Source organism: Chrysemys picta, chromosome 1 (assembly GCF_011386835.1).
Source record: "Chrysemys picta bellii isolate R12L10 chromosome 1, ASM1138683v2, whole genome shotgun sequence".
In the NCBI taxonomy this organism is placed as follows: domain Eukaryota; kingdom Metazoa; phylum Chordata; order Testudines; family Emydidae; genus Chrysemys; species Chrysemys picta.
Window position 1 is genome coordinate 115,601,565 of NC_088791.1, and position 72,089 is coordinate 115,673,653.

The 72,089-nt window shown below is 43.8% G+C and overlaps 1 protein-coding gene across 6 annotated transcripts; it reads left to right on the forward strand.

Annotated features, from left to right (window-relative positions):
• The first annotated feature begins 4,596 nt into the window (after nt 1-4,596).
• On the forward strand, nt 4,597-25,820 carry MGST1 (microsomal glutathione S-transferase 1). Of its 6 annotated transcripts, XR_010592674.1 has the most exons (6): nt 4,597-5,012; nt 13,859-14,006; nt 15,179-15,273; nt 18,719-20,097; nt 20,244-21,410; nt 25,223-25,820. XR_010592674.1 is itself a non-coding variant. In XM_005287507.5 (4 exons), the coding sequence occupies exons 2-4, from the start codon at nt 13,881-13,883 to the stop codon at nt 18,963-18,965; spliced, it is 468 nt and encodes a 155-aa protein (XP_005287564.1). In that variant the 5' UTR covers nt 4,597-5,012; nt 13,859-13,880; the 3' UTR covers nt 18,966-21,633. The 6 variants fall into 6 exon arrangements, 4 of the variants coding, with proteins under 4 accessions (XP_005287564.1, XP_065423732.1, XP_065423726.1 ...); XR_010592673.1 differs by lacking the exon at nt 25,223-25,820 and having other exon boundaries at nt 20,244-21,633; XM_005287507.5 differs by lacking the exon at nt 25,223-25,820 and having other exon boundaries at nt 18,719-21,633.
• Nucleotides 25,821-72,089: the final 46,269 nt, after the last annotated feature.

Below are 72,089 nucleotides of genomic sequence, written 5' to 3' on the forward strand. Positions count from 1 at the left end.
TGTTTTTGAGCTATAAACTGATCCAAAAAAGCCTCTCACTCCTCAAAAACAGGCCTGGACCAGGCTATGACTAATAAGAAGCATCACTAATTGAAGACAGATACATCAGTAATGTTTCAGAAGCAACTCCACAGAGTACCTGGATGGCAGATTGAGATCCTCTGAAATAGGGGTGTGTGAACCACAGTGAAATTACATAGTTTTCAACATCTTATGTGATTAAAGTATTTTTAACTAGAGGGAGTAGGACTGTGCACTCAAGTAAATGGAGTTGTGCCAGGGATGAATTTGGTCCATTATCAAATATTTTTGCAACAGTTTTATACTCATTTGGAATTACAGTTAGTAAATATTTTGACTTAAGATCTGAAATACTGAACCATACAGTTTTCATGATTCATATTATTTTGTAAACTATTTGTTTATTTGTTTTAAAATGTGGGAAACATTGGCTGTGTCTCCACTCCCAGACTTCTGCCAGCATAGAAAATGTTCAGTTCAAATTTAATTCTAAGAGTGCGAAAATAATTCTATGTATTTTTGTTTCTCCATTCTGGGGCGGGGGGAGGGGCGGGAACTCTTAGATCTGTTGGCCCAGTTCTGCAACCCTTACTTATTCCTGAGTTTCAGAGTAGCAGCCGTGTTAGTCTGTATCCGCAAAAAGAACAGGACACAAGTACTCCTGTTCTTATTCCTGAGTGACACTTACTGGCTTGAGTATTTCCATTGACTTCAAAAGGGAGTACTTGACAGAGTAGGTGCTACTCAATGTGAATGAAGATTGCAAAACTCACCCTTGGGTCTCAACTTTAACAACAGGACTGCTGACTCTGCAGTCTTTTCTCAACTGAATAGTCCCATGATTGAGTAGTCACATTAGGGCTGCAACGGCAGTATTTTATTAGTGTAATGAGATATACATGTGTTGCAAGGTCAGTGAATCACTGAGAACATAGATCAGCTTTTAAAGGTCTTTAGGCACCTAAACAGGTAGATAGGTGCCTAAATCCACAAGATAGGCACCACTGGCATTTTCAAAGGTGTAGCTCAGGTGCCGCCTACCCTCCCAAGATTTTCCTCCGTCCACATTTTCAAAGCAGCCTAAGCACTGCTGCTACCCTGCAACTAATGAACTGCTCAGACTGTCCTAGCTCAAGCCAAAGCCCGGAGGCCCAGAAGCAGAATTCTTAAATTAGACAGGGTGGCTTATCTTGACTGCAGGACTCTATCCTGTAGGCATGCTCTGTTATCTGTCAGACCTTGCAGCACCAGGGCCAGATGCAGGCCACTGATAGGTGTTGGGGCAACACAGCATCCCCACAAAAGACAACCAGGGCTCAGGGAAATATAGGATGAGTGTGAGAGGGGAGTCAAGTTTGAGCAGGAGGTGGAGATCAATATGGGAGTGGAGGGGTTGGCTGCTAGGGCATGAGCTACCTAAGTGACTTACCTAGTTTAGGCTGGTTTGTGGCTGAGGATCACGAGAAGAGGGAGGTTCCTATCTCTGGTCCATTAGACAGGCTCACTAGGCCTAAGCCCCTTTCCTCTTCTCACCCCTTTCCATGGCATTTCACTCCTGGCTAGCTTGCACAGCTCCCAGCTCATCTGGCTGACTTCTGAGGAGGATCCCTTTGCTAGGTGCTTAACTACCCCCATTAACTTTATAAGGAGCCTTGGTGGCATGGAGATGCCTAACTCGGGGCCAAAAATTCCATTAGGTGGCAAGATTCCTAGGAGGTAAGCAGTGCTCTGCCTGGCCCAGCAACACCTAAGTCCATTTAAAATCAGCTCCTATGTGCCTAAGACAAGTTTGACAGCAGTGCTGGCATTTTATGCAATGTGTCCATTTTGTATCTTTCTGATCTGCCACATAGTGGTGAGGCTGCTTCTGAAATCTTTTTCTCCCAGAGTTAGTTCTTCTTTCTTTTTCAGTTCTTGATAGTTGGATAGACTTCAATTTTGTTTACTTGTTCTGACCTGGTTAGTCTGAACGCTTTGGCATAACGATGATTAGAATGACACAGTCACAGGATTATTGTCACTGACGCTGAGGGAGAAACGGAAATGAAGTTTCAAGGTCCAGTTTCTCTCTTTCTTCTTCAAGTCCTAGTGCGCTGGATGATAAAATCCATGGCACATCTCTCTTCACTCTTTTAGTACAAGCCTTTCACTTCCTGTAAAACCTAATTGTGAGCAACCTGCTCACTGTTTTGTAAAGGAAACTTTTGCTACTGGGCTAAATTTTCAAAAGCACCTATGTCACTTAGGAGCCCAAGTTGTTGGGGTTACTAGGCCTGCCTGAGCCAGAGTTCTTCCATGTTTAAACTCTGTCCTTCCATGTTTAACTCTGATCGACCTCAACAACCAAGGACAGGAATTGGAATGTGTAAATAGCCAGTTAGCAATTACGACCTTGTTCATACCAGGTACCAAACGATAATGATGAGATTGGCATGTTTCTAGCTGGGGAAGGGGTAATAAACTAAGGGTAAACAGAACCAAATAACAGTTTAGGGAGAAGTTACTAACAAGCTAGATTTATAGCCCTAGAATGATCTAATTGCTTAAATGTATAAACATGCCTTCGGTAGAGAGGGGAGGGGAAGTAAAGAGGGGGAGAGAGGGGGGGCTTAGTTGTAAAATGTATAAAGAAGAGAGAAACTGTTTTTGCTGGTGTGCTTGATTTGAGACTTGCCTGTCTCCTTGCACCACTTTGAGATCTCAAATAAACTTTAATTGTTTCTCCACCCCGGTATGTTTATTGACGCGAAGCTAGGGTTACCATACGTCCGGATTTTCCAGGACATGTCCGGCTTTTGGGGGCTCAAATCCCTGTCCGGGGGGAAATCCCCAAAAGCCGGGCATGTCCGGGAAAATTGGGAGGTCAGCCGGGCCCGCGGGGAGCCGGGCCGGCGGGGAGCCGCGTCAGCCGGGCCCTCGGGGAGCCGGTCAGCCGGGGAGCCGGGCCCGCGGGAAGCCGGTCAGCCGGGCCCGCGGGGAGCCGGGCCGGCGGGGAGCCGCGTCAGCCGGGCCGGCGGGGAGCCGGGCCGGCGGGGAGCCGCGTCAGCCGGGCCGGCGGGGAGCCGGGCCGGCGGGGAGCCGCGTCAGCCGGGCCCGCGGGGAGCCGGGCCGGCGGGGAGCCGCGTCAGCCGGGCCGGCGGGGAGCCGGGCCGGCGGGGAGCCGCGTCAGCCGGGCCGGCGGGGAGCCGGGCCGGCGGGGAGCCGCGTCAGCCGGGCCGGCGGGGAGCCGGGCCGGCGGGGAGCCGCGTCGGCCGGGCCCGCGGGGAGCCGGGCCCGCGGGGAGCCGCGTCGGCCGGGCCCGCGGGGAGCCGGGCCCGCGAGGAGCCGGGTCGGCCGGGCCGGCGGGGAGCCGGGTCGGCCGGGCCGGCGGGGAGCCGGGCCGGCGGGGAGCCGGGTCCGCCGGGCCCGCGGGGAGCCGGGCCGGCGGGGAGCCGGGTCCGCCGGGCCCGCGGGGAGCCGGGCCGGCGGGGAGCCGAGGGGTGCGCTGGGCCGCCGGGGGCCGGCAGTGCTGGGCGGGCCGGGGGTGGTCGGTCGGGGCCGGCACCCCAGGGCCCGAGCCGACCCAGGCTGGAAACGCCGGGGGGCCAGCCTGGGCCGCGCCTCCTCCCCCCACACCCCCCTTACCTGCTTCAGGCTTCCCGCGAATCAAATATTCGCGGGAAGCAGGGGAGGGGCGGAGACTTTGGGGAGGGGGCGGGGTTGGGCGGGGCCGGGGGCCGTGGAGTGTCCTCCATTTGGAGGCACAAAATATGGTAACCCTAGCGAAGCACTCCGGGCAACGAACACCACTGTTGCTGTCCTTGGGCCCTTGTGCCGGTAACAAAGTCCTAAGCCCAAGTCACTTTTGAAAATGGAAATTAGGCTCCTCACTCACTCAGGGTCTTTTGAAAACATTATCCATTGTGTATTTGTAATGGAGATGGGCCCAAATTGCACCTTTTGGATTTCATACTGGATTTCAACACTCTCCCAAAATCCAGGGGTGTTCAGAGGGTATGATTCAGGCATAGCTCTCAGGAAACAAACTGTGAACCTCTTTATTCACACTGTAAAGACGTCACTAGCAGGTATAGTCACGCTGAAGTCAGTGAGACTGCTTGTGTAAGCACCTGCCCACCAGTGGGAGTAAGGGGTTCACCATATGGCATGGACTTGTAACCCCATCATAATGGAAACATTCCCAAGGCCTGTTAAAATGCAAGGAGAACTTAAAACTCCACTAATAAACTCTCAGAGGAATGTCAAGTATCAGGGGGTAGCCGTGTTAGTCTGTATCTACAAAAACAACAAGGAGTCTGATGGCACCTTAAAGACTAACAGATTTATTTGGGCATAAGCTTTCGTGAGTAAAAACCTCACTTCTTCGGATGCATCCGCAGAAGTGAGGTTTTTACTCACGAAAGCTTATGCCCAAATAAATCTGTTAGTCTTTAAGGTGCCACCAGACTCCTTGTTGTCTCAGAGGAATGGTGCATGCTATTGGCCAAGTGCCCTCAAGGTTCCTTCCTAACCTTGAAACACTGGAGCTGTTACAAAAGATCCAAACCCTGCCTCTTCCCTACTTGCAACACACCCAGGGGAGTGTGATCCTCTGAGCTAAAGGGTGATCATGCTCCAAAGTGAGGGCATGGGGTGGAGGGCAGCAGGAGAATGAAGGTGGGTGGAAGGGAAGGAGAGAAGGTGATAGCAGGAGAGTAGGGAAAGATCATATCAGATTGGCGGGGAAAGAGGTAGGTAGGAGGGAGGAATCAAGGCAGAAAAGAAGGGGGCAGGCCGAGGAAAGTATCCAGGGGGTGAGGAAAAGTGGGCTGGAGTGAAGGGAACAATCCAGGCAGCGAGGGCCAGGCAGAAGGGGCGGGGAATTTAGCTAGGGGCGTGCCAGGAAGGAGGGCGAGCTGCTCCAGGGGGCGGGCCGGCAGCTGCGAGCGCAGAGCCAGTGGGGGGGGTGGGTGCGTGTGAACCTTTCGCCTGTCCAGCCGATCGGGAGCCAGGTGCGTTCAGTGCAACCTCTGGGTCGGGGCGCGTCGGGGGGCCGGGCAGACGCTGTGGGGTGCGGGGTGTCTTCCCATTACCACTTGTGTGCAGCGGGGGCTACATGGCTCACGGAAGCCCAGCAACACGCCTTCCCCGCATGGCTCCGAACGGCAGCCTGAGAATCAGAGCTGGGCCCCAGGCGCAAAGTTCAGCTCCAGGGCGCAACTTCCTTCCTTCGGGCGCGGGGAGTCGGTTCGGGGTCCCTCCGGCCCGGCGCGAGTGGATCCTGAGCGAGTGAGAGCCAGGCTCGGGCTCGGGCTCTGCCTTTTTGGCTGAGGTTTGTCAGAGAAGGGGCCAGGGAGCAGCGATCAGTGAATTGTGCTGTTGCGAGACTCTGTCTGATTGGCTCTGTGTTCTGCAAACCAGGCTGCTGTTTTTTTAGGGGATGATCGGGTTATTCTGGTGACTGCCAGTAAACGCTTAATTTCCCTGCGCACGCACTCCCATCCAAATGAAGGGGATTCCTCCTGTGACCGAAGGAACTCTCGCCATCCATTTGTCCGTTCATTTAAATGAGGCTGTTTTGCATGGGCAAAATTGCTCCCTTCCCTAGGTATTTGCAGGATTGGGACTCATGTTTGTATCTTCAAAACATAACAAATACCTAGGGTTGTGTGGACAAACCTGAAATGTTTTAAGGAGACTGCAGGCTACTTACAAATATTCAGCTCTGGAATAAACAGGGCCCCAAATGATTTAAATTACTTACAAAACAAAGCCTTCCTCTGAGGATTCTTTATCCCACTGCCCTGCCCCCAAATTAATTAAACTAACTTTGAAAGTTAGTGTAATTATATGTAAAAGTTTGACCTGAGGAAGAACACAGTACTTGGGATGTTGTCAAGATGCAGGGTAAGGCAGTAATTCTTCTCAATGCTTTTTGCCATGAATGAATTAATTGTGTATTTAAAAAAAAATCAACCAAGTCAGCATGATTGTGAGTAAACTGACCTATCCTTATGCCCATTGTGTACAGGGGTGATGCAAGGAAAAGCTGATAAGGTTCATTAGCATGAAATTGCAGAGTCACTGCTCTGGGCAAGTGAACTGGCGCCTTTGGAGATAAGAGGAACAGGTCAGAGCAGGAATATTGTGCTAGAGTTGTGGAATTCTTTAGACAGATGGTAATTGTAGTGAGATATGTGCAGTCCTTTTTCTGGGTCCACAGAATGAAAAAAGATTGAGAATCAAAATAGGTGGTATGAGGAACTGCGGGGTTGAGGGAGACCACAAGATCTTTATCCACGTTTGCAAGAGGGGAAAATGTTGGTGAACCACTGCTCTTGAGATGCTGAGGCCATGTTGATATTATGTGTTAAAATGTTTTCTTTAATTGATTTAGGTATAAAACCCACATGCGGATACTCTTAAATCAATAAATGTGTTTATCTCCATCTAGTTTTAACTGATTCTTTATTAAATCAAGATCAATTGATATAAGCCTTTTTTAAACCAATTTAAATGTGTCCACACTGTGGTATTGCCCTAGTTTAAGTAAATCAGGGGTTCTCAAACTGGGGGTCAGGACCCCTCAGGGGGTCTCAAGGTTATTATGGGGGGATCGTGAGCTGTCAGCCTGCACCCCAAACCCCGCTTTGCATCCAGCATTTATAATGGTGTTAAATATACAAAAAAATGTTTTTAATTTATAAGGGGGGGGTTGCACTCAGAGGCTTGCTATGTGAAAGGGGTCACCAATACAAAAGTTTGAGAACAACTGAACTAAATGATCTTTAAAAGAACACACATAGTTAAACTAGTGCAATTTGGGCTTGATCTAATGACACAGCTTACATGGACCTAACTATGTTAGTATACACACTACAGCATTGCTCCTGCCGATGTAAGAGCCCTATGACACCGACATAGTAACTCCACCTCCACGAGAGGCGTAGGGCTCTCATGTCAGTTTAGTTACTGTGATGCTGTGTCTGTGTAGTCACAGTGTTGACTCTGCGTTAGTTACATTGGCTTTTGGTTATCTTGTCAATTTCAGGAGCCCTGAAATCTTGTCCATGCTGGAGCCCTGAAATTGACAAGAAAGCCAGGCAGCTAGAGCTGGCTGCCCCCGGCTCCCCGCTCATGAAAGCGAGAAGCCCAGGTGGCTGCCCCCACAGGGAACAGGGAGGCGAGAGCCTGGGGGGGCAGCTGGGTTCCTGGCAGGGAGCTGCCTGGAGCTGAGAGCCCTGGCTCTCAGCACACTGCCCCTCTTCAGTTGGTGAAGCGCTCCTGGTGAGAACATGCATCACCAACAGAAGGAGGGTAGCGTGGACATCAGCTACTGCAGTAATTACTGCAGTGGCAGTAAGTTGACCTAACAAAGGTCAACTCAAGTCTGCAGTATTAACATGCCCGTAGAGTATAGACAAGGCCGTTCCACAAAGCACTTGAAACCATTTTCTACAGAGAGTGGCCTCCTCTTGTAGCTTCTCCCTGTAGTGAACCCCACTGGACTTTAACAGGAGTGCTATGCACTGCAGGCTTGAAGCATCAGGCCCACAGTTTGCATCTAGGCACAGCAGAGAAAAGCAGAATTTCAGAGAGCAAGATTTAAACCAAACAAAAACTGGACATACTGATGCTAAAGCTTCTGGCTGCAACAATATGGGCAATGGGTTGTTAATGACAATTGTGGAACCTTGACAGACTGGCATGGAGTTAACATGGTTCTGCTATCAGCGTGGACAAGGTCTCTGAGATCTTCTCACTTAAGCTTTGTGGAATCCAACCAATTCTTAGGGTATGTCTACACTGTGATAAAACACCTGCCGCTGGCCCATGTCGGCTGACTTGGGTTCAGGCTGCGGTGCTATAAAACTGCAGGGTAGATGCTCAGGCTGGAGCCTGGGCTCTGAGGTCCTGTGGAGGGGGAACGTCCAAGAACTCAGGCTCCAGTCCAAGCCTGAACATCTGCCCTGCAGTTTTATAGTCCTGCAGCCAAGCCCTGCAAGCCCGAGTCAGCTGACATGAGCTGGCGATGGCTGTCCTGTGAGTCTGCGATCACGGTGCAGATGTACCCAAAGATTATGTCCACAGTAAGGAAAAAAGGTGTTAAAATCCTAGTAAAGACAAGGCAATTGGAGTTTTACCACAAGTTAGCAGTCAAAGTAACTAAGCTCCTCCATAGTGTTTTCCTTGATCTGATAACATGTGAAAACTGCAATCCGCCTTGTCTTCATTAGGATTTTAACGCATAAGAATTCACCTTTCCTTCCATCCCTCCCAACTCCCCCATGAAGACAAAGCCTAAACTTAATAGAAGTTTGGAGCTTCTGAGATCAGTTTTCACAAATACGGAAAATAGGTGAATACAATGTTATAGTGAGCATTGGTTGTGACTCCTATATTTAGGACTATTATGACCCTTTCTTTGAGAAACTGTCATACCTCTGTTAGCAACAGGCCTTGGATATTCAGCAGGCAGACTCTCTCAGGCTGCAGAAGTGCCCTTTTTCGTTTTTCCTTTTTTTATGGTCCCATGAAATTCTGTTAATCTTTGCTGAGAGGCAAATGGTTAAAGAATCACTGTTTCCTTTCTCTCACCACCGTTTCTCAAGAGACTATTGCGAGCATGCCATGCCACATAGCCCTGGGCACATCTGAGAGCTGCTGTAGTGGTGTGTTGGGGAAAGGGAGCTGGAATGGGCTTGGCTCCTTCACCTCCAGACCTAGCACTTGGCCCCAGAGATCTGTACCACAGTTTGGGAGCACTGCATGGAGTAGAGGCCCTACCACCACCTAGTGAATGTGTGGGACAATGGACAGACACTGACTGATCTGGGTCCACCGACTATCCCTTGGACACAACTGCTCATGTCCCACAAAACTGGGGATAACAACCGTCTTCTGCTTCTAGCTAATGCAGTCCTGTAGTTCAAGTAGAAGCAGTCTCTGCTGCAATGCTGAAGGTTCAGGTCAAGATGGTCATGCATGATAGAACTTGTTTTTCTCTCTTTTGTAAAAAGAAAGACCGACCCTCCGAAATCACCTACAAAAGAGCTGTGTTAAAAAATAATTGCAAAGTCAAACACTTGAAAGTTAGGAAATGCCAGATTTACGGTTGCCCGAGCAACCTTAATTCGACCCACTTGTGTGTGTGTTTTATGATAAAGTCTTTAATTATAGGATCACATATTATTTTTTTCTACGGGATCCCCGCCTCCTTCAGTGCATTGGTTGGTTGCATGAGGGGTCAGAATTATGGCTGCATTGGTAACCACAAATTTAACTTTACTAACTTTCAGGTGCATGACTTTGCAACCCAAATAATGGGGGGCTTAATGTAGGTTTTTGTTGGTGGTGGGTGGTTGTTGGTTTTTTTTGTTTGTTTTTGTTTTTGTTTTGGTTAGGGGTTATGGGTCCAGCAAGGGTCGCCCTGATAGTATAAGCCACCTGACTTTGCTCTTGTGACTTATGAACAGAAAACCTCCAGTAAAATAACTCTTCAAAATATTCTTTGGGGCAGGGACTGTCTTTTACAGAATACTTATATAGTGTCTAGCACAATGGGGCTTTGATCTCATCAGAGGAGCCTAGGCACTACTGCAATACAAATGTTTTATTTAATCTTGATTATTTTATGTAATGTGTAGCTGACATAAAGTTCCATCCTCTCCAGAGCATTATGCTGTTGAGAACAATCTCCTTGGAACTCCTTTAAAAAGCCTTGGGAAAAGAATTTACAGTTGCCTATTCTTTTCTCATTAACCAACTTTTTTTTTTTTTTTTTTTTTTTTTAGTGTAATCTTTTCCTGCAAATGGTGGTAAAACCTGTTCTTAAAAATTCTTTCTAAAGGGGTAAAATACTTAGGCAAGTTTTGTTTTGATTACAAAGCAGGGTCAGTGTGTCCCTGAGTAGATGGAAATGAAGCAGTTACCTTTAGATACTGATGATACACTCAAATATGTGAATAGCTTTATTGCAAAAAATGAGATACTCATGTCTATTATTTAAATATCATACTAATACATATAGTATGTTGCTGATACTTTTAAGAAAAAATAAAATCATTCTTTAAACCAGAAGAGACCTACCGTATACACTCGTTCATAAGCCGAATTGTTTTAGTAAAAAAGGGAAGCACCAGAGAAGGGGGTCGGCTTATGAACGGGTGTAGAGAGAGAGAGGTGGGACACAGCCCCTCCCCCCAACAGAGGGAGCAAGGAGAGGCAGCACAGCCAGAAGGGAAGAGGCGGGGCCAGAGTCTCTCCGCTTCTGGCCTCGCTGCTCTCCCCCCAGCCTCCGAAGCAGCTTCAGCTCCAGGGCTGGCAGGCTGCAGCCGTGCCGCTCCCCCCACCCCACCCCAAGCAGGCTGGGGCCACGCCGCTGGAGCACGCTATGGCCATGCCACCCGGCTCAGCCCACTGGAACATGCTGTGGCCACGCCGCCCGGTCTGACGCACCGGAGCAGGCTGCAGCCGCGCTGCCCAGCCTGCCGGAGCAGCTCCAGCCAGGTCAGAGACATCCTCCCTTGGCCCTCCCCATATAAGGTGGGAAGGGATGGGATGGGGAGAGTGTGGAGGTCCTGGGCTAGGGATGGGTCGTATGCGGGGTGGTCACAGGGATTACTCCCAGCTTCTCCCCCCCAAAAAATTTCCCCACCAGTTGATGTCCCGGCCGGTCAGGGTAAGCAGCTGGCGCACTGGGACACTTTGTTTTACCTCCGTGCCTGCGGACGCTCGAGGTAAACAAACCATCTCGGCCCGCCAGCAGCCTATCCTGATGGCCCGGGAGCCAAAGTTTGCTGATCCCTGAATTATAGGGTCGGCTTATGAACGGGTTATAAAAATTTTCCATTTTTACTTATCCGTCTTGGGGGGGGGGGTCGGCTTGTAAACAAACCAGCTTATGATCGAGTATATACATTTCTGGCTACTATCATGTGCCCTGTATCCAGTTCAGATTCCTAAACAATTTAAAACAAACAAACAAAAATACCAAATCTAATGCTTCTGTTCTTTACAGGGTACAAGCAATTTATATGTGGGGAGAGGAAGGGAGAGAGAGAGAGCGTGTGTGTGTGTGTGTGTGTGTGTGTGTGTGTGTGTGTGAGAGAGAGAGAGAGAGAGACACAGACAAACACACAAGACAATGAATCACTAAAAGCACTAATACTTCGTTTTTAGTATAAATGTTCATTTGTATGTATAAGTGTTTTAAGAGTGTATTGGCAGCTACCCATGCCTTCCCTGCTCAAACTTAAAGGTCACCAACAAAGCCGAGTGGAGGGGAATGGATTAGCACCCTGCTTCTTTGCAATATATACCGAAGACTGAAGTTCTCTTTTTTTCTTTTTTTTTTTGCGGGGGGAACTGGTTTAGTGCGCTTTTTTTTTTTTTTTTTTTAACAAATAGAATCACAGAAATGAAGTGCTGGAAGGAATCTCAAGAGGTCATCTAGTCCATCCCACCCATCTGAGGAAGGATTAAATATACTTAGACCATCCCTGACAAGTGTTTGTCAAACCTGTTCTTTAAAAACTCCAATTATGGGGATTCCACAACCTCCCTAGGCTAACCTGTTCTAGTACTTCACTAATCTTATAGTTTTTCCTGGTTTTTAACTTACATTTCCTTACTGCAAGCTAAGCTGATTACTTCTTGTCCTGCCTTCAGTGGACATGGAGAACAATTGATCACTGTCCTCTTTGTAATGACCTTTCACATAGTTGACGACTGTTATGTCCACTCTTCGCCTTCCTTTAGGCCTTGTCTTCCGGTGTTCACACTTTTTTTACCTTTGCTTTTTGTAATGTAATGACTACAAGCAAGCAAGTTTACTTAAAATATCTGCTCAATGTGCAGCACCAGTCAGCAAAACTACAGAATGCTCAAACCTGGAGAAGAGCTCTCTGTAGCTTCAAAGCTTGTTTCTTTCACCAATAGAAATTGGTCCAATAAAAGATACTTACATGGCTACAACAATGCTGCAAACAGAATGTTAAGAACCATTTGGAAAGGGATAAATAATAAGACAGATAATATGATAATGCTGCTGTATATATAGCTATGATACACCCACACCTTGAATACTGCATGCAGTTCTGGTTGCCTCATCTCAAAAAAGATATATAAGAGTTGGAAAAGGTACAGAGAAGGGCAACAAGAATGATATGGGTATGGAACAGCTTCCATACAAGGAGAGATTCGAACTGTTCATCTTAGAAAAGAGATCGGCTATGACAGGTCTATATAATCATGAATGATGTGGAGAAAGTGAATAGGAAAGTGTTATTTACCCCGTCACAGAACACAAGAACCAGAGGTCACCCAATGAAGTTTGTAGACAGCAGATTTAAACCAACATAAGAAAGTACTGCTTCACAAAGTGCATAGTCAGCCTGTGGAATTCATTGCCAGGGATGTTGTGAAGGCCAAAAGTGTAACTGGGTTCAAAAAAAGAATTAGATAAGTTCATGGAGGATAGGTCCATCAATGGCTATTGGCCAAGATGGTCAGGGATGCAACCCTATGCTCTGGGTATCCCTAAACATCTGACTGTCAAAACCTGAGAGTGGACAACAGGGAGATGGGTCACTCAATAATTGCCCTGTTCTGTTCATTCCCTCTTAATCATCTGGCATGCCGCGCTGGGTTATATGGATCATGGGCCTGACCCTCTACAGCCATTCTTATGATCTTGTGGATATTTATGGGGAAAACAAGTTGTAAATGAGTGTTTTGGGGAAGCATATTTTGAACTTGTGAATGTAAGAACTTGTCCCAGAAATATCATGCAATAAAAGTTACACTCACCCAGTCAGGCAACAGACAGTACCATGTAACTAGCCATAGCAAACCAACATATTTTGATTTATTTCCAGAAATTGGTGAATAATCTTGAATAACAACTAAATTCAATCATCCTATTTGTGGACAAAACAGAAAAAGTGGCTAAAGTGTCAAATATTCCACCAGAAAATATATAGCTTTGATATAGTTCTGATTTTTGCCTGGGACACTTGGTTTACCACTCCTACTCTTAAAAATCTAAACACACAAAATAGCATGGAATCTCTGACAGGAAGTGGTTAGAATTTAATACTATACAACTTCTGTAAGAGAGTGGCTTAGTCCCTATCTACCACTACAGTGCTCTGTAATGCCTTGTTGGGGTATCTGTTTTGTTCTGACTCAAGTACCACCTGCTGAATCCCCTACACATAGGAGTGTTCTTCGGGGCCTCCAGTCGAAGTAGACATAAGTCTCTATGGTGAGTTCTTGATGAAAACAAGACAGATTAGATACATTTCTTCTCCTGTCTTTTTTCTTCCAATGATGGTCTGGTGGAGACTTTTGATAACCCAGATCTATATCCTGAGCAGGGTCAGGTGCATGCAACTTTAATTATGCTGCTAGTAATAAAAGTCCATTATATGATATTAAGTGGAAAGATAAACCTAGGACTGTCACATCACACCCACCAAACTTGTTAGGGAAAAGACATTGAAGATGTCAGTCTAACTTCATGCTAGGGGAAAGTCTTGACTACGTTTATAGTGCTGATGACTGAAGGTGTATTATGTTCTATAGTTAAACTGTTTCTCTTGGTGTGGTTGTTTAAATGTTTTGGTTGTATATTTTCATGACTCAATGAACAATTCCTTGAAAAGGAGAACTATAGGGCACCAAGAGGACTTTTTTTAGAGTTGCAGCCTAGTGAAGATAGAGGGTTTAGGCGTAGCGTTATTAAGTCTCAGCCTTAATTATGGCGTCGCTACAGCGCTGCTAAGGAAAGCTGTTCTAGTGAATGTATCATCATACTTCCATTCGTTACACTCTTGGCCTAAATTTTCTCTTGTAGGTCTTCAGTGAGATACGCAGAAATGGCTGAACTTGCCCAGCTAATTGACAGCGAGGTGTTCCTGGCTTATGCTACCTACACAACCATTGTCCTTTTTAAAATGATGCTAATGAGTCTTGTAACGGCATTCTTCAGAATGACAAGAAAGGTAAAAAACCAGGGATGTAATGTGGCAGAACCGATTGAGATTCACATTAAGATACAAAAGTATCTCTTCCCTTTTCTGCTTTAAATACTGATTTTTTTATTATTATTATTATTCTAATAATATTCAGTTCCTTTCCTTAGTCTGGTGGTGCTTCATTTAATGTCACTAATAGAAAATGCCTACCATCGTAATTACAAGGCAGTCTCTTTTACAGACACATTTGAGTTACTGTATCTCTCTGCTCCTGAAACTATTCCATTCTTCTATATAGAAATCCTCTCTCACTGGAGGATTCTCTCTTGTTGCCCAGAACGCACTGTCTCTTGAGCACACACCTTATAAAGCAGATGTTGTGTGATTTTTTTTGTGTCAAACTAACCAAATAATAATTGGGGGTGGGGAGGAAATACACATATTTCCAAGCTGTGTGTATTGCAGTATTCCGTCTGGAAGTAACAAAGGACTATATAACTACGTGAGAGGAGAGGTAACAGCCTCCTAACTAGTTTAAAGGCAGATGGGAGGGGAGAAGCCCACCTGGCTACTGCTGCCACATGGGAATCTGAGGGAAGAAAGCAAGCAAGCTGGCAGCAATTATACCTACCATCTCTTCTAGATGGCTTCCCAGACCAATCATATCACTTCTATCTTGGCAAGGTTGCGTTTCAGTCAGCTTCCACTTTCTTCCAGCCCTCACTGTAACTGAGGCCTCGTCCACACACACACAGATTGTATCGCATTAAGCTATACTGTTTTAGTTAGAGCAGTACAGCTCAACTAGTGTGGAAACAGATCTACTGATATAAAGCACCTTTATACCAATATGACTATTCCCAAATGGGAATAAGCTATACTGATATAAGGCACTTTTTTACCAGTATATCTGCTTCCACACTAGGGCACGTAGCATTATAACTGCATAGGGAAAAAAATCCCACCCCTCACTCACGTAGTTATACAGCACAAAAGCTGTTATATAGAGTAGGCTTGATTTTTTTCAGGTTTGGCATTTTACAAGGCTTTGGTGCACGTATGTAACATCAGTTAGGATTACTGGGATGTTCTTTAAGAGAACACTTACACCAAGCTGCAGGAAGCTTTTATGTCTTAGCCAGAAGAGCTGCATTCTTCTAATGCATTTGGTTGGGGTGTTTGTTTGTTTGTTTGAACAGGCATTTAGTAACCCAGAAGATACAGCAACGTTTGGCAAAGGTGAGAATGCTAAGAAGTACCTGCGGACTGACCCAGACGTTGAACGTGCGCGCAGGTAATACCGCGGAAGTCTATCAGAACGATTCTTGGGTAGCAGAATAAAGTTATTTTAGAAAATTAATTGCAGCCCATTTTCTCTATATATATATTATGTGGTAATCTAATGGAACAAGTGTCTAAAAAGAACACAATCTGATCAGCATACGTATTAAATAATATATAAATAAATATATAAAATTAACCATCTGGGTGGGCAAGGGCCTGATTGGATGAAAGCCTGATCCTGAACAATATCCAATGTGTGTATGACTGGGGGGGGCGGGGAGGATTGTAAACCATGCTTAAAAACTGGGCTGAACTTTAGTGGGTTATAGTAAGTATAAATAAGCTTCTTATGCAACTTGCACATGAACAGCTGTGATTACTGACCTTTCCTTTTCAACTCTTGCTAATGCAAAGGAAATTGTGGGGAAGAGGAATAGGTGTATTACCTATTAAAATCATGGAATTTAAGATAGTACCACAGGGCCCAGTCTGGCGAGGTGTTGTACTGAGTGGGAGTTGAGGCCTCTTCTCTCTTCGCATAATGGAATGTACAGGTTCCCTACTGTTGCACTAGTTATACAGGAAGATGGATCAGTCTTGTAATCCTATATTCTGTTAAAAAAATGGTAATGTGTCACTTAGCAATGTAGAATTTAAGAGCATTAAACTTAGAATTTAAGAGCATTTCCATTCTGCTATGAGTCTTTCTCTAGGGGCTGAATATTGGTTTGAAACTTGTTTTGCTTTTATTTAGCTTGCGGTGACATTCGTCTATACTCTCACAAAAAATATTACTTAGATACTTTTTGACAAACCATTACTAATCCCCCTGCTGTCCCCCTGAAAAAGGAAATTTTTCATTTCATTCGGCTTTAATGAAGACTGGTGACTTATGTGGTATAGTTAAAAAAAAATTAAAGCAAAAGGGATTTTATCAATATAAAAATGGCTAATAAACATGGCCCACAACTCTTTTTCTCCTAATGGCTTTAATATGAAGTTATATCTTCATTCCCACCGCTGGGGAGCAAGCTACCAAATGTCAGTGATGGGCAAGACTCTTTTAACATAAACAACAAAACTCTTTGGAACCATCAGTAGGAATCAAATGCATCCTTGTAAAGGTAGATTTATGTAGAGAGGATTCCACGTATCCTGATATTAGCAATTTCCAGTTAATGGCAACATATTGCTGCGAACCAATCCCATGCCATTAACATCAGTGTGAATGGGATTTGGACACTGGCACCGGCTTACTACCAACTCTTTTGGGAAGAAAGCCCCCAGCTGAGGGAAGGTTTGTGAGGCAGCAGCCAAGGAAGGAAGTGCTGGGACGCCTTCCCTCACTGCAGCCCTGCAAACTTGTGGCCGGTGCTCAGCTGTCCCAGCTCCTCCTCCTGCAGACCTGCCTGCACACAGGCCATAATGGGCTGCAGGCTGGGAAGTGAGGCTGTGAGCAGATCAGTAGTGGGGAGAGGGGCTGCAGCCTGGATGCCAGAGATGCAGAATGCGTGAATTCTTTGGGCTGCGCCCTGTTGCAGGGAACTGCATGCAGGGAAGGAAGTGCTGTGATATGCTGAGCCCTAATGCCTAGAGAGCTCAGGGAGAAGTACGGTGTGGCCCCAGCGCTCCTGCTCCATGTAGAAAGCCCTGGCATCTGGGCTGCAGCCTTCCTCCTTACCACTGCCCGGACTGCAGGGCTTCAGCCAGGAAAGGCACATCACAGCACTACCTTCTCTGGCTGCAGCCTCTCAAACTGGCCGTCCGCTTCAACTGCTGGATGGTAGCAATGTTTTGCTGGCAATGGAGGGATTTTTAATAAGTGGAATCTACTGTAGTTCCCTGAAGTCTGTTCTGGGTGGCCACCAAGGGGTCCAGGGCACTTCTTTATAAGGCTGGGGGTTTTCCCTGAGGACACTGGCCAAAAGTTCCCCATCTCCCCCTCTGTTGTGCAGTGAGTTGTTTGCTAGGTGTCCACTTGGATGATGGTCACAAAAGTGGCTGCATTTCAGTGAGAAGTCATTTCTGTACATGTATAGCTTCAAAAAGATGAAAAGGGCCATGTGAAAGTAGAATATTAACTTTGCTACCATAGTAAACTGTCCATGTAGGATACACTGTTATTTTAAAACATCAACAACAACAACCTACTAGAATTACACACACAAACAGTGTTAAGATTCTGTCCTAAGCCCTCTTCCCCAAAAGCCATAGACGGAGCCGTAACTAGCCATGTTAGCACCTAGGGTGAGCAAGCATATTTATGCCCCCTACTATTTTTTTTTTCCCATTATTTTTCCACCCCGGCGGCTTTGCACCCTGGGTGGCTACCCCGCTGGCCCCACCCTGGTTATGGCCTTGGCCAATGATTCCAGTGTTGATGCTTCCACAGAACAGTTAACTCAGCCCAGTTCAACTTACTCAATTAACATTGCAACACACATTCTTTTTTCAACAGTGGTTAACTTTATATGCTGTTGGCAGATAGTTATGCGTTTTTTTCTTTTGCAAGCTTCATGACAACTGTGAAGAATGAAGCATACTGTAAGAGTGATTTAGTTTCAGTTGGATTTATTAGTGTAAGAGGAGGCCTAATGACATTTCTATGTTTAATGTATATTTTGAGTGTGTTTCTGCTTTTATGATAAAAAGCAATGCAAACAGTTCCTAATCTGTTACTGGCTAGCAGGGAAACCTAAAATAATTAATGGTAGTGCCAAACAGCAAAGCTCTTGCTTGAATTACATTTTTCCAAAGTTGTGGAAGGAGAGGAAGAGTTCTAGGGGCAGGTGTGGAAGAGCAGTTTCAGAACTGGCGTTTTGGTTTGGGCCCATTTCAAATAATTTGATTTATGGCATCAAAATAACAATAGCTGAAAACTGTGTGGCCTAGCAGTGGAGAAGAAACAACCAGAGGAAACAAATAGGACACTCATTAGGCCAGAGTGCTCAAAAAAGAATGTTCTGCAAGATGGCTGAACTTCAGGCACTTTGATTGGAAGGAATAAAACTATTTGTGCGTTGAAGTTTGTCATGAAAATGTACTCGTAAAAGCAATGCTGCAGACTATCAAGGATAGCTGGAATAATGCACATTAAAGTACTTTCTAAAGAAATTTTTAGACTGACTATCCAATACAGCTTTAATATTTTGGAGTGCTTTTCAATTAAATTGTACCTCCAATGCACTCCAGGAGCTAGACAGTTATAAAATTTAAAATACAAAATAAAAGCCAGGGGGAAGGGAAGGGAATTGAGGGACATGCAATGGTAGGAAATATGTTTTTCATATTAACTCTTTACTGAGACTGTGCATGTACATAAAGATAAATGTGTGTTAGTCTGGTCCTTAATTGTTAGCACTCTTTTGAAGATGCAGTAAAACTTCCTAAGTCTTTTTTAAACCAGTGCTTTATTCTGCAAAGTGTAACACTGTACAACAACTTTCTTTCCCCAGAGGCCATCTGAACGACCTTGAAAACATTGTCCCGTTTATTGGCATTGGTCTGCTCTATGCCCTGAGCGGCCCTGCTCTGTCCACAGCCTTGCTGCACTTCAGGATCTTCGTTGGGGCTAGAATCTTTCACACTATTGCGTATTTGACACCTCTCCCCCAGCCCAGCCGAGGCTTGTCTTGGTTAGCTGGGTATGCAGTTACCATCTCAATGGCATACAGGGTGCTGAAAACTGGATTGTACCTGTAGCTAGAACACTGCCTCATCACCCCCTCGACATTCCACATGAAGTTTCCAACACTGCACTAGATTAAACATGGCTATCTTAAATGAACTTTCAAATCTTTGTAACAATTTTTACATGGTGACTAGGGCTGCATTTTTAACAAAGAGGCTCTTCATTCCTATTTGAAATGTTTCTCTTCAAAGCAAAAACGTTCCCTCCCCATGTCCTCTCTATTCACAGTCTGCTTTGCCAAAAAACATTAGTTTGAATGTTCTCTCTGTGATTTGTTGAAGGCTTAAGATTCTGAACATATGACAGTGCTGTATCTAGAGCATGGGTGGTGATTTTCTACAAATGGATTCTTTTGGGCTGTATCTCTGAAGCCTAAATCAATAAAGACGAGAAAAAAAAAATAAGTGTGTTTGAATTTTTGTTTTTGTTTTTGTTTTGACTCCTCTAACTGCAGCCAGCAAATAGGATGTCACAATGAATCAGAGAGAGATTCAAATCATACAGTTCTTTTGAGGAACGTTTACTTTAATAATAAGATATAGCAAATAATGCCAGGCCTTGCAAAGAATTTTTGATGAAATTGTTATTGGTGTAATCCACTATGGGATTAAAAAATGAAACTCTAGCAGATCAATTTTCTCAGGCTAATAGCATATTTAATATATATATAGTGTGTGTGTGTGTGTGTGTGTGTATAGATTTTTTTTTTTCTGGGCTAGATTCTGTTTTGTTACACAGGTGAAAATTTGAATTCACTTTTTGGAGTTACTCCAGATTTATGGCTGTGTAGCAGCCCTTTTGAGGAGGGGCTGTCTTCATGATGGGAAAGAAGCACATAAGTGAAGGAGCTAGCCTTTGCTTATGTGTATTCCCAGAAGATACATAGGTGACTATCTATTGAATGCATATGTGTGGTGTGTTTCAAAAATAGATCAATAATGGAAGATCTTGCTCTGAAAGTGGAGAATAAAGCTTAAACTTGCTGATGATGTTAATTTGAATGTGTGAATGTCAAATGTTTCATAAAATACCAAAGCAGTGCTTGAATCTTTCATGTCTATTCTCTGTAGGTCTTACTCAATTAAGATCACTGGGTTCACATTCAGATGTGTTTGAAGAAGTGGCTACTTTTTTTAACCTAAGGTATGTGGTGCATAGGTCATTACCAAGAATGGGCATAAGTTCCAGCATCAGAAGCCAATGCCTACTATGTAACTGCCTCTTTAATAGTTACATTAGTTAATCTTGCTGCTGCTTTACCCCAAAATGTGGTTTCTCTCTCCCACTAGAGCTGAGCCCTGCTGAAAGGCAGTCCCGGCAGTGTCCTGAGAACTCTCTCTGCTTCCCCTTTCCAGAGACTATTTCCCCTCCCTTCTGCATGGGTGAGGTTGCAGTGCTGTGAGGCATGTTAATTATCGATGCTCAAGAAAATCAATAGCTTGGCAGGCAGGAGTGACTCTTGCAGCCAATTGACATTTTCCCATGTCCCCGCCCTATCTTGTGTTCTTTCCGTTGCAAAGTGACAGAGTTGCAGCATTGCTTCTGAATTGGAGCGTTCCTTGCTGCGGTGTATCCTACAGCTTCCAGGCTATTGAGCTAGTCTCATTTTGTTGCACTTTGGCAAGGAGAAAAAAAGCAACAATATCATATTCAGGAATATGATCTTTAACTCCATCTGCATCAAATTCCTATACAGAGGTGAAACATTCTGAAGATAAATACTTAGGGCCTAGCTTTATTTCTGTGATCCTACATTTGAAACAAAAAAACTAGTTTTGAGTCTTTTCCATTTTGCTAATCAGCATCAAAGCTCTGAACACATGCTTCTTAGCTAAGAAATAAGAGAAACTGGATACTTACGGTTGTACAATATTCTTTATTTCTCTTACAGTTGATTACTAAAAAAGTATAATTTGTCTTCCTCTCCCCCTTACTCCACATAAAAAGGAAAACAAAAATTTGTGTGTACATAGTTGTGAGCCATGATTAACCTACAAAACCTACTTACTGCTGTATCAGTTTCAAAGAAACTCCTATTTCCAACTCAATGGGAGGACCTTGAGTAGATTTTCTGGGAAGGTCTCTGTTTTAGGATATGTGATGTGCCCATGTCACTTTCACTGGGAAGATATTAAAACAATATGGATCCTTTTAAAGAGAATAAGAGATCACAAGCTATGGTAGACAAATGTAGTAGTTGGGTGAGCTAATTTTAACCCTTTTGGGATACAATAGAACGTCTGTTTTACTAACTTATTGGGGATTGAGGAGTTCATAAAACCATACATCTTTAAATCACAGTAGATAAAGTACATAAGTTGCCATATGATGTATTGCATTGCTTTTATGTCCTTAAAACCACACTGCAAAGTGACTTCTAGTGCACTGAAGGCATCAGGATGTTGAGTTCTTCATTGATGTAACTCCTCCTACTCCCACAATTGCAGCGAAAAATGGTTCGTATAATTGGTCACTTGTAAGATAGGTAAGATCTTAGCTTTTTCTGTTATTTAAATTTCTAACTATTAATGTATTAAAATATCAGACAATAAGTGTATTTCAGTGCAAGATGCAAGACATCTGGGAAGGACTCCATTTGAAGTTATCCCTTACTTTTAAGCAACATGACTAGTTCCTGTATCAATTTATTAGACAATAAAGCAAGAAGGATAAAACTAATTCAGGCTTGCTTCTGGCTTAGATCATTTGCCTCTCTTTGCTCAGCCAAATGTACAAAAAGTTGAGACATCTGAAAATATGAAGGAGTGGGGCTTGTGGGTCTGGGGATCTAGCGGAGATGGCTTTTGAGGTTGGTGCTGCTAGGTTTTACACTACTAGGATTGAGGAATGCAACTTCCTGTATTGGAAGTGAGACAGGGCACTGTGGTTATCACTCTTGTGTTCTTATGAAATACCTGCATCTCTTATTACAAGGCTAGCCATTTTTTGCAGCCAGATAAGAAGAGAGCTGGTGAGAGTGGCTAGGGCTGGCTGGCCTAAACATACTCTTATTCTAAGAATGCAGTTCTTGGGTTTGCACGGAAAAAGGTGCAGCTAATTGCTCACCCATATGGCTGGCTTAAAAGAACCAATCCTCATTGAAAGTTTCTTGCTGCCCCAAACCCCTGCCAGTCTTTAAGGGCAATGATGGACCCCAGAAGTCTCTTCTGTGCAAATTTCTCATGGCATCCGAGGCACTTGCCTTTCCTTAGAGCTTGGGCAAATCCTGGAGATGTAGCCCTGCTTCATGCTCAGGTATGGAATAAAAGTAAAAATCTTATTTACTTGAGCTGTGCAACTCCCACTGAAGCTGATATGCTGCACAGATTTTAAAGGTGTGGACTAGTGGCCTGAGCTCAACACCAGAGAGCTGGAAACTCCTGCATTCTGATCTCAGCTTCAGTGATGACCCCCTTTGTGACCTCAAACAAGGTTGCTTAAACCTCTGTGTCTTGGTTTCCACATTTGTAAAATGGGATGATACACATCTACCTTGTTTGTAAAATGCAAGCAAGAAAGTTGCTATACAGGTGTTACAGGATGTCCAGTCACAATGGGTGAGATTTTTAAAGGTATTTAGGCACCTACAGATACAGATGGGTGGCCGGTTGGATTTTGAAAGGGTTTAAATGCTAACTTCCATGGAAATCACTTCTTTTCTGCTTTGATCACTGCCTTGTAGCTTTTGAAAATCACACCAGCACCTGTCTTCATCTTCAGGTGCCTAAATACCAAAATCTGGTCCAATCCTCCTTTTGGACAAAGGCTGTTTTCTCAAGCACTTAGGGTAAACATTTCAGAAATACCTAAGTAATTTAGCCGTGGTCTACATTACAAAGTTAGGTCAACATGAGCCATCTTGCATCGACATAGTTGTGCCTGTGTCTACACTTAAATTTGTTTCCCACCGATGTAAGCACTCCATTATAGCGGTGCAGTCAGTCCACCTCCCCGAATAGCGTTGAACCATGGTTGATGCGTTGAGGTTGACTCAGCATGAATGTAAACACTTCATTACCTATGTTGGATCCTAACAGTCCTCCAGCAGCTGTCCACAATGCCCAACATTGACCGCTCTGGTCAAAATTGTGAACTCCACTGCCCAGGAGTCATGGATACTAGAAGGCACCCCCACCTTTAAAGCACTGAATTTTTTTAAATCCCTTTTCCTGATTGTCCAGTTTGACAAGTGCAAACAATGGAGAACTGCTAGATGTGCAACTGCTCAGCTGACCATGCTGGCTACATGCATGGGATCTTGTGAAGGGGCACACCCTCACACTGACAGAGAAGAGACTAATGAGCACCTCTGGGCCAGTTCAACACCAACCAGGCACACTTGCAAAGCTTGTTCTGCCTGGAGGGGGGAACTTAAAAGGGAAAACCTGCCACAGGAAGGGGTGATGAACAGGGAGGAGGCTGCCCTGCCTTGGACAGCTGATAGGGGCTCTCCAAGGGCTTGTCTATACTGGCACTTTACTGTGCTGCAACTTTCTTGCTCAGGGGTGTGAAAAAACACTCCCCCTGAGCGCAGCAAGTTTCAGTGCTGTAAAATACCAGTGTAGATAGTGCACTAGCGCTAGGAGCTAGGCCCCTCGGGGAGGTGGGGTTTTTTTTTAGAGCACTGGGAGAGCTCTCTCCTATCGCTCTGCTGCGACTACACAAGTCAAGCCAGCGCTTTAACATTTCCAGTGTAGACTAGACCTAAGAGAGAGATACCAACAAGCCTCACTGTTTCTGAAGCTGTACTACCCAGCCTCACGGCAGCATGCCCCATGAGGAGGGGCTGAAGGTGGACCTTGTGTAGATTAAGCCCTAAGGGCTGACCCAGGAAGACTGCCTGAGTTCAGGTCAATTTTGTTTCTTTTCAATTTCCCATGGACTCCCCTCTCCTAACAGGGAAGAATGAGGGGAGAGGACTTTTCTTTGGTTTGTTTGCTCCAAGAACCCCTTGGGTGTCTGCTGGGGGGCGGGGGGGGGGGGGGGGGGGAGAAAGACATTGAAGGACCTGAAGCTGGGCCTGGAGGGGACTTGATGGGACCCTTGCCCCCCACAGGTCTCCTGTGCCTGTAGGGAGAAGAGGCTTTGCCAGCACATTTACAGACCAGCCATAGAAATGTGAACATCTATGAGCAGATTGCACTGGGGGATGCAGGAGAAGGGGTTGACAGGGCTGAACAGTAGTGCTGCATGAAAGCAAAGGAACTGCAGCAGGCATACCAGAAAGCCAGGGAGGCCAGAAGTTGATCTGGTGCCAAGCTGCAGACTTGACACTTTACAAACATCTGTATGCCATACTTGCCGGAGATCCCACCACCACCTTGCAGACCCCAATGGGTACCTCAGAGGAGCCTGAGATACAGGCACCTGGCATAAACAGCCAGGGAGAGGGGGAAGAGAAAGAAGAGGAAGATAGAGAACATGCAGGGGGGGGCGGGGGAGGACAGTTATTCCATGAGCCAGGACCTGTTTGAGACTCCAGTCGGTCCCAGCATTCGAGCACCAGCAAGACCAGTGCAAGGGAAGAAACCTCAAAGAAGTGCATAAATGTATTTCCTGTTACAGTGATGATGCCCCCAACATAGCAGGACACAGCTATTGCCTTTTCATTAATTTACTGGTACTAGAAGAGATATCAGTACAACAAAGACTTAGAGTTGTTACCTGCTTTATATTCCCCTGTAGAACTGGGGGGGAAGGGCACATGGAGCAGATTGTTTATGTACACAGGCATGTCCTTTGAAATCTCCTGAGAGAACTCGATGAAACTTTCTTGATGGTATCTGCAATCCTCTCCCTAAAGTGTCTAGGGATGGCAGCCTTATTTCTTCCTCTGTAGTAGGACGCTTTCCCACACCAGTCAGTGATAACTTTGGTAATCGCCATTGCCATAAACAGGCTAGTGGCATATGGGCTGGGCAGCTTTGGGATGCCAGCAGCAACTGGGCTCTCTGCTACCCTCAGGAGGGAAATGTCAGCTAAAATTACCAGTGCCTGTGGACAGTGGTGCCAGTATTCAGTGCCATTGCCCTACACTCAGAGTTTCATGCAAACAAGCAATTCCCTCTTCACTTCCCTCACCTGGGCAGGCCACACTCAGCGTGACTGGTGCTGTGAGTGGCGCGGTGCACAAGCACTCCGAAGCAGAAGTGGCAGTAAGTAGGTCTTGTTTAACTCTTGTGGGGAGCCAGGGAAGGGAGTTTTGAATCTTAACTTTCACTTTCCGTTGTGACTATACTGACAGTGGTAACTCCGTGTTTTATTGCAGCTGCTACCATTGCGGCCCTGAGGGGTTCCCCGACACATCCATGGAATGCCTGAGCCGGATAAGGAGGAGAAAGAAGAGGACACAGGATGACAAGTGCAGTGAGATCCTGCAAGCCAGTACTGCATCAGACTGAGCAGAATGCTTGGAGGATGAATATTGCAGACTGTGTGGAGAAGGAAAGAGTGGACAGGAGAAAGGTCCAGGAGTCAGAGAGGGAGGTGCACCAGGACATAATGTGGCTTCTCCAGCAGCAAGTACAGGTTCAAAAATCCTGGGGTTGCTCCCCTTTGCAGTCCACAGAGAACTCCAGTATAGCACCTTCCTACACCCCCTCCAACATTCCATGTGGCATCAAGAGTGACATCCCAACCCCCACCATTCCACACCTGGGACATTAAAGACAACCACTGCTTTACATACACTGACCTGTGAGAGCCACGGTTGATATATGTGTGGCTAAAATGGACATGAATGTTCTTTCTCCTTCTTTAAGTTCTGTTCCATAAATTTGTTAAGGTTTTAATGTATTTGCTTTTAACTTGTACAGGATTTTTTTAAAGTGTTTTTGTTACTCAATAAAAATCTATTGTTTGAAAAATAATTCATCTTTATTAATTCCCAACATATGCAGCAGAATGGCTGGTGGTATTGAAAGCACCTGCTTACTTGTCATTGTACACTGTGATACATCTCATAGGATCAGTGACAAATAAAATGTAATAATCATAAATATACAGCAAACACCACAAAATTAATAGGGGCATTGTCAGTGTTACATTCATAGATGTGCACCAGGCACCATACAGTCCTCCGACCCCCCAAACTGCAGGGCTGGGTAGAGCACAGTACATCACAACACATTAGTGTGGCTCACTGTTAAAATGCTCTTTTGAAGCCTCCCAGAGCAGAATAGCTCTGAACTGAGTTCTTCTGATGGTCCTTGTATCTGACTGTTCAAACTCAGCAGCTTCTGCAGGTCCACCTCCACCATCCATCCAGGTGGCAATGTTTCCCCCTTTGCTTCACAGATATTGTGCAGGATACAGCAGGCAACTATAACCATTGGGATACTTTTCTCACTGAAATACAATCTTGTGAGTAAACAACGCCTCTTCAATCTACCAAAAGCATTATTCAACTGTGATTCTGCTCCAGCTTTCCTTGGTGCTGTCCAGGTGCCTAGTGTATGGCTTCATGAGCCAGGGGAGTAAGGGGTAGACTGGGTCCCCCAGTATCATTACTGGCACTTCAACATCACTAATTTTAATTCATCAATCAGAAAAGAAAGTCCCTTGTAGCTTTCTGAACAGACCTGTGTTCTTAAAGATGTGTGTCACTCACCTTCCCTGACAGCCAACACTGATGTCATTGAAATGTCCCCAGTGATCCACCAGTGCTTGCATAACCCTGGAAAATAGCCCTTTTTGTTGTACGATGTGGCAAGGTGCTCTGGTGTCGACACAGGGATATTCCTGCCATCTAATGCTCCACCACAATTCAGGAACCACATTGCTGCAAATCCATCCATTATAACTTGCACATTGCTGAGAGCCGCAGTCCTGAGTACCAGAAGTCAATTAATGGCCCTGCACACTTGCATGAAAATGGCCCACCGTTTACAGCTGCTCCATGAATGCCACTAATGATCTTGAATTGGTTCTCACTATGTCCCACAGCAATTTGACCCCCTGGAAATCGTCATGTTCCCCACACCTCCTCTTGCAGTTCTGCAAATATGGGAGGATCGTGTGACCTGTGCTTTCTGTGCTCATGACAATAGTGCAGAGCTGTGTGGGCTCCAGGCTTCTGTCAGAGATGGTGGATACTGACAAGTCCATTGTGGGTTCATGGAATTTTCAAAATAGACATGAAAATTATGGGATAGAGATGGCATTATGGGGTGGAGAACGTTGCATAATGGGAACTTGATCCCACAGTCCCAATCACTCCCTATGTAACTCATATCTGCCCCACCATGCATTGCCAAAACTTCCCAGAAGACAGTGTGCTGGTCGGTGGCAATTTACACACTGGGACACCTACCCATGGTGCTCTGCACTGTGCATTGACACAGCATTCCTGGTGAGTAAGCACTGCACTGATGCAAGGAGCCAAGTATGCACTCGCACAAGATATACTAATTGTGTCAGCTTTATGCTGATGTAACTTGCATCAGCAAAAGTTTGTAGTGTAGATGTGCCCGTAGGCACCCAAGACTATGTCTACACTGCACTGGCGGCAGTATGTGGTGTACACATAGCTACATGCTGCAGTGAAAAGCAGGCCGCTCCCACACTGCAGTGTGTAGCTACATGATGCAGTGGAAGGCTCTGGCAGGGAGAAACTCTGGCAGGTCCTTGAGGTGGGAAAGGCTTCTGCAACAGGGAGCTGCCAGAGCCTTTCACTGTGGTAGCGATAGCAGGATACTATATTGCTAGTGTAGATGGGTGAAAAGGGCACCACTTGGGTGGTAGAGCACTTCAGGGTTCAAGGGTGCCTTTACTCACCTAAGAGTGTCTCATGGTCTACACTGCTATTTGTACCTGTGCAAGGGGGCCGTGCAGTGTATGTACTCTATATGATACTGTAAGGAGTGTGCAATGTAGACATATCAGTCTCATTGGAGGGCAAATATAAGCTCCAGTTGACTTAGGTATTTTTTGAAAGCTTTACCGGTAATCACCTGGAAGCAGAGCTGAGTGAAATTTTTCAGACAAATATTTTATTTGCTGAAAAAGTCAGTTTCAGGTCAACCAATGCTATTTGTGAATTTGTATCAAATTTAGTGACCAGTTTAAGCTTGAAAAAAAGTTATTTGAAAAACTCAAATAATTTTGACATTTTCTAACAAAATATTTTGTTTTTTTCATTTCAAAATGACATTTCATTTTGAAATTTGGCTAAAACTAATTTATTTTAAAAGGGTTAAACCTGAAAGCTAAACAAAATGTTTCATTTGGGGATGAACAAAACATTTTGGTTGATCTGAAATTTGGGAGAGGAATGTTGGTTTGCTGAAAAAAACTGAAAAAACATTTGTTTTGGCTTGACCCAAAATTTTTTGGGAAGACAGGTGAACTGAAAAAATCAATTATTCTCACAGCTTTCTTTCCTGGAAAACCTGCTCTTGAATAATTCAGCATTTACCATATTTTTGCCCAGTTACTCACAGTAGCAACTTACACCTGCATCATTAACAATTCCTAGAAAATTTTTGATTTCACAGTAGAAATTTCAAAGCCTTTCCCAAGCTGAAAATGGAAAAGTACAACTAGAAAAAGAGATTCCACAAAAATACCCCCATTAACTCTTAAAACTAGACAGAATTCCAACAAGATGTGCTGAAATAAAAAATGTGTCAATGCTTCTCGTTTAGAAGATGTTTTCTATTATCTACTGCAGTGCAAATATTGTGCAGTTTGAGGAGGTGGTTTTCCATGTGCTACAGGCTGTCAGTACAACCTTTTACTGACTGCACATTAAAATAACCATATGATCAAACAACTTCAGGCATGAGCACTTTGAAAATCTCCCTTCATACTTCCATTTAAATTAGGGAGAACAATGTCACTGAACATGCTCTGAATAATTTTTTCAGGTGTCCAAAACTTTGTTAGTTACTTCCAAACTTAATAGATTTTAAGGCCAGAAGGGACCATTAGATCATCTAGTTTGACCTGTTGTGTGTGTAATATAGGCCATAGAATTTCACATGCTTACCCTTGTAATAAGCCCAATAACTTGTGTTTGACTAAAGCATACGTTCCAGAAAGGCTGCTGGTCTTGGTTTGAAGACAGCCGAGCTGGAGAATCCATCACTTCTTTCAAGGAGACAAAGGCACTAGTTCTCTTTCAGGTATATATATATGTGCCAGGTTTGACGTTTAAAAACAAGTCTGAGCACAAGAAAAACTCTGTAACATTTTTAATGGACACATTTCTCTTACCGTGTGTCACTTCATCCCCACACTCTGTTGGAAAAATGAAAACCAGCCTAACAGATTTTTGAAGAACCTTCCACACTTGCAGAAATAATATACTTCTGCTTTAAGAGCAGACAGGAGAAATTTCAGGTGTACCACCTCAGTTTTAAACCTTTAACATTGCTAATGCAGTGCTGCATTTGAAAGTGTATATGTGGGTATGTACGCCCTCATACGGGCCCGTGTTATGTTTTTCTTTGCACATGAGGCAACCAGCATCCCATATTGTGTGTTCCCTGAGTAATAGTGTAGCGAGCGGTGCAGGACATGCCTTCGTGTGCTAGAGGCTGTACATGCTGGATCCTTTTAAAGGATTAACAACTGGCTTCTCAGCAGAACGCCTTCAATAATTGCTGTTGGGGTGGAGCCATAGCCCCTTACATGGCAGTTGCTTCTACATCCCCAATCTACCATTCTGAGGGTTGTCAGATTTGGGAGCCCTTTATTTTTATTGTATTAAAGGTGAAATGATTCTAAAACAATGGGCAGGATAGCACCACAAGCTAATGCTTTAGCTTGTTAGCCCTGCTATATTGGCGTATCCCAATTTGCATCACCACTAGTGTCAATTAGTAGCTGCTTTATTTTGTGTCTTGGGCATGCTGATGTGCTTTTGGGAAAATGTAAGTAGAAAAGGTTTCATAAAGTTAGCATTGCTTTGAAAAAAAGCATCCGATGAGCTCTAGTTTTGCTTGTTACTGTAGGTACTGTGACTCCGCTCAGAAGGAATTAATTCATAGGGTAGTGGCAGGTCTGCAGAAAACATAACTACTAAGAAAAGAAGGGAAAACAACATATTAATGACAACTCAGCCCAAAAGCAAATGGCCAATTTGATAAAGTGCTAGATGGCAATTATAGACTAGTAGAAAAACAACAAGGAGTCTGGTGGCACCTTAAAGACTAACAGATTTATTTGGGCATAAGCTTTCGTGAGTTAAAACCTCACTTCTTCGGATGCGACCGAAGAAGTGAGGTTTTAACTCACGAAAGCTTATGCCCAAATAAATCTGTTCGTCTTTAAGGTGCCACCAGACTCCTTGTTGTTTTTGTAGATACAGACTAACACGGCTACCCCCTGATAATAGACTAGTAGAGTTACTTATCTGAGAAAGAGACAAAGAAACCAAATTTTTAGAAGCAGAGTTCTACTAAATGATTTTATTCCTTTTAATTAAAAGAGATATTTTTAACAAGCCAGTCTGATCACTGACATATTATTGCAGAGTGTAATCATTAATACAGGACATTTAGAATATTGTTCGAACAGGAGACTTTATTGCAAATTGATGGAAAACTGCCTTTCAAGTGACACATGACAGGGCTTCAGAGAAGAAGGATGGCCTAGGCATTAGGGTGCTACCTGGGGATTTGGGAGATCAACGTTCATGTTCCTGTTTGATCACACGCCCTGAAGGATTGTGGACAAAGTCTCTCTGTGCCTCAGTTGTCCATCTGTAAAATGAAGATAATCCTTTCCTAGCTCACAGGGGCTTTGTAAAGACTAATATACAAATAATTGTGCAGAGCTCAAGTACTCTGGTTACAGGGGCCATATAAATATCTAAGATGAGGCAGATCTCCTTATAGTCTAGGACAGGGGTAGGCAACCTATGGCATGTGTGCCAAAGGCGGCACGCAAGCTGATTTTCAGTGGCACTCACACTGCCTGGGTCCTGGCCACTGGTCCGGGGGGCTCTGCATTTTAACTTAATTTTAAATGAAGCTTCTTAAACATTTTAAAAACCTTATTTACTTACATACAACAATAGTTTAGTTATATATTAACTTATAGAAAGAGACCTTCTAAAAACGTTAAAATGTATTACTGGCACGTGAAACTTTAATTTAGAGTGACTAAATGAAGACTCAGCACACCACTTCTGAAAGGTTGCCGACCCCTGGTCTAGGATCATGCCATGACTCCCATATATATATATATAAAACTTATGAGTGCATCAGGATGGAAAGGGACATAAAAAATGTGCACATTTTCCGGCAACTGAAGCATGCTGTTGAGCTGTTTTTAATATATACCTTTACTGTCTATAGTTATAATATTGACTCCTTATGATGTTCAAAGTACTGAGCAGTCATTTACTAGTTTACATTCACAACAAGGCTATGCACAGGTATGGTTAATATTATTGTCTGCATTTTTACAGATGGGGAAACCCAGGCAGGCATTGATGTGACTTGCCCAAGACCACACACAGCAAGTTGGTGTGGCAGGGCTGGGATTAGAGCACAGTTCCTGTCTCCCAGCCTGGGGCTCATTCCAGTGCACCACAATGATTTTCATAGTAAAATGATGGACTCCGTGTGGGCTATGCATAGTCAGAATTCTGGTAAGACACAATTGTTTATTACACATTGATCTAAGTCAGGGGTCAGCAGCCTACAGCATGCGTGCCAAAGGTGGCACGCGAGCCGATTTTTAATGGCACGCCGAGGTCCCGGCCGCCAGCCCCGCTCAGCCTGCCGCCAGCCTGGGTGAACGGAACCCCATGCTGGCAACGGGCTGAGCAGGCCGGTGTCTGAGACCCCGGCTGGCAAGGGGCCAGTAGCCGGAACCGAAACCCAGCGGGAACCCAGAGCCGGCTGATGCTGGGGCGCTCCGCTGCAGGTGGAGGCACAGCACGTGGCGCGCTCCCAGCTGGGGGGTCCTGCTGGCTGCCGGAACTCTCCTGCAGGCTGGCACTAGTGGCCCCGTGCACCGGGTGAAGCAGCAGGCAGTCAGGCAAGTGAAAGGGGCCAGCGGAAGGCGCGGTGGAGGTGGAGGTATCCGCGTCCCAGCCTGTCCTGCTGCCCCTCTCTCGCCACTGTGGCTGGACACCAGGGCACTGCAGGCTCTGGCTCCAGGGTTTTTGCCGCCCCAAGCAGCAAAAAAAAAAAAAAAAAGCCTCAATTGCAATCTGCTTTACCACCACTGCTTCAGTCTTCGGAGGCAATTCGGCGGCTGGTCCTTCGCTCCGAGAGGGAGTGAGGGACCCACCGCCGAATTGCCACCAAAGAGCCGGACATGCCACCTCTCTCCCTTGGCCACCCCAAGCACCTGCTTGCTGGGCTCGTGCCTGGAGCTGGCCCTGGTCTGCTGCCGTCACCCCCCATTTGCCTGCAGATGCAGTGCCCCCACACAGCTGACCCACAGCTCCCTTGGCAGGACCAGGAACAGCGTGGGGCAGGGACCCATCCACCATCCAGGTAACCCAGCCACAACCGGGACTGTCCCAGGCCAGCCCCAAGTCCCCGTACACCCCCCCAACCTCCTGCCTTGAGCCCCTCACTCCACCCAACCCTGATTCCTACACACCCCATGCTCCCAGCCCTGACTCCTGCACCATCCACATCCGCACCCCCTGCCCTGATCCCCCCCCGCACCCCAACCCCCTGCTCTGAGTACTCCCCCACACACATCCCAGCCCCTGAGCTCCTCCCCCCTCAAGGGGGGTTGTAATACGACAGTACCTGTAAGAAATTTAAGTTACTTTTACCTCTGCCGGAACCCCAGACCAGCAGTGGACTGAGCAGAGCCGGCGGTGGGCTGAGCGGCTCAGCCCGCTGCCGGTCTAGGGTTCCGGCCGCCAGCCCCCCTGCCAGCCGGGGTCCAGACCTCTGGCCCCGCTCAGCCCTCTGCCAGTCTGGGGTACTGGCAGCCAGTCCGGAGCTCTGCTCCTGGCCTCGTCCCAGCGCTCTTCAGCCACTCCCTGCTGTGGCCCACACTGGAAAACTCAGCAAGGAAAAGCAAGGGCAAGGATCACACTAAACTGATAAGATCTGCATTTTAATTTTATTTTAAATGAAGCTTCTTAAATATTTTAAAAACCTTATTTACTTTAAATACAACAATAGTTTATTTATATAATATAGACTTATAAAGAGAGACCTTCTAAAAATGTTAAAATGTATTACTGGCACGCGAAACCTTAAATTAGAGTGAATAAATGAAGACTCAGCACATCACTTCTGAAAGGTTGCCGACCCCTGGTCTAAGTTCTCCTTTAGTTTATTCACACATCTGCTTTGCCCATGGAAAAGCCAGTTGTAAACAATGAAACCTAATGTTGCAGTCCTCAACCCAGCTGCTGTACTCATGGGCCCTGATCCTGTAGGTTAGTGATTCTGTATGGGTGGATCCCTGCACTTGCATGTGGTTCCATTGATTTCAATGGCAGGTGTTTGCCATGTGGAGATCCATGGAGGGCCCAGACCGTATTTTGGAAAAAGCATCACTGTGCTGGGGTGTTCACTCCATACTACCCTAGAAGGGATTAATGAGGCTAAGAAGGGGCCAATTAACTGGACAGGTCACAGTTAAGGGGAAATAGGTGGCCTAAATAGTCCCCCGAATGATGATGGAACCCAACTGAGAAGGAACAGTGGAGCTGGTATAAAGCCAGGAAGCTGGCAGCAGAAAGGGGCTACAGTGAGGGAGTCTGTAGCCACTCTCTGGACATTAGAGAGAGAAGGAGGGAAACATGGGGGCGGAGGATGTAGGAAAAGGCTCAGAGAAATGGCAGCAAGGTGTAAGGTGGTATAGAGTTTGGCTGCTGATTAGAGGGACCCTGAGCTGGAACTCAGAGCACAGGGCAAGCCAGGGTTCCCCTACCAGCTACTGGGGAGGTGGCATCATCTGGGCAGTGAATGAGAAGACTGTCCCAGACAGTTTCTACAGAATTACTTTGATACCCTGGAAGGGGGAAGACACATAGTGACCTGGCCAGAGGCGGCAGGGTGCACAACAAGTGGTGGAAGATGGTGTCAGACCTGGAAAGAGCTAATGCCCAGAGCAGCCAGGAGGAGGCACCCTAGCGGTTAGTGAACTTCATTACACTTACCCTTTAAGACTTTAATCCGGTCAGCATCATCCTGCTCTAGCTACAACTTCAGACCAATCCAGGTAGCATGACCAAGAACTAACCCTCATCAAATCCTTGTCTGCAGGGTCATAGATCAGCAGGTCAGCAATGTGGATTACTTTGTGTCAAGTCTTAATTATTAAGTATTATTTGTTAAGTGCAGACAGTGTGCTTGACCCTGCCCTTAGATCTTAAAGGCAGTTCTGTAAAATTTATAATACTTAATATTTGTAAATACCTTCATTTCATAGTGCTTCTCGATGGGATCTAAGTATGATCTCTATCTGTACAATGGGGGAAGTGAGATACAGAGAGGTTGATAGACTTGACCAAGGTTACATAGTGGGTCAGTAGCAGAGTCTGGAACAGAGCCCACCTCTCCTTACTCCAAGTCCCCTTATTCAAGGTGTTCCATGAACAGCCAAGCAGTGGGAGTGCCTGGCTAGTGGTTACAGCAGGGGACTAAGAGTCAGGATCCTGGATTTTGTTCTGCTCCCATGTGGACTTGTCATTTAGAGGCACAATTTTCCTTGTGTGATGCAAATGCACTAGAAGCTGAAGAGGGCATAGGCTCCCCTTTCCTATCACGCCCAGCCCCCAGAAGCATACATATGTGGCAGCAGGGCCACCTAGTGCTGGGAGGCAAACCAACTAGTAAAGCTGCTGGCCCAGCAGAATCCCACAAGGTTTATTTTCTGTTGCAAAGGGGTAAAGTTGTGACCTAGTGGGTTAGCAGAGATGCTGTGGCACATCATATGTTAGCTTGGGGGTGCCTGCTGTTCCTCTTTAAAACATCCATACCCCATTATGCATTTCCCCTGTTATCCTGGAGCTAGCCCTACTCAGTATGTCTTCAGCAAGAAAAGGTAGGAATTAACCTCTCCATGTCCCCATCTGTGAAATGGATCTAATAATACTTACCAGGATCACAGTGTGTCGTGAGGCTTTTCACTAATATGTGTCAAGCACTTTGTGATCCTCTGATGAAGGGTTCATAGTGCATATTTTAAGGTATGCTTTGGATTTTGCTCTCTTTGTGGCATCAGAAAGTCCTGTCAATCTGGTATGTAATCGAAGGTCCTGCTGGTATTCCAGAAAGCTGTTAATTAGGTTTGAGGTACCTGAGCGGCTGTGTCTCACCTATGTTGCTCCAAAGCAGATTAAATCAGTTGTGCTGGCCTTCCCTCCACTGGATTATTCCGGGAGCAGGCACCTCAAGTACTGTGGAATCCCTTCCTCAGTGTCTGCTGGAGTTCCACCGTCCAGTAGTTGTGCTTAAGTCTTTTCTGTCTGGGATCAGTTCATCTTTGTCCATTTTGTCTGCCTTTATCCAGATTTAATCTTTTTTCACTAGCTCTCCTCTTTGTCTTGTATGATTGTTTTTAAATTCATTAAACTGGCTCACTTTTTATGGGCCATCACCTTTGGCAGTAGACATATTGTTCTAATTTCAAACCACTTCCCATGGGCTCCTGAGGTGTCCATTAGAAAATAATAAAATAAGCAGTTGTTTTAAAAAAAACTTACAGCAATTCTCTGCCTTCTTCTTCTTATTATTAGGGGGAAATGAAGTTCTTCTTGCTCACTGTTCCATAGGTACAACAATTTTTCTCCCCTTGGCTACCTAACTGGTTATTTTTGTGTCAATTGCTGATGTTATGTAGCCACTAGATGTCCCTCTTTGGCTTTTCTTTTGGAAACCAGTATTGCAACAGAAGTCAATCTGTAAAGAGTGAAACAGTGCTGTTCTGCTGTCCTGGCAGATTGGGTTGTAGGAAACAAATATTTCGCTTGCTGCAAAGAACAAATTTGTAACAGACGTCAAGGCAAATTGGTGCCTGGCTACAGTAGCCTTATACTGAAGAACCTTAGGAGAAGGCTTTTGTGTGGGAAAACATAGAAAAATATTTTTAATCTACAGCTGAAGCTCTGGACCAATTTTTAAATTTGCTGTTAAATGAGTAAAATAATAAGTAACTGAAAAGTATAACTTCTTTTATCTGAGGCTCTTAGTGTACAAATCTTTATTAAAACAATAAAGAGCCTCACAATATCTCTGAGAGGTAAATAAATATGGCACATATTTAGCAGTGGGGTAAAGGACACAGAGAAAAAAGGACTTGTCTAAAATCCAACAGCAAGTCAGAGTCAGAAATAGAACCCAGGAGTTCTGACTCCCTCTCCCTGGCTTTTAGTGCCAGATTAGGAGGAGGAACTCTTTTCTATAATGGTTTCATTAGAAGAATCTGGCCATACACAGAGTTCAAGCTGGAGAATTTAAAGATAATGTAAAAAAAATGACTTGAATCTTTGTAAAATGAAGCTGCCCTTTAATATAGTGTATGTGTAGCAGATTTACCTGTCACACCAAATGCCAAATAAAGTGGCTGGGGGCATCTTTGAGTGAGCTACTTGGCAGAGGGGTGTAGCACAGTGTCACAATAATGAATAGGACCTGGTTGGATTGAGGGAAAATATCTAAAATTGAGTTTTTTATTTAATGGATTTGAACTTTTCGTGGCCAATTACCTGTTCGCTGTAATAGAACAAAATTATAATAAAAAAGTGCAAAGGTTCATTTTTAGTACTTCTAGAAAGGGAAGAAGGATCATGGAGGGCTTCCCACCCCTCCCCGCTCTGAACCAGTTCATACAACCCTAGTATGGATCTACCTCATGGGGAAGTCCCATAGAATGTACAGAATGAAACAGATAGGGATCTATGGATACTATTCTAAAAACACACACATTTACTAAAGAATGACATCCTTTCAATAGGAGTTTTGAACCATCCTATAGTAGTAATAGAATTCTTTAGAGGAGATTAAAAAAAAAAGCAACCTGCAGACTAGTTATAATTTTCTATTAAATTCTACCGAGCTTTCCCATTTGAAATAGCTTCCTGAGTTCATGCAGCTCTGATTGTAGTATTTTTTGAGCCCCATGCATATGTGCTGTCAAGAAGAGATGTGTGGACCAGAAATGTGTCACTCTATGCAAGAGACAAGTTTGGTGAGATAATACTTTTTATTTACCTCACCCACCTTGTCTCTCTCATAACTGTGACCAACACAGTACAACACTGCAAATAACTACATGCAAGAAATCGCACATTTTACCATGATAAATATGTTATATACTGAAAAAAATACAAAACTGAGCTAAGTTCCCATCACCATGGATGTTTTCACCATGGCCCTGATTCAAAGACCAGTTAATTCATTGGAAAAACTCCCACTGATTTCAATGAGCTTGGATCTAGCCCAGCATTCTAGACTGTATTCCTTTTATTTACATAATGCTAAAATACCTTTACCACATACAGCAATGCACGGACAAGATATTATATTGTGAAATCTCATCTGAAACCTGTCATGGAGTCTCCGCCCCCTCTGAGCCTTACCTGTGTTTTAATTGCTTTTACTAGAAATGTCCAGTCCATTTTCATATTTTTGATCTCAGCAAGTGGCCTTTGGCTTAATGTTACTGATGGGGCATATCTCAGCAGGGGTCAGAAGAGAGTGCCACTTGAAAATGTACCCTTCTGGTCATGTGGTGCTGTTTTGTTCTGTACAATGCTACAGGGACACTCTCAACTTGATATTATCAACAAGCCAAATCTAGTTTCAGGTACTACCCCTGAGTCCTCGTGCCAATTTTTATGGGATTGCAATCAAATACTTCAATTTTTTTAAAATGCTTCTTTCTCTCCTTTATTTTTAGGTGCAAGAACAAACCGTGCTAAAAGGGAGACTAACTCATTCATGGAATTGTTGAGTTTAAGACCAGATCATCTAGTCTGATCTCCTGTATCACAGGCCACCACACCACCCAGCCACCCACACACTAAACCCGCCAACTGAAATTAGTCCGAAGCATTTACAATGCTTGGAAGACTAAGGTGTTTTGTGAATTAACTTACCTGAGAGGGGAAAGTGAATCTGACTAGACACAGGGTATGTCTATGCTTCAAGCTGGGGATGTGATTTCTGGCTCAAGTAGACACACCCATGCTAGCTCTGATCAAGCTAGCACACTAAAAATGTAGCTGCAGTGGTGCAAGTCACAGGAGGAGTGAGCTGCTTGAGTATAGCTAGGACAGGGACATAATCTGGTGGCTAGCCCCTCCCATTGAGAAACTGCCATCATGAGAAGTCAGGAAGACAGGGCAGGGAAAAAGGTGAGTAAGTACAAAGAGTGGATGGGTGGAACAAAGGCAGGGACCAGTGTCACTGAGGACTGAAGGGAGGATCTGAGGAACAGCTTGGCTTGAGGCTTGGAGAGAGAAGGGAATGGCTGTAGGGAGACAGGGACTAACGTGAGGCAGTTGGGGAACCTGGAGTTAGAGAAGAAGCTGAGGAGTGAACTGGAGGTAGACACTGGAGCTGGGGAAGGGGTAAGATGGGGTAGGGTGGGGAAGAAGTAGGAGTCTGGGAGCAGGAGAGACAGAAGTTGAGGGATGGAGAAGTAGGACGAGGCAGGGAATTGGGAAGCTTGCATGAGTAGTAAATTGTCTGGAATGGGGTGTGGAGAGAATGATTTGTAGGGATAGAATGGATTGTGGGGGAATTGAATTTGTGTGCTGGTGAAGTGATGGAGTGTAGGGTGGGCATGAGTTTGTTTACTGGGGACTGTGGTGTTGCAAACTGGATTGTGATTGGAGGTTGGGAGAGGAGCTGGTCTAGCAAGGTGGTTCAGTGATGGGCAAGAAGAAAGAGGCATGTAAAAACATCCACTTGGAGAGAGATTGAAAAGACTGGAACTAAATGGTGGTCAACACGATGGAAAAGTTTTGGAGCCCCTGCTCTAATGAGTCTTCCATATTACCTCTCCTACCTATATGTGTTTACTGTTACCCGATGTTTCCTGGTAGGAGCAATATAATCAGGAAGCCATTTGCACTGTACAACCAAGACTTTATTGGTCCTACAAACTTATGAACGTTACATAATTTTACATGACAATTGATTGTGCTATATGTACCTCGCTACTGTCTACATATAGTCACATATCTCTACATCTCTCTCTGTCTCTCAGGTATACAACTCCTGTAACAGCTCCCAAAGTGTGATCCATAGATAACTGTGCATTATAATGTGCAGTGGAGCTCAGGGTGCATCCAGAAGCATTCAAGATTACTCAAAATTGGTCTTTGGTGTAGCTCTACAAGCTCCATTGTGAATCAGACTCTAGCTCTGTACTGGGGCCCCATCATGGAGGCTGGTCTCTGAGTTCTTCATTAAGGGATCAGTTCTGCAAATTGCTGAGTGCCATTAGTTCCCATGGACTTCAGTGCGAGTTGAGGGAACTCAGCACTCTGCAGGAGCAAGACCAAAGGTCCTAGCCCTGCAAGGTGCTGAATGCCTCTTGTGGGTTGCCTAGTGCCCTCAACTTCCTTGGGAACAGAAGACACATAGACTCATAGACTTTAAGGCCTGAAGGAACCATCATGATCATCTAGTCTGAGCTCCTGCACGTTGTAAATCACAGAACTTCACCACCCACTCCTGTGGTAGGTCTGTAACCTCTGGCTGAGTTACCGAAGTCCTCAAATCTTGATTGAAAGACTTCAAGTTATAGAGAATCTACTATTTACTCTAGTTCAAACCATCAAGTGACCCATGCTCTATCCTGCAGAGGAAAGCAAAATAAATAAATACATAAATTCCCAGGGTCTCTGCTAATCTGACCCGAGGGGAAATTTCTTCCCAACCCCAATATAGCGATCAGTTAGTCCCTGTGCATGCGGCCAAGGCCCCTCAGCCAGGTCTCATCTCTGGCCACTGGAAATATTTGCTAATATAAGTCACAGATGGGCCATGTGCCATTGTAGGCAGTATCATCAGAACATCCCCTACACAAATTTAGCAAGCTCAGTTTTGAAGCCAGTTAGGTTTTGCCCCCATTGCTCCCCTTGGAAGGCTGTTCCAGAACTTCACTCCTTTGGTTAGAAACCTTTGTCTAATTTCAAGCCTAAACTTATTGGTGATCAGTTCATAGGTGCCGACTCCATGGGTGCTCCAGGACAGGAGCACCCATGGAAAAAATTAGCAGGTGCTTAGCACCCACTGGCAGCCACCTCCCCACTCCCCCCCCCCAGCACCTCCCGCGTGCTGTGTAACAGCTGTTCTGCAGCATGCAGGAGGCGCTGAGAGGGAGGGGGAGGAGCAGAGACAGGGTGCACTTGGGGGAGGGGGCAGAACTGGGCGGGAAGAGGCAGGGTGGGGTGGAGCAGGGGCAGGAAGAAGCAGGATGGGGGTGGGGGGTTGAGGGAAGGAATGGAATGAGGCAGAGCCAGGGGCTGAGCAGGGGTGGAACACCCCTGGGGAAAGTTGGAAGCTGAAGCCTGTGATCCAGTTTATATCCATGTGTTCTTGTGAGAATTTTGGCCCTTAACTTAAATAACTCCTCTCTATCCTTGGTATTTATCCCTCTGATATGTTTATAGAGAGCAAACATATCTCCCCTCAGCATTCATTTTGTTAGGCTAAACAAGCAAGCTCCTTAAATCTCCCCTTATAAGGTAGGTTCTGCAGTCCTCTGAACCATTTTAGTAGCCCTTCTCTGCACCTGTCCCAGTTTGAAGTCATCTTTCTTAAATATGGGAGACCAGAACTGCACACAGTATTCCAGATGAAATCTCACCAGTGTTTTGTATAAAGGTAATAATACTTCCTTATCTCTACTGGAAATACCTCTCCTACTGCATCCTAGGATTGCAGTAGTCTTTTTTTCATGGCTGCATCACAATGGCAACTCATGGTCATCCTGTGATCAATAATTATACCCAGGCCTTTCTTTTCCTCTGTCATTTCCAAATGGTACTCCCCAGCTTATAGCAAAAAATAATGTAGTAACTCCCTAAGTGAATGACCTTACACTATTACATTTTATCCCATATCTATTAGTCTAGTTTTCAAGGTCAAAGAAATCTTCTTAAATTATATTCTGGTCCAACTCTGTATTGGCAATACCTCCCAACTTTGTGTCATCTGAAAATTTTATTAGCACACATCACTTTTTGCGCTAAGTTCATTAATGAAAAATGACTGATCCTTGAGGAACTTCACTAGTAACCTCCCTCCAGCCAGACAGTTCACCTTTCAGTGTGATCTGTTGCAATCTCCCCATTAACCAGTTCCTTACATACCTTTAGATTCTTGTATTAATCCCCGTCTTCTCAAAGGTAACTAATAATTTCCCATGTGGAACTGTATCAAATGCTTTACTGAAATCCAGATAGATTAGATCAACTGATTTTCTAGACTAAGGAAATGCAGAAATCTTCTAAAAAAAAAAGAGAGATCTAGTTGGTCTGGCACAACCTACCTTTTATAAAACCATGTTGAATTTTATCCCAATTACCATTTACCTCTATATCCTTAACTACTCTCTTTTCAAAAATTTGTTCAAGATGTTGCATAAAATTGAGGTCAAACTAACAGGCCTGTAGTTTCCAGATCATTTTTTTCCTTTCTTAAATATAGGTGGTTGTGATGGGGTGTACCTATGCTGCTGTGGCCCAGAAAGGGTTAACTGCACATTGCAGGCTGAGGAGGCCATGCCCCCTCCCCCCCTCCAGGGCATGCTCAGCCTGGAGACAGGATATAAAAGGAAGCAGCCCAACTCAGTCTGGGCAGGCTGCTGAAGGGGAAGGATGCAGATTGCAAGCTCTCTCCTGGGAGCTGCTACAGGCCCTGACCGCAGTGCCAAGGCATGCCGAGCCCGAGACGGATCCCAGACTGCCTGTGGAACTCACAGAGGGGACCGAGCATTCAGGAGTTGCACAAGCCAAGGACCCCAGAGACCCAGGGGAACCATGGATCACCGCAGCGGAAGACAGGGTAGGAAGCAGCCCTGGGAACTTAGAGATTGTCCGGTTGTAGAACCTGGGAACAGGTCAGCATATTTGGGGGAGATCCCTGCTGACTCAGTGGCAAGCACCCTTGCCACGGTCAAGGCCCTGTGCTGGGACTCAGAGGAGCAGGGAGGGCCCGAGTCCACCTATCCCAGATGTCACACACCCCTAGGTGGTGTCCCACTTTCCTGATGGGCCAATAGGCCACACAGCCCCATGCACGTGGGCAACTTTATGGACTGAGGCCAATAGGTCACACAACCCCATAGAGCGGGTGGGGCAACTTTAGTGACTCTGGCCAATAGGCCAATGCAGCCCTGTAAGGAAGGGCCGTCTAGTGACTTGGGCCATCACGCCACACTGCCCTGAGAGTGAGGGCAGTCCAAGGGACTCTGACCACTAGACCATAATAACCTGTTTTATAGTCAGGGTCACCAGTATAGAATCTAGTCGCCACCAGCACATCCCTTGTTTTTGACCATCCATGACCTGACACCCATGATGGGATGTATCTACCCTGCAACAGTGGTACTTTGAAAGAGCAAACCCTAAGCTAGCAAGGTAGCATGCAGAAGGAATAATAAGGGTAGGAGAGAATGGCCAGACAAGTACCAATGACAAAAGCTGCACAATCCGTGCACAAATTGTTGCTGGTTCTTCATAGAATTTAACACCCCCTGCCACTTCTGTTCTGGAGCAATATCTGACTTCCCTTGGGGTGTCCTTTATTGGGACCTGTATAACAAGGGGCCCACCCCCAAATGTTTGATATAAAGTAGTGTCTTAACTGCTAATGTACCAGTTTTTTTCCTTTTAAAGTAAGGACTATAAACTTTTTCTCTCAAGTGTTTTAAAGTATTAAAGTGAGAAATAGCAAGCATGCTGGACAGTAGCACTAAGATCCACACATTCTCCAAGGACTCTCTGCTGCCAGTGAACTTGGTGTTGGCAATGGAAAGTCCATTGCAGCCCTAGCAGACCTGGTTGATGGAGTGGTTAATGATGCAACCTTTTTTAAGTAATGTGTCTCATTTGGACACCACAGCACATCCTGTTTGTATTTCATCTCCTTTCCCTGGCACTTTATCTATGTCCACTCCTGTTGCGTTTCAACCCTAGGGACTTTGTTTTAATCATTTGCTGTTCCTAGCTGAACTTTCTTATACATACTTAATATTACTTTACTTGGAGACTTGAACATATGGAAGAGATATTTTTAATTCTCACAGTTAGGCTTGATTGCTTAGGAGACATTTTTTTCTTTTGAGAGGAGAAAGCATTTAAAATCCCCTATATTTTCACTTGCTACCCAGGAGAGGGACACTTACTATCAAGCAGGAATGCATATAAAATAAAGTTATTTGACTGCTTTATGTTTTTCTTCCTCTTTTTGAACTGTGTGGGTTTTTTGTTGTTGTATAGTTGTGGTGGGGCTTTGTGTGTGTGTTTTTTTTTTTTAAACAACAAGCACCAGCAAGGTCATGTGTGACCTTGGACAAGTGACTGCGAGACAGATCCAGAGTCCATCAAAGAGAATGGAAAGACTCCCATTCATTTAGGGGCTAATCTGTATGTGCCTCGCTTCCCCTTATGTAAAATGGGGATAATACTACTACTTTCCCCCCATCTTTGTTTGTTTTTGTCTATTTAGATCATAGGATTTTTGAGGCAGGTACAGTTATTTTTTCTGTATATGTAGCACAATGGTACTCTTAGGTACTAACATAATACTACTAACGAAATAGCAATAACAACACTTTGTCAATATACAATGTATGCATTTCACTATGGTTTAAATGCCACACAGTATACAATTCATAATGTAATATATTTACTGTTTAATATACAGAAGGTCTTTGTGTGGTACGTACAGATTCAGGATATAATTATGTTTACTCAGTATTGCACATGAAATATGTTTTAACAACCTCCCTTAAAATCTATTCCTCTGTATCACAATAACATCTTTGGGAAACAAACATTTTGATTTTTGCACCACCCAAAATTGCTTTAATACAAAGCTTTATACAAATGGGGAGCATAGTTAAAAAGTATTTATTGTGTAAAATGGCAGGGATTATGATGTTTATTTCTTAAATTGCACAGTACTTTTACACTAGGTTCAATTTTAAAATACAGGGTTAGCTACAGTAACTACTGACAGTTTTGGTGCCTTGTTATCTCCTATTACATTCCAAAGTAATTTTCATTTATTTAATTCTGGTTTTGTTTTTCTTTTCTTTTCTTTTTTTCTCCAATCAGTCTTGTCTCAGTTTGGAGGAATCTGGTTGGCACTTGCTGTGTCCTGTGTTGAGGAAGAGCGGTTATTAAGTGATTCAATGGCTTGTTTAGTCCCTAGACTATTCCAAGACTCTCACTGCTTAATTTAACAACAGTACTCTTTTTTTTTTTTAATTGTTTTCAGAGTGCTCAACTTCCTTTGGGGAATCAGTCAGCATGCTAGACTTCAAAGAACTGTTACAGTAGGCCAATTTGGCAATATGCTAATTTAGACTTATTTTTATATCTTTCTACGTTGTTTCTACGTATACACAGACCATTTTGGATATTAGCTAAAGAGCAGGGTCTTTTGAGGCTCTTTAGTTCCCTAGTTATTGTTGGAGAAATGAAAGTGACTGAATCACAGAAGTTAGAGATGGAAAAGACCTATTAGGTGCTATTTAATGCAGCCCTGTGCCAATATAGGATTGTTTGCTACAATATATTTACTAGTGCTTTGTCCAATCTAGTTTTAGGTCGCATTCCGCTAACTGCATCCACCTCCGATGGAGCTCAACATTGGTGAGGAGATCTGACGTCAGGGTCTTAAAGATCTGGGGCATGTACTCAGCTGAAGACAACGTAATCTGTTCTAGCTCCACTGAAAGGCAGTATGACAATTTACACCAGCGGAGGATGTGCCCCAACGGGTGGTTCCATAGAGCAAAACTCCCACTGACTTCAGTAGAGCCTGGATTTCGCTCCATGTGCAATATCATATGCTTGTCCCCCACATATAGGCTTGGAAAAGGAATTTCTCTATTGATTTTCCATTGCAAGGAGATTGCAAAACCTGTCTACTCCCAATGGAATATGTAGGGGTGATTGGTTCCCAAGATCCATGTGGATTTTGGAGGAGCTGCTGTGATTAGGTGCCTGCAGGATCCATGCTATCCTGTTACCTATATCCACTTTCCCCAATTCCCTCGGAGTGCAGGGTATGTGTCTTCAAGGTCAATAGTTTGGGAAGGTAATGTTTACAAGAGGACTTTGTCTTTGAGGTGGTTCACAATATTAAGAAGTCTGAGATCCACTGTGCTAAACATTTCTGTGGCATGTAATAAAGTAGGTATCTATGCTAGTTAAATGAGGATAGGCCACAAATCCTATGTTGCCTACCCTATAACCGTCAGGGTTTCTCTTGCATCTCAGGCAAAACTTTCCATAACAGGAACAGCAAAGAAAGTGTTTTTCCTCTTTTGGGACCCACTAATTTCAAGGAGTTATTTTCTGTGCAGTGAATCCACAAGAGTCACTTGAGGCTGTTTCAGTTATGAGAAGCTCAGATTGAGAGTATTTCCTTTCACTAGGGTGTCAAATCAAGCTGTGCGGGTGTTGGAAACTGGATTTAGAGGGGCAAGATCCTTTAGCCTGTTAAGTCTCTATTGTGTGCTCCAGTAGAGCAAAACAGACTGAAAGCTAGCTTAAGCATCCAGTTGAGGATTCTCCTTCTATAATTCTCTGGTATGGTAGAGCTAGACCTCCACCCAATCACAGTGTAGGAGACATGGCGAGGGGGCATGGCTGGAACATCCTTGCACTCCGGTGATCCTTAGTTGCCATCGCAGCTGGTCTGACTTCAAACAGCCCTGAGATGGTTCTAAGTTTCTTCTTGCAACTGGCCTAGTGTCTGTTGGCCTGAAGATGAAAAGGCTGCAAAAGTCACCTACAAACTGACCCCAGGCTCTGCTAAATGGCCACGCCTGAGGTTCTGGACAAGACAAGACGTTTCTGGAGACGTGGGTTCAAATTGTATAAAGGGCATGAGGTAGAAATGAATATGACATCTCATGGTATTGAACAGTTTCTTATTAGGCAAAGCCATATAACTTTGGTTGCCTGGGATATGAATGTTCTAGACTGAGGGCTGGTCTACACTGGGAACTTATATCAGCATAGCTACATCTCTCAGGGCAGTAGCAATGGAAACTCCCTAAAAGTGGGGGGCCCACTGGCACCTGAACTGTGGCCCTATACCCCTGTGCCGCCCCTTCTCCCCCAGCCCTTGCACTGCCCCTTCCCCAGAGGTTCCACCCTGCACCACCTCTTCCCCCCCCCCCCCCAAGACCCCACCTCCCACTCGCTCCTCTCTGCCCCCTCCCTCCGTCACTCACCCTTACGGACAGTAAAAAGTGATGGGGCCATGGCCTTCTCACCCCCCTGTTCCGGAGCCCCTGTCTCAGGGATGTGATCCTTGAGTGATGCAGCTATGCTGACTTAACCCCCAGTGTAGAGAGCACTATGTGGATTGAAGAACTCTTCCTCTACCTAGCTACTGCTTTTCAGAGAGGTGGATTACCTATGCCAATGGGAGAACCCCTCCAGTCAGCATACATAATGTTGCCATTCTAGCAGTTGAGGCTTGCCTACACTACCTGTTAGTATAGATGCGATTAAATTGACTGCTGAGTGCTCCATTCAACTCCAGTACTCCACCAGAATGAGGCGTTCAAGCGGAGTGGACGGGAGAACATCAGCTGTCGACTTACCACAGTGAAGACACTGCAGTAAGTAGATCTAAGTACATCGACTTCAGCTACGCTAATCACGTAGCTGATGTTGCGTATCTTTGCCCTCGCGTGGAGTGTAGACAAGCCCTTGGTGTAGACATACCCTTAGATACTTTGTCAGAGCCATGTGAAGAAAGTTGTAGAGTTTCTCACTGCACTAATCTCTATCTAATCCTTCATTTCCTGAGCATCAAAACTCCGTCAGTATCTTATATAGTTGAAAAATAATCTGATAACTTTATTCAGGAATTTAACTAAACTGTTTGGGCCTACAAAAATTCTAGGGACAGGAAAATAGGTCTAAGGTGAATGTATATCAAAAGTTTAGGTTTTAAACGTTAGCCAGAGAATTGCATGACCAATCTGACATACAGTTATTGACACAATGCCTGTGTATTGTCATAATTACCAATTACACAACCAATGACCTGCATGTGCAAATTATGTGCACATTTTTCATATGCAATTGTCTGCTTAACTGTTTAAAGGACACTGCTTAAAAGCATAGTCTGTCTGAGTATTTTTTACTAATACAATTACACGTTACTTAGATTATTTAACTGAAAATGATTAGAGAGAAAATATTTTATTTTCAGTTTATCTATCTTCTGTGTTTGACACCACTTGGTGAATGGTCAGTTCAACTGTTTCCACTTATGGGGCTCAGTCCTGCAAAGTGCCAAGTGGTCTGGCCTTACTCCATCAAAGCAGTTAAGCCCCTGCTTAACTTTAAGCATGTGAATAGTCCTAATTAAGTAAATGGAACTACTCATATGCTTAAAGTTAAGCACATGTTTAGTTGCTTTGGTACATTAAGGCCACAGAGCTTGGTAATCAAACCCTGAGTCTTTTAGCTAGTCAGTTTCTCCTAATATTTCTGTGGGTTTTTCATATAACAGAGAAGAAGAAAAAACACCTTTAAAATAGGAGAATGGCATTGATTCAAATAGTAAAATTAATATTACTAAAACGGTAGGGGGGAGATAAATATATCGGTCTATTTTATAGCTCTAATAATAATTTTAAGAACAGAATATGTTTTACCATTGATGCTGTTTACTTTTTGTTGCCTTTCATTCAGCTTTGACAGAGTCTCATTCGTCTTGCACACTGACACACTTTCTGTGGCTCCTGTATACTAGCATAAGCTTCACTGTTTGACAATTCAGCACTGACAGGAGGGTGTAGGGGAATGTTTACATGCACCAGCCCCCCCCCCAAATGTACAACATTTTAAATAGAGTACATGGATTTTCATCGAAACTACTTGATGACAAGAAGAGCAATAGTAAAATATTTAACTGGTTTGGTTTTTCAGCTGAAAAAAAATGGTGGTGGGGTGAAATTCCCATTGGCATCAATGAACCCTTATGGTACTAGTAATCTACTCCTTTCCGGTCCACCTTTGTGGTCATTTAATTAATGACACTGGCCCAAAATGGCACTGATTGATATTTGCAAGGAGACTCTTGTACACAAGAAAATGACCCAACCGCTCTTATTCAGATATTCATTTTTCATAATCAAACTGAAGAATTAGTTTTCAAAATTAACTCTCCATTTGAAGAAGGCACTTCTGTGCTAGAGAACTTCAGAAATGAATGGAGAGGCTTTAATGTAGTCGGCAGAGGCACTGCTTATAAGGGGCCGAGAGTGATCACATTATGAAGTGTTATCAGGAATCTTATACATACTATATAATTTTATTTGAGCAGATCAAGTGAACTTCACCTCCATCTGGAGTGCCAGTACAAGGACCCTTGTGTGGGGTATTGCAGGATCTGAGCTATAGGCTAAGCAAATATACAGCTGGGCCTCCATCATCTACTCATTGTGGAGGGAGCATCATGAAGGTTCTGAATAGATGACCAACTCAGAAGGTACGTTTGGAGGATGTCCAGTCACAAGCTGAACTACTATATTGATCTTGTGGCCCAAATTCCCTGGCCAAGCTTGGAGGTGCTTATTTAAACCGAATCTGAATTCTGTACCATTGGAGAGTCACCCAACTTTTGAAAGAGCTAATTTCTAACTATCTGACTTCTGCAAAGTGTCTGTTGCTGTAGAATCTAATCCTGCCTGTTAATATGGGTGTGACTAGCTCTGTTTCTTAAACAGGCAGCTTCTGTTTGTGAATGTTAATATGTAGTAGCACATTTTACGAGGTGGGGCAATGCCCAGATCTACAGGAAGGATCAAGCCTTAAGAGTGTCTTTGGAAAGGATGGTAGCACTACCATCAATCCCACTGTCTCCCTAGTAGCTCTCATCAGCTGAAGTGTGTAATTATAAGTAAGGGCATGGTTACACTGTAGTCTTAGCCTGTGGTCCTACCTCCCCTACCATTTGCACACATAACCCTCAATCACATGCTTATTTGAGCTTTGAACCCATGCTTGCTTGGATGGCGAGGAGCGTGGGCTAAAGACCAAGCTATGATTAACTGGAACCTGGAACCTGCCCACTTTGCAGTCAGGATGCAGACAAGATAACTCAAGTGTGGATAGTTCTCCAATGCCTTTCCTAGAGTTTCAGCACAAAGAACCATGAGCTGTTCTCCCAGAAATACTTGGGTGAGTATAGAAACAGTCATACACATTAATGCAGGTACGTCTTTTCAGCGGGCATGCTCATACTGTGGCTAGGCTAACCAGAGCGCTCCATCTCAGGTGCCAATCACCCAGGTAAACTGTGCAGTGTAAGCACAGCCTAAGAGGCTGGATATCTGAATACTACAGCAGATGCCATGGATTTCTACAGCTGGGATGAAGGAGAAAAATGCAGAAGAAAAAATGCATTCCACAAGATCATGAACACTAGTCACTGAGGCAAAACTAAATGGGACTTGAATTATTGTTTTGCATTCCAAGTAGAGATGGGTATGAACTAAAATCCTACATCCAAACGTCCCCGAAGTCTGAGGACGTTTGGATTTGGATCTGAACTTTGTGGCTTGGGCCCATATTTCTAAGTAGCTTTGATGTTTGAACTGAAATATGTGGCAATAAAGCTTGCAGCTTAATAGGCAAATCATTTTGGATCCTGGTTCTAATTCCAGGGAAAGGCTTTTGGAAATTGCTGAGCAGAGAGGCTTTTTCAAGATTGGGGGGGGGGGGGAGAAATTGTATCACATTTTGTCTGTCAATGTCATATAAATCAGAAGAAGAAAAACACACTTTTTGTGCACACACACAAAGAAAATATTTGTTATAAAAAATAAAATTTTCTCATAGTAAAACATTTGGATCTTATCCAGTATGCATGCTTGTTTGTTAAACCTTGCTATATTGATTTCTGAATCTATCTTTCTAGTGCATCACACATTTCAGTAGAAACTCTTTTGGGGGTAAAAGGTCAAAATGAACTCTTTGCAGGGCTTATCTCTGCACTAGGAAGTGGGAGACTCAGAAGTGAGTTCGTTGTGCCTACATGAAGCAGCAGTGACTCTTTGATGCCTCTCTTAATGTGCTGGGTTTAGATTCCTTTGTGAGTACAAAAGGAAGATACTTAACTATCCCTGGTGAGAAGGATTTGTCCCTAATATAGATTTTTAATGGGGCAGACACAACATGAAGGACTGTCAAACAACATACCACCATCTCGAGGCTGAAATTCACCTTCCTGTGCAAAGCCTGAGTAATCCAAACACCATCCATGGACAGCTTGAGGGGCTACGACACAGCATTCCTGGCTTGTATGCTCATCTGTGCACTGAAATAGCATCTGTACCCTTCTGCATGTCCTCTGTGGGTATTTTGAATCACTGGACTCACAGAGATGCATGGCGTGTGGCTCCTTAAGGGTATGTCTACACTGCAGTTAGACACCTGTGGCTGGCCTGTGCCAGCTGATTTGGGCTAACGGACTGTGTAAGTTCAGTGTAGACATTCAGACTCAGACTGCAGCCTGAGCCCGAATGTCTACACTGCAAATAGACAGCCCTTTAGCCCATGTCAGCTGGTGGCACCGGCCACCCATCTAATTGCAGTGTAGACATACCCTAACTTAGCAAACATCCAACTCCCTCCATGCCAGCCTACTCCTAATGTAATAGTTCTACTTCAGTCCCCCGTTCCACTATTTTTGGAAGCAGGCTTGGTAGGCAAAAATTCTTCTTTATAAACCCTGGCTGCTTATACCTCCTGGTTCTACTGTCCTCTAGGGCCAACATCTTCACGTGCAGGTTCCTAAAGCTAAGCACCTAGATCCATATTTAGCCTTCTAAAGAAGGTTAGAGATTGCAGGGTCAGACTTTTAGCTACGATGACACAATGACATTACAGGCCAGACTGTGCTTAGCCCTGCCCTAGTGTGCAATGTGGGGAGGACTTAAGCAACTATCCCCTCCACCCTCCTTGGGGGCTAGGCACAACCCTAGAATCATGAAAGTGTAGGACTGAAAGTGATCTCATGAGATCGGATAGTCCAGTCCCCTGGGCTCAAGGCAGGACTATGTAATAACTAGACCATTCCTGACAGGTGTTTGTCTAACTTGTTCTTAAAATCCTCCAATAAGGGAAATTCCACAACCTCCCTGGGCAATTTGTTCCAGTGCTTAATGTGACAAAGCTCTGTCCTGGTCTCTGTGGGTCCCACGTTTCCTGGTGGATTTCGCTAGCCTCAGAGGCTCACTGTGACCCTCCACGTAGCCCTTCTCTTTCTAGAAGCAAGGGTCACAGCCTACTGAGCCATTTTCATCATAAGCCAGCAAGGGAGGTGAGGAGAAGCTACCCTCCCTTCCACAGTCTCTGTTGTCTCCTAGTCTCAGTGAATAAACCAGGAGGTGAAGGGGGGCGCCCAGGCTCACCCTCTACTCCAGGCTCCAGCCCAGGGACCCTAATAGTATCAGCTATGCTAGCTGACTTTTTAGAAACAGGACACGTACAATTCCCTGGGTCACTTCCCCACAGCAGCCCCCACTTCCTCAATATCCATTTCACCCTTACCTCAGGGCCTCCTTCCTTGTGCCTGATATGGTTTGTACTGCTCAGTCTCTCTAACAGTGCAGCATCCTCCTACAGCTCCTGACACACACTCCCACCTGAGTGACTGGGAGGTTTTTAACTAGTTTCAGCCAGTTCCTGATTGGCTTCCGGTGTCCCAATCAACCTAGCTATCCTCCCTACCTTCTGGAAAGATCTTAATTGGCCCTAGGTGTCTTAATTGACTTGGAGCAGCTGCCATTTGCCTATCCTGGTAACAGGGATTTGTTTAGCCTGTGGCTAATATATCTGTCTCCCACTACTTTACTATAGCCATCTGTCCTTGCCGCGTCACATTAACTATCCTAACGGTTAGGAAGTTTTTCCTAATGTCCAACCTAAACCTCCCTTGCTGCAATTTAAGCCTATTGCTTCTTGTCCTATCCTCAGAGGTTAATGAGAACAATTTTTTGCCCTCCTCGTCATCACAAACTTTTATGTATTTGAAAATTATCTCTTCTCCAGACTAAACAATCTTCCCTCATGAGTCATGTTTTCTTGACCTTCAATCATTTTTGTTGCTCTTCTCTGGATTTTCTCTAATTTGTCCACCTCTTTCCTGAAATGTGGCATGCAGAACTGGACACAATACTCCAGCTGAGGCCTAATTGGCGCAGAGCAGAAGAATTACTTCTGGTGTTTTGCTTACAACACTCCTGCTAATTCATCCCAGAAAGCTGTTTACTTTTTTTGCAATAGTGTTACACTGTTGACTCATATTTAGCTTGTGATCCACTATGACCCCCAGATCCCTTTCTGCAGTACTCCTTCCTAGGCAGTCATTTCCCATTTTATATGTGTGCAACTGATTGTTCCTTCCTAAATGGAGTACTTTGCATTTATCCTTGTTGAATTTCATCCTATTTATTTATTTCAGACCATTAGAAAGACTCCATTTGACTTAATAGGGCTTTGAATAAGATTCCAAAAGTATAAGGATGAGGGAAATACAGCCTAGATGGAGCTACTATAAGATGGGTGAATAACTGTTTAGAAAACCATTCCCAGAGATTAGTTATTAGTGGTTCACAGTCAAGCTGGCAGGTCATATCAAGTGGGGTCTCACAGAGATTGGTATTAGGTCCAGTTTTATTCAATATCTTCATCAATGATTTAGATAACAGCATAGAGAGTATACTTATAAAGTTTGTGGACAATACCACGCTGGGAGGGGTTGCAAGTGCTTTGGAGGATAGAATTAAAATTCAAAATGATCTGGAAAAACTGGAGAAATGGTCTGAAATAAATAAATAGGATGAAATTCAACAAGGATAAATGCAAAGTACTCCACTTAGGAGATTGTTACAAGGAGGAGGGGGAAGACTTGTTCTTCTTAATGTCCGAGGATAGGACAAGAAACAATAGGCTTAAACTGCAGCAAGGGATGTTTAGGTTGGACATTAGGCAAAACTTCCTAACTGTCACGGTGGTTAAGCACTGGAATAAATTGCTTAGGGAGGTTTGAAGTGCAGGGGGTGCAGGGGGCTGGACTAGATGACCTCTTGAGGTCCCTTCCAGTCCTATGATTCTATGAAACAAAGTTTATTGCAGCCTTCCTGCCAAATGTATGAGAACTGTGACGCATGAAGAATTCAAATTGTGATGAAATTGACCCTCTTTAGATAAGCATTAACAAAAGCCCCAGGCCTAAATTTGTAAAGGCATTTAGACATTTCTGTGCTCACTGTTGCAATGCCTAAATGAGTTGGGAGCCTAAATCTCATTTTCAGAAGGGAATTAGGCACTTAGGAGCCTAAAATTCCATTGACTGTGAATGGGATCTTGGTTCCTGCATGCCTAAATCCCCTTTGAAACTGAGATTTAGACTCCTAAATCAGTTAGGTGTCAAAATGCTGAGGGTAGCAATGCCTAAAAAAATACCTTTTTAAAAATCTGGGTCCTAGGATTTTAATCTCAGTTACATTAGAGTAAATCTGAAGTAGTTAATGCTGAAATCAATGGAGCTACTCCAGATTTATACTAGTGTAACTGAGATCAGAACTGAGATCAGAACCTGGCCTCAGCTTGTTTCCCCATTCTACAAACAGTGGGAGATTAATAACTTACAGATTGTTGGGCTTTTTAAGTAGCAATGTAACATTTGCACCATATGGACTAAGGATTTGTTGGGCTAATTTTGAAGCTTTCTTTCAAGAAATCCACAAATCTTTAAAATAACATATTGCTTTTAAACTTGAAAGAGTCTTAAAATCTACCCAGTAGAGAGGATACATGTTATTTGTGACTTTCCTCAATGTCTTAAGAACTTCAAATATTTAAAAGCACTAATGACTGAAAAATGACAGCTGTGATTTTTGGAGGACTCGAAAACTGCAGTAAATTTACAGATACGAATTTGTTGGTACCATGACAATGGGTCCTTGGTAATGACTGGCCAAATCCTGAGGTTATTATGCAGGCCCAAATTGTTCCTTTTGGCTCCACATATACCCTATGCATCTGAAGCTCCCCTTCCCTACTGCAGATTTCTTTTGCATGGGGCTAACACCAGCCCAATGATAGAAAGGGTGGACGGAGGGGTGAATCAGAGCCATTCCCCGTTTCCAGGGTGCCATGGAGGGCTCTGCATGGGTCTAGGGAACTATGAGTAGGGAAGAGGTGGGCAGGCCAAAGGAGGAGTGGGTGAGCTGGTGTGAAGTTGTAGGGGACATGTATCATCCCTCCTGTGAGCCCAGCAGACAATGCAGAGGAAAGTTAATGCAACCAAGATTTAATGCAGGTCAGAAGCCCCACACTTTTTAAAGGGGACCCCATGCCAGTCTCCCCACCAGCTGGGGAGACTGGCAATATGACCACACTGCTGAAAAACAGGGGCAGTGCTATAGAGGGCTCAGAACCCATTCAGTGGTCCTGTGCCCTCCACGCCTCCCAGGGAACGCATGAAGTTTGTGGCCCAGATTGCTACCACAAGAGGGCAAATGCTATTCCCTTGGCAGAAGAAACTACACGAAGAGACCTTGGTGGAGTTTCCTGGCCTTGTGGAGGTTATATCTGTGTAGGGGTACCATTTAGCCCTCAGTGGGTCTGCAAGCACACTGCTATTAAGGTCAATGCGAGTTTGCTTAAGTGAAAATTGAGGAAAAATGGAGTGAGGATGTCAGAATTAATAGTCTGTTGTTCATGAGAGGTGCTAGCCTACTTGACATCCTGCATAGGGAAAGAGGGCCTTGAAAAGGGCCCACCCACAGAAAGCAAGTAGCTGACCACTCGGAAGAGGGAAGGAGCCAAACAGAAGCTGAGATCAACTCATTTCTTGGGACCAATCTAAAGGGCAGGGGCAGGTGCAAAGGTATAATAGGAGAGAACAAGTAAGGGATACTGGCCAGTGCCTACTGCTCAAGAGATCGAGGAAGTCAGTGGGTGCTGCCCAGTGGAACTCTGCCCAGATGCACATATGAATGAGTGCTAGGAAAATGGCTCCACGGTCACAGAGAGCCTGAAAAGTGCTACATTGACAACCATGGAGTCTGAGCTTGTCACTATAGCAATAAATCAACCACTGCATAGCCAGCAACAATGCAGGCTTCTCCATGCTGTCCTACAAATGTGTTTCATCCCTAACTTGCAGGGATCTCTTCTAGGAGTGAGAGGATAGCTTACTCCATGTGTGGTCATTCAATTTTTGGCCTCTGTACTGAGACTGACAATAAGTTAGCACTTTTGGTGGTGGGTTTTGTGATGTGGACACTTGCTCACTGGAATCTGGAGTGAGACCACCAAATTCATGTCATTTATGTGTCTGAAAAGCCAGCGTAAGTAGGTATTAATAGCTTCCACTTCAATCATCTTTTGCTCTGAAGGATCTAAAAGTGCATAACAATGTTTACAAACAGTCCACAAAGAGATGCATGTCTACAACTGAAATGCAACTGCTTCTGGGGTGAAATGTGATAGTGCAGAATAACATTCTACAACAGTTTAAGATATACAGTGATTAACAACTTATTCAATTGAAACTGGAGGGTGGAATTTAGGTAGGCAGACAGTAATTAGTCAAAGCCTGATCCTGCTGTTGCTCCAAGTACAAACTCCCCATTGACATGATATTTCCCAAATTTCCATACAGTGCCCACCAAACTCAAAAGACATTTTGAAGTATGGTTTGTCTCATAATTGAAACATAGCCAATTTCTCTTCTGTTGTTGTGTAATGAGTTGGCTAATTCAGTGGCTCTCAATCTTTCCAGACTATTGTACCCCTTTCAGGAGTCTGATTTGTCTTGGGTACCCCCAAGTTTCACCTCACTTAAAAACTACTTGTTTACAAAAGCAGACAAAAAATACAAGTGTCACTATTACTGAAAAATGGCTTACTTTCTCATTTTTACCAAATAATTATAAAATAAATCAATTGGAATATAAATATTGTACTTACATTTCAGTATATAGTTTATAGAGCAGTATAAAGAAGTCGTCGTCTACATGAAATTTTAGTTTGTACTGACTTTGCTAGTACTTTTTATGTAGCCTGCTGTAAAACTAGGCAAATATCTAGATGAGTTGCTGTACCTCCTGGAAGACCTCTGTGTACCCCTGGTTGAGAACCACTGGGATAATTTATATGTACCACTAACCTCTGAAGAATGGAATCAGAAGTGCCGCACCACTTGTCATATGTTATCCCATAGGGATAACAGCTAATGGAGAGTCTGCTTTCAGTTAAGTAGTAAGGGCCTGTGCTTTGGGACTAGGAGGACCTAGTTTCTATCTTAGCCGCTGTTGGTAGCTTCTGAATGGCCACAGCTCCAGGCCAGGCTGTAAACAACTTACTGAGACTGGCGAGCAGTTACTCTCAGGAGTCACTGTTGACCTGCATGTGAATTACTGCTCGCCATTGTGAGTAAAGGGTTCACAATCTGGCCTAGCGTGATGAACATGACGCCTTAGGTGGCAGGAGTTGGTTTGAATATATTTGAATAGGTCATTTCAAAGCTATTATGAACTTCTAGGTTATTTTTGTGACTAAGACTCTTTAGTAAGTCTTTATTTGTTATTTATAAAGTCACACATTCATCTTACAATGATACACAGAATATTATCGTCCATCTGACTGGCAGTTACCGATTACACTATGTTAAAATATTTCAATAAATAATCAGTTCAGCTTCCAGTATGCTGCTTTAATTCAGATTTCATTCCTTGCCTTGTATTTATTTTTGTGGGGAATGTTGTCCATCTTACTCTAAGACTGCCCTTTTTGCATTACCCATTTTAGGATAAAATGCTTAATAAGATTTGCATTTAAAAAATGAACTAAAAACACTGGACCCCCTCCAGCCAGAAACATGTAATTATGCCATTTGTATTGCAAGCAGGAGTGGCTGTAAAATATCAGCATACTTTTTTAAAAGATTGATACTTTTAAGCAGTGGTATATTACATATAAACTGACATGACTGGCAGAGGGAATAAACCAGGACAGTGTATAAATTCCTCAGAACCTTAGATAAGGGCACACTTTTACACAGGGCTGTGGTTTAAACAGGATCTCAATTACAATGTGCTCCTTATAGTTCTTGCCTCTTATTTTCATAATATCATAAGTATTCAAGGTAGGAAAAAACACTGGTCCTTTTCTACAGTAGAAAGGTTTTTCTGGTATAGCAGTATTAGTATAGCTATACCACCAAACCATTCTAGTGGAGATGAATTTTATACAAGAGTTCTTTTGCCGGTATTGCTTATACCATTTCCCCCAAATGAAATAATCCATACCAGCAAAAGGACTTTTATGCTGGTATAACTATATCTACACAGAGGCTTTTGCCAGCATAGCTATGTTGGTCCAGGGTGTGATTTTTCTAACCAACACACTATGCTGGCTAGGGTGACCATATTTCCCTATGCTGAATATGGGACACCTGGTAAAATTACTTGTATTCAAGTGAGTTCAATGGCAATCAGAACTATGCAGTAAAACATTCAAATTAACATCAAGTTGACTGTGCCCTCCATGCCTGGCTGGGTCCCTGGGACAGACCAGCATCTCCTGGTACCTGGCACCACGTTTTCCTGAGGCAACAAGTGGCGGGGGGGCCTTGCAGGCTCACATGCCACCCCCCCCCCCAGATTTCTGCCAGGGTTCACAGCAGAACGTGGCCAGCAGCAGCCTTTGGCACTGTGCAGGAAGGAAGGGACGGGAGCTGCTTCCAGCCACAGGGGAGAAGGGGGGGAAGAGATGACCTGGCCTGTGTCTTTGCAGAGTTCATCTTTCTTCCCCCACCCTCCCCATCACCTGAGGCTGAAAGCAGCTTGTCCCTCCCTGCCCGCACAGTGTTGAAAGGCAGCTAACACCTCCAGGCTGCTGGCCACCAACATAACCCAGCCACCTCCTATTTCCTGGCTACAGCATGGGCAGGAAGGGGTTAAGCCCTAAGGATGCATTGTGCACCAGGGCCCAGGGAACCTGAACTGCAGGGGCTTCAGTGAACCTGGCCAGAGAGGTGGCTCAGCAGGGGACGGTGCTTAGGGGATGGAGCTCCCTGGAGGCAGGACCCAGGGCAGTCGGAAGGGAGGTGGGTGAAGAGGATGCTAAGCCCCCTTCCTGGAGGGTTCTGTGGAGTCTGCGGGGTCGGGGCATGAACAGGCTGAAAATCACTTCCCCGCCCCGGCCACTCCAGAGATTAGGTAAGGGGTGGAGAGGCGTCCTGTGCCAGCCCTGTGCATGGCTTTGGCACATACAGGGCTTGCTCCTCCTGGCCAGTGCCCCCGGCTGGAAGGTCTTGGGCTTTCCCGGGGCACTGGCCCAGCCGGAAGCAGTGAGGGAAGGAAGGAGCCTGCTGGCCAAGCTGTTGGTGAGCTGAGCGCTCTGTCCAGGGGCTGGTTCTCTGCACAGTGCTGGGAGCGGGCTGCAGCAGGGCTGGGAGTATGTGAAGGGGCAAAGCAGGGAGAGGACAGCAAGAGGGGAAGCATGTAAATGACAGATGGGTGGGCAGCAGAGGCGACACTTAACCCGCTGTCGCCTGGCACCTGCCCTCACTCACCAGCCACCGCAGCATGCAGCCAGTGCCAGCTGGAAATGGGACAGGGGGTGGGGCCCTGCTACCAGGGCTGCGCTGACAGACCAGCAGGGGAAGCAGCTGGCCCCACATGCTGCAGCTTTGCCCCACCACCAGCCTTGCACACCCACCCCCATTGTCAGCCACTGGATCCCCCCCCCCACTCACCGCTGGTGGGCGGGCATCTGGTGAGCAGGGATTCGGCCAGCAGTCTCCTAATGGCGAGGAGACAGAAAATACGGGACAATTTGCCCATTTTTAAGAAAAAGTTGGGACACCTGTAGAAGGGCTTAAATATGGGACTGTCCTTTTGAAAACAAGACATCTGGTCACCCTAATGCTAGCAAAACTTTTTTAGCCCAGGTCTGAGGTCCATCCCACAGTGGGAGCAGTGTATTCTAGTGATGGACATAGGCAATTAGGGAGCCTGGTCTTTTAGATTCTGCGCCTGACTGTGCCACTGACTTTGTGTGAACTTGAGAAAGACACGTAGGCCAATATCTACAAATGTGCTTCCAATGTGGTTGCTTCATTTTCTGGGTGCCCAGCCTGAGACAACTGGGCCTAATTTTCAGAACTCCTGAGTACCCTCAGCGCCCACTGTGTTATGGGTGCTCAGCACCTCGGATAACCAAGTCTTAAATATATCAAGTTGGACACCCAAAACTTTGTGAATGCTTTTGAATTTTCCTCCTTCGTCTCCCAAGCCCCAATCAGCACAACATTGAAGTACCTGCTCAAGACCATCCCTATTCAACAAAGCACATAAGTGTGTGCTTAACGCTAAGTGCGCATGTAAGTCCCGTTGAAGCTAGTGCTTAAGTGCTTTGCTGAATAGTGATGGATTGTTGAATCAGGACCTCGGTGTCTCAGTTTCCCCATCCATAAAATAGGGACAAGAATGCTTCCCGACTTCAAAAAAGATGCTGTGAGTTTAGGTTAACGTTTTTACAATACTTTGAAATCCTTGAATGAAAAGGGCTGCGTAAGTGGAAAAGTATTATTTCTTCTAGCAGTAATTATACAATGGGCTGGTGTTGCATGGTATGGTGACTAAAAATAATTTAATGGTGAAGGTAACTAACCATTGGAAACCTTATCTAGGGATGTGGTAGATTCTCCATCACTTTAAGTCTTTAAATCAAAACTGGATGGCTTTTTAAAAGGTATACTGCAGTTCAAACAGAAGTTATAGGAGTGATGCAGAAAATGACTGGGAGAGGGTCTTTGGCCTGTGTTATTCAGGAGATCACACTAGATGCTCATAGTGGTCCTTTCTGGCCTTAAAATCTATGAATCCATGAAAGAATCTATGAATTGTTCCTCCTCCCTGATTGGATGACTGAAATGCTTTAAACAGGAGAATAATGAATAGCAAAGATACAAATGTTCAGACAAGGACATTTTCATGCTAAAATTCACACAGGTTTTTATGAATCTCAACTATGAAATGTTTGGAAGTTTTTTGGTTACTCCTGAAAAACAAATACTATGATCTCATGAACTAGTGAACTGACCTTGGCATTTTTAACAGTGAAAATATTCTCAAATGAGGTTTTTTTTTTAAACTATTCATCTAACTCTAGTCCTGAGTAAGGTCCATAGGATTTGGACCAGAGTTTTAAATTATGCAAAACTTACTGAGGTATAACATGAATAATAGTAAATGGGTGTGTTAATTAAATCCCATTTCTGACTGCTGACTCTATGGCAATTGTTCTTACATCTTCTTTAAATAAAGCTTGTGGGGCTTTTATTTTTGTGTGTAACAAACTTTACATTAGAGTCGGTCAATCTATTATATTGGCAGAAGGGGATTGTCATTGATCGCTTTCCCTGTATTTGCCTTTTTTTCCGCCTTCTCTAAACCCTTGTGCCATAATGCAGAAGATTTATTGTCAATGATTTATTAAAATGTAATTCTAAGTTGACTCCTTATTGTGAAAGTAATCTGCAGGCTATCTTTGTTTAAACTTGCAACCTACTTTGTTAAAGAAAACAGCCTACGAAATGTTCATTGTAATAGACAGGTTTTTATAATGAACTGGGAAATGCTATAATGACCAAAAAACAAATTGTTAAGAAACTTATGCATAGAAACAATGTGTTGGTTAATTGTATTTTTTTTTCCAGAGGGGAGGCAATTCTATTTAATGGTTACATTTTTCAGTACTATAAATTAATTTGAATTACCCAATATCACTTAATTTTTTTCCTAGGAAAGCTTCTGCTTGCCTGAGCAATATTATAACTGCTAATTCAATTACACTGAAATTGTTTAATAGAAAATATAATTGCTTATTCATACAGAATACCCATTAAAGAAGTGCAAAGGCCTATACCCCAGGATTACTACATATTAGTACTTTGGGAATTCAGATGGGAATGTTGGATAGGGAAGGTGCTGGATGATCTTTAATTGTTCATCACCTGCCTCCAAAATAATATGAATGGACCCAGACTAAATGACCACTCATTACAAGTTTCAATTTAGAAGCTTGGCTGGGGTCAGCAGATTGCTTATGCTGATCGCAATGATTTGAAGTTGTGATTACCATAAGCAATTTAAATTTTATTGATCTACCCTTCTGAAAGTTGTAATTGAGCATAGATGTTGGACCCGTAGCTCTCCAAACTAAATTGTACTCTGAAGCCCTTGCTGGATTATTGAAAGAATCAATAAGCAGTCAGTCACATTAGCAATGAAATAGCTCCATTAACGTACAGTGCTATTGGTGAAACTTTATTTAGAAAAGGAGTTAGTTCACTTCATTGTTTTATCAATGAAACTTGGTTGTACAAGGAAAAGTATTGCTTTTGTATATCTAGTGAGCTTGCATAATAATAATGATCATATATGCTCTATATATGAGTGCTCTCATAGCAAAGAAAGATTTTTTTTTTACTAATTTGCTTTAATATAAACAGAGGTCCCATGTAACTGGAATGGCAGTTTGTTAATCGCAATGCACTGAACCAATTTAGGAGTTTCAGTATAAACTATAGTATTATCTCAGTTCACTATAAGAGGGTTCCAAACATGGGGTCAAATTCCCTCATGTGAGTAGATCAGTGGAGATATGTGTATTTGGAAGTTTCATACTTCCAACATTGATGTTAGTGGTCAGCTTATTAAACAAACACTTACTGTACTTCCATGACTTCCCTGAAGACACTGTGCCAGCTATGAGAGAACAGCAAGGTGCTTCAGTACACACCGAAGAAGTGGGTATTCACCCACGGAAGCTCATGCTCCAATACGTCTGTTAGTCTATAAGGTGCCACAGGACTTTTTGCTGCTTTTACTAGAAGAGTAGAAACTGAGGACAGGAGCGTGTGGATGAGCTGTAGGTAAGTGGGTGAAGGGGCTTCTCTAGTTCTGGATTTGTAGGGTTGTTTGTTCTTCCCATATGCCAGGTGGTTGGTTTGCTTGTGTTTGTTTGTTTCTACTGAACAACGGGACTGACCCAGGACGTGCATGGGAGCTTGGAAGGGGACAATGCCCAAAGATAAATTCAATGGTTTAAAACAGGGGTGAGTTAGCCTCAACCTTTGAAACACAGGAGTGGACCTCAAATTCTAGTACATCTGCTCCTTCTCTGCTGCCTGTGGCTGCCTCTGTTTTTACAATCTCCACTATGTTACTAGATCTAGTCATGACACCCATTCAGAGTACCTTTATTATTACTATTTATTTGTATTACTGTGGGGCCTAGGAGCCCAAGTCATGCACTGGAACCCCTTTGTGCTAGACGTTGTATCAACACAGGACAAAAAGACAGGCCTAGCCAATCTAGAGTTTACAATCTAAGTATAAGACACAACAAATGGATACAGACAGACAGATGGAGGAGTCCAAGGAAACAGTGAGACAATATTGGTAAGCATGTTCGACAGTGGTTTCAACCTGACCCCCACAAGCTTTAGTGGAGTAATCCTGAGCCTAGGAAAGTACTACCATTTCCCTCCAATCTAGCCCACCAAAAAGTGATAATAGTGGAACTATCATGTTAGCAGTTTATGTGCACCAACTAATTAAGTGTCTGCTTGTGTACTACATACAGAACTGCTCATTTCAAAAGATTTGAAACACTGTACAACCATTTGGTGAGATCCTGGCCCACTGACTTCCATTGACATCAGTGGTTCAAGACTTCAATCATTAAGGCTAGATTGTAAAATTTGGTTGAAATCCTGGCTCCATTGGGAAGTCATGAGAAAGTTTCTGTTTACTTCAGTAGGGGGCAGGATTTCACACATGTGCTTGCATTCATACTTTTTGTGTGCTTCTAACTTGTGCGTGCAAATATGTGAGGAATGGGAGCAAACCGGGCCAGTAAGTGTCTAAGTAGCCAAGTGAATACACAGACATCTGACTTTGTGTGCACTCAGAAGATATTTTGGATGCTTATGTTTGGCATGCATAAATATGTGTGCAACTGAACAAAACTAACTTTCAAAACCTATGTATAAGTTACTTTGCTCATAGCAATATGGCCATCCCTTATGAAAAAATGGTATACAAATTGACACGGATAAAACCAATAGGATTCTACAGTAATTGAATAGGGATTAGTAGAAATTACTTTAATATCCTATAAAACTGAGTAGAGAATTATAACCCTTCTATAGGCTTTTTAAACTATCCTATATATTCCTACAGAGGGGAAATATATTTCTCTATTAAAATGTATAGCTGGTTAATTACAGACAGGGCTAGTAGTGTATGGAACCACACACCGAACAATGAGGATACAACAAAATATTGAGTAAGTACTGTTCATCCTGTGCATGAATGAGGCAAGAGTCTTGTGGAAAAAAATAGTATGTGATCATATAATTAAAGTCTGTATCATAATGCATGTGCATAGGGGGGCTGACAGAAGGTTAAACTGGCAACCTTAATTCTGGCATTTCCTAACTTTGGAATGCTTGATTTTTGCAACCTTGATAATGTTCATGGTCTCTCTTTGTGTATATATACACACGCACACATCCGCGCACGCACACACACAGAGACTGTTAAAAGAACAGTATATAGAGATAATCACCATCTTCTATTAAGTTCCATAGGAGTTTTCCATAATGGGTCTCGGGAGTGGAACATGTCAACATTACACACTCAGAACAAAAAAAATACAACATTTAATGGAAGCTGCCGGAGCAATTACCCAACTGGAATTTCACAAGACAAGGGGAGCTAACACCCCTATGCCTGTTATCTATCAGTGGGTACATTTACATTGACTAGCTATGGATACCATTACCATGACTTTAGGAAAGTTCTTGATATTGTACAGCAAAATAATCTCATTCATGAATCGTTAAATTAGAGCCACCTGAATGAATAAAAACCTGGCTAGGAGCAGAGGATACTTGTTGATAGTGAAGTTTCAGGATGGTGGGAGATTCCTAGTAGAAGAATCAGCATTAACTTTGATTCTTTATATAACCCACACACTTCCTGGGTGTGGTGTTCTGTTCCCGCTAGTGGCACCGAGAGCACTTAGAGATTAATGAGTCTGCTACAGTCTCAGCTAAGAGTCATGTGGCTTTTAGCTCATGTAGTAGAGGCTTATGCATTTAGCTCCAAAGATCCCAGGTTCAATCCTGCCTGCCGCTGCTGATGGTGTTACCCAGGGGAGGCTCTAGCTTTTTTGCCACCCCAAGCACGGCAGGCAGGCTGCCTTCGGCCGCATGCCTGCAGGAAGTCCGCTGGTCCCGCGGCTTCGGCGTACCCGCCACTGAATTGCCACCGAAGCCGCAGGACCGGCGGACCTCCCGCAGGCATGCCGCCGAAGGCTGCCTGATGGCCGCCCTCGCAGGCACCGGCAGGGTGCCCCCCGCAGCTTGCCGCCCCAGGCATGCGCTTGGAGCGGTGGTGCCTGGAGCCACCACTGATGTTACCTTTGCACTTTATATTGTAACACTCCCAAATGGGTAGCTGACAGCAGCGATCAAACCTGAGTGTTCTGCATCTGAATGCATGAGCCATTACTGCCTGAACTAAAATGACCTGCACACTGTAGCAGGATCATCTACCTCTAGTGGTCAAGCCACCACTAGAGGGGAACAGAGCACATACTGAATAGGTGAGGGTTACAATACCAGTGACCTGGAAAAGAGTAAGAGGCAGGAAGTAGATAAAAATGTTATGATGATATAAAATGGAGTGGACGGGCATCAGGTGTTTGAGGTTTATGATTTCAGTTTGCTCAGGAAAAAGTGAATGGTAGAAACTTGATACAGTGTCTCTGGTATAAGCATTAGTAAAATCCACAGATGGGCAGATGCCCCTTTTTTTTTAAGATAGTTTTCAGTAGAGATGGGTGAACCTCCTAGAGGTTTGGAGGTTCCATTCACATAGGTGCCCAACATACAAAAATCCTTAAAGTACAGTTATGCAAACCCTTCAGGGTAAGTTTGTGAAGAAATTTCTTCTCTAGAGATTGGCAGTGATCCATTTTTGGCAGGTTTGGACATAGCTTCAAGTTGAGCTTGAGCTGAGCTCCCTGGGAGCTGACCCGTCATGGAGGGGAATACACACTTCAAGAGGTGTGTTTCCCCGGAATATTGGCAAGGACTGGTTTTCAGTGCACAATACTTCACACAGCCTCTCCTCTTGCTCCCCATTGCCCCCCAACACAAACTAATGCCTTAATAGCACAATCTAGCCTTTCGTGAAGTCAGCTGATCCTATGAGATTTCTGCCTTCTTGAGTAGTGGCAGTTTAACAGGTTCAGTTGTTTTCTCATGATTTCTGCCACTGTGGGACACATCTGAACAGATCTGGAAAACAGGGCCACTTCCTGTTTTTCGTCTACCATGAGACAATTCCCCAGAAGAAGGGTCATCTACATTAGTCTGAAGAATTCAATGTTCCTCTCAAAAATTCAAGTGGAGTATTGTGTTAGAGGTTCCAGTTCAGGCCTACCTCTGTTAATACAGGCTGGGAATGAGAGCAGGCTGCAATAATCCGTTCTGCTTAGTTCTGAAGAGCTGTTACCCTCAGCGTGTGGGAACCGCTGCATGAAGATGACTTGGCCATTTAAAAAGAAATACGGTCTTTTGCAAAACTCAAAAGCAGAGCCAAGTTCAGATTTCAACCAAGTTTGTTTAGCTCTTAGGTTCCAATTCAGGTACATTTCTAACAGTAAATGGGAGAAAATGCACCTGATCAATCTATACCCCTTATAAAATCTCATGCCTTGGTACCAGGAAAATTCCACCTGTACAATTTAAGTGTTACATTGAAAGGGTGAAGAATTCTCTGATATGATAGCATGATTAAAAGAGACTAGATATCAAAGTACATTGGGGTAAGAAAATTCTCTTTTAATTCTGGAGATTCTGATCTCTTTATCCTTTCTTTTATGTCACGGTTTCAGGTAGTTTCCAGTTTTCAATATTTTTGAAAACCCTTTAATTGAGGGCCCTTTACACTAAAACAATTAAGTTTTGAGATCCATTTAAATTTTACTTGTTTTAAGCACCATCATAAACATCTGCCATCTGGCATGGAAATTGCTTCATATGGCAGGTGGAAAGATGAGATTGATTTAAAAGTTCTATGTCTTTGTTACTTTTCCCTGCTGCATTTTCCAGTGGAGTAATTTGTACCTGATGGTATTTAAATAACCATTTATTGCCATAATGGACAAGTATAGTAAAAAATACATACAGTAATTGCTGTCATTCCAGTACAGGAAAATAGCATTTGCCATAATGGAGCATTGCTTTGTCTAGCCTGGCTTTCTGCCCCGAACAGTGGCCAATACCTAGATCATTCAGAAGAAGGTGAAATACCTTCTACCTCTACTCCTCCATGCCTACCTAATGCATAGGACTATTTGTGCTACTTCTAGGCTGAAAATAAAATCTCTTCTTTCCCCTTTAGACAACTATTTTAAACCCAAAAGCAGGGTTGGATTACACTGAGGGAATGTTTTCACTGCACAGTTAACCCAGGTTCTTACCTGGGTTTTAGCCCAACCCCCTGGCCCCCTACCATCCACACAGAAAAACCTCTGATCCAGGTTTGGAAGTGTTTTAAGCCCAGGCTAGCTGACCTAACTGGGGGTATAGGTTAGAGCTGTGGTTTAAGTCATTTTGGAACACTCATGTTGCAGAGAGGATGCAGGTAAAATCATACAAGTGATTCCAACAATTACCCCTACAGGACAGACAATTGACACAACTGACTGGGAAAGAATCCTAGAGTGACTCAGCACATAAAACATGTCCCCAGACACACATGGGCAAGTGCAGAACAGTGAGGACACATTAACATGGGTAAGGTTTTGCTGTGGGGAAGCTCACACATGGGCTAGGGTAACCCAGGTGCTCAGACCTGGTTGTCAATCACCTGGGTTAGCTGTGCAATGAAGATATGCTTTGGGAATATTAGTTTGCATACAAAGTTGAAACTAGTTTTTGAAGAGGTCTCTGTGGCACATCATCTGCAAATCATACTCTGAGCCTCCTCCCTACCTACGACTGCCTTCCTGCCTATATACTTATTAAGTATTTATTTAGCCCCATAAGGTTGCAGAACACTTTAAAGACAACTAAAGATGAAGGCTAGATCCTCAAAGGTATGTAGGTGCTCAACACCTATTGAAATCAATGGGAGTTAGGCACCGAAATACTTCTGAGGAGCTGGGCTGTAGTCCCTATCATGAAGAGAGAAATATTAGCATAAGGCAATAAATAACAAGTGTGGTGAGAAACACCAGGTTTGGGGATGGAAGGGGAAGGAAGGACCAGGTTGACAAAAATAAGACCATGTGATTGTGATGACACTTCCTCCCTGCCTTGGCTATCTCCTTTATGCCTGCAATTGCCATCAGGCTATGAACTACCACCCCCATCTGATTTGTGTGTGAGACTCAATCTGTTCTGTTGATCCTCCTTTATTGACCAGGGATGCAAAGTGCAAACCTGGATTAGGAGAGGGCAGTTTGGGAATTCAATTTACCATGGTTTGGAACTATAAGTGGAGAAATGAGGCTAGCAATCTAACTGGCAGGTGCATGGTGCAGGATACCTGGAAAAGCAGAACCCCCTGAGACTGCATAGTTTGCATTAAGTCTAAGGTTGCCAATGCTACACATTTTGTTACTAGAGATAAGCAGAGGAAGTTGTTTATATCTCCGAATTAGGTTTAGGCTAAATTTTGATCTATGGTAGAATTTGGGTTTGACGACAGTTCCATCGTTTTGTGAGTCATTCTCATGAGACTTCTTCAACAGCTGAATTCTCACATCACCTGTCCTTGCAAAATATCTATCATCTTGAGCAGAATATCTTATCAGAACAGCTTTATCAATGAGATTTTGTCTGCATCTCTGTTGGTAACCAGAAATCCGTTGGTTTGGATCCAATGTAGAACAAAAACCAGAGCAACAGAATCAGATCCAGGAATTTGCAAGAAGTTTTTGGCTCATCTATTGTAACTATAAAATCACCTTGCTTTTCTTCAAATCCAGTCATATTATCTGACTCTGCCACCTCTTGTGTTGGTGAATTCCATTCATTGAGTATACACTGCATAAAGCAGTATTTTCTTTTATTTATTCTGTTGTTACTGTCCTTTCATTTTAAATAGTCCTGCCAATATTAAGAGCATCCAGGAGGGGAAAAGAGGTTGATTAGTTTCCACTATACCCTTCATAAATGTGGATACCTTAATCAACACATTTCTAACTTTTATTCCTAAATTTTGCTGTCTCTCACCAAACTTTATTTGACTAGAATTAAATGAAAATTGCAAAACAATTTCTACAAATATTCATTTGACCTTTTCAGTGGATTCTCTTTCTCTGAGCTTGCATTCCTTCTGTGTTTGCTTTCCACAAATATTCCAGTGACAGTGTTTACTGGCAGGACTGTTCATGGAACTGACAAATTGTAGTCAAATATTAGAGAATATTCTCAAAATCAAATTTTGAATTTGCGAATGCGATTCTTTGCACTGGAAAGCTGATTCTTAGCGTTCCCCCAGCTCATTTAACTAGGAAAGAAAAACATACCTGTGACCTCTGTATCCAATTAAAACTAGTGAACACAACTTGACTTCTGCACACTGAATGTTCCCGAAGTGTTCTTTGTGAGTAATCTGCAGTTTAGGATTTATTTATCAATTATTTGGCAGATTATTTTGAATAATGAATAAATCTGAGGACATCGTATATTTGGTGAACAAAAAGGAGGTGAAATTGATTTAATAAATTATGGTATTTGCTGTAATGTATTAACCCAGCCACATATTCACCCATATTAGTTACCCTTCTTTGGACCTTTAGCAATCTCCATTCTTTCTTTGATACAACCAAAATTGGCCACTATACTCCAGATAGGGATGTATCATTGTCTTCTACAATACCATTATTAAATGGTAATGATTATATTTTCTATATTGTTCTAACTTCCTTTCTTAATGAGCCAAGCCTCCAGTTTTCTTTTTTAACTGATGCTGGAGACTGGGTAGATATCTTCACTGGGCTATCCAAATGAACTTCTACATCTTTTTTTCCTCAGAGGTACTGTAATAGTCATTGTCCATCAGAGGATGAGCTAACACTAGTTTTGGTCAACAGTCATTGTCTTACATTTGTCCATGTTAAATTTTATCTGCTGTTGTGTTGCCCAATCTCCTAGTGTGTTCCCCCCGCTCGCCTCTCATGTTGGGTTTCTTAGAACCCCTTATCATTTTACTTGATTTCATCAGCAAACATCACTGGCTCATTATTCATTTTCTCTTCTAAAACGTTAATGAATGTCACAGATAGACTAAAACAAAAAGTCAAGATTCAGACCCCAGGCTGAGTGGAAGGACAGTCTTTAAGGTGCTAACTTTGGATCTGGGAAAGTCAGGTTCAATGACACAGATTTCTTTTGTGGCTTTGGACAAATCAGCTAGGGTCAGATTTTTTTTAAAGTGCCAAGTGCCTAACACACATTGGAATCAATGGGAATTAGGTGCATTGGCACTTTTGAAAATCCCACTAAGCCCCTATCTGTATCTATAGATGCCTAAATACCTTTCCAAATCTGACCCTTAGTGTTTGTGCTTCAGTTTCCTTTTTGTAAATTGGACAGAATAGTACTTTCCTACCTCACAGTGAGAATAAATACATCACAGATGGCGAGGTGATCAGATAACATGGTAATGAGGATTATATAAGTGCCTTTAAAAAGAGGCTCCTCACATTTTTGGGGGGGGTTCAGTGTCTGAAGACAGATCTGAATCAAAAATGTGCAACTGGCCCCTCTCTTTATAATGAGAAGAACCAAAACCTTGGCTATGGTACATTCAGAACACAATAGTTGTAGTGAGGATGTGGTCTGAAATCCAGATCCAGACAATTTTTCATCTCAGGCCCATTTAATAGAAATGCATTATAACACTCATCCCAATATCGACCCCTGCTTTTTGTCTTTATTTCTCCTACAAACCATTATCATGTAAACACTTGTGCTATACTTGATGGCTCAGAAGTTGCCAGATTAAATAATCTGGCATCAGGAGTAGTTTCATTCACAGTATTACAAAATATCAAAATGTTTCTTATAAAACTTCAGCAAAGCATTTTTGCTGTTGTGATCTGAACGTTATTAAGATAAATGTTTCTGAGAGCTGGAATGTGCATCAGGTAAAAGATTTCTAAGCATCTTTGTGCCTTTGTTGCATTACCTTCACATACATTGCCTAGAAACTTCTTGTTTGTATATGGAAAGGTTAAGACACATTCCTGCTAAAATGGTGCGCTGTCCTTGACTGATAACAATCTGTGAATTACCTTACGTGAATATGAAGGCAGCTGGCAATGACCGTTCATCACAAATTCTGAGACTGAAAGGTTGAGTTTATTTAAATGCTGAGGGTCAGGATCCTGCCAGCTGGTGTAAACTGGCATAGCTGCTTTGACTTCCGTGGAGCTACACTGAGGATCTGGCCTTGAGTCTTGCGTGCTTAGTAGCAGGTCAAGATATAAAGAATCGAAGTGAATGTAATACTTTTGAAAGGTGCCAGATGGAGGTCCCTTCCCCCACCCTCAGATTATGTACCATCATATAGTGCAGGCAGCAGCCACACACGGCTCCCCACACATCCCTTGATCCTGACCCCTAGGAATGGGAACCTAGTTGAGTCTCCACACAAAATCAATCTGCACCTTCTCTGTTGAGGCTGCCAGTTTCAATTTTTTTTTCAAGGTGTGCCCACTTTTTCCTCTAGGCACTCGTTACCCTTTGGCCACATAACGCCCTTCAGAGGCTCATCCTTCAAGCTGCCAACACAGCTTCTGGCCACAAGTGTGGGCAGCTCATTGTAGGAGCTGACTCAGCTTATGGAACTTAAGGAAGAGTAGAAATGGCCTCCTCTAGATGCTCAAGAGTAGCACCTCTCCTTCAGGAAGAGAAGAGGCAGCATGGGGTATCCACTACCACCACCTTCAGCAGTAGCAGCCCCTCTTGAGGAGAGGGAAATGAGATGAATGGGAACCCCAACAGAAAGGAAGATAAAGAAGGCAGCCTGGGGCCATGGGCCTAGGAACGGGAGGAATGGAAGAAAGATGGTGATTCCAGGGTAATGGGAGGGGAGAAGAAAGAGCAGCTGGGAAAACCATGGAGACACAACGGAATGAGGGGGGCACAAAGAGGACACAAAGAACAGAAGAAAAGGACTTGAGTAGGAGAACAGTATGGGGCCAATGGGAAAGAGACGAAGAATGAGAAGAAATGAGATGGCTTAAAAATGAAAGTACTGTAACTTGCTGGGCAAAAACACAATGAGGTAATTCGTACAAGGTAGAGAAAAGTGTGTGTGTGTGTGTGTGTGTAAGCATTTCAGAATATTTCTTTGAATCCCAAAGTAAATATTAATTTGACCATGTTCACAACCCTTTCATGCTCACTTTCCATCAGCATTCTGGTTCTTCAGGTTTGCTAGCACAATTTTTCATAAAAGGTGAATATTAAGCTCAACTATCTGAATATTTTAAAAATAAATTTCACATGTATGTTTTAAGGGTCTCAATTTTTTTCCCATAGTGGGGACCACCACTTAATAGATATATTGGGCCCAATTCTCCACTGGTTTAAATTGGTGTCAGTTCCATTGACTTCAGAGGAATATCTCAATTTACACCCAATGAGAATCTGCCCCTACCCTTATAGACCAACTCCTCACACATTTATTCTCCTCTTATCTACCAGCAGTCCCCAGAGGAGGCAGCTAAGTTGGCCCTTTTCTTTATTTCCAGCTGTTTTTACAGTCTTCGGGCTCTTCTCTTCAATGAAGAGGCTGCACATCTGAGGGAACAGCTGGAAACAAGGCAAGGAGCCAGATCCATTTAAGTAGCTGCAAACCACAATATG

Bases quoted from the DNA above. Each gene is read 5' to 3' on its own strand.
- MGST1 (XM_005287507.5), top strand. From the start codon at position 13,881: ATGGCTGAACTTGCCCAGCTAATTGACAGCGAGGTGTTCCTGGCTTAT. The intron at 14,007-15,178 runs GTAAAAAACCAG...TTGTTTGAACAG, and splicing joins TCTTCAGAATGACAAGAAAG to GCATTTAGTAACCCAGAAGA. The intron at 15,274-18,718 runs GTAATACCGCGG...TTCTTTCCCCAG, and splicing joins GACGTTGAACGTGCGCGCAG to AGGCCATCTGAACGACCTTG.